The 72,089-nt window shown below is 48.8% G+C and overlaps 2 non-coding genes and 1 pseudogene across 2 annotated transcripts; 1 reads left to right on the plus strand and 2 right to left on the minus strand.

Annotated features, from left to right (window-relative positions):
* Positions 1 to 35,697: 35,697 nt before the first annotated feature.
* Positions 35,698 to 35,769, minus strand: TRNAS-CGA (transfer RNA serine (anticodon CGA)). Its single transcript has one exon. It is a non-coding gene; the product is annotated as a tRNA-Ser (tRNA).
* Positions 35,770 to 36,584: 815 nt separating this feature from the next.
* TRNAS-CGA (transfer RNA serine (anticodon CGA)) lies at positions 36,585 to 36,656 on the plus strand. Its single transcript has one exon. It is a non-coding gene; the product is annotated as a tRNA-Ser (tRNA).
* A 21,383-nt stretch (positions 36,657 to 58,039) lies between these two features.
* On the minus strand, positions 58,040 to 61,139 carry LOC149326280 (uncharacterized; annotated as a pseudogene).
* Positions 61,140 to 72,089: the final 10,950 nt, after the last annotated feature.

Raw genomic sequence — 72,089 nt, forward strand, 5'->3', positions numbered from 1 at the left:
AAACAGACGTACAAGCGGGGAAACGAAAGTGGCTAGAAACTGACTCAAACAAAAAAATAAATAAACTGATAAACACACAAGGCTGGAAATGAGCATGCTGCAAAAACAAACAACAAAAAAAATAACACACCGTGCTTCGCCTAGGTAGGGCCTGACGAGAAAGCTCGCCAGCTAGCTGAGGCTGTGTGCCTTCGGTTGCGGAAAAGTCCGCCGTCCGGCAATAATCACACCGGTGACCGTCGCCTCAGATTGTACCGGTGCTCCGTACGCTTGCGTTCCGCAGCACCAGTTGTGCCTTTGCGCTTGCCTTTGATACCAATGGGTATCGGCGCAAGCTCGTCAGACCGTGACGCGTAGGCCTTCAGGTCTGCGATGTGGGCACGGCTGGTTTTCCCCGTAAGGGGATCCTCCAGCAGGTACGCGAGTGGCGACCAGACTCTGACCACTCGGTACGGACCAAGCCACTTAGGAGCGAGCGAGGCTGAGAACCCCTTGCTGGCATCGCTAAGAACGTGGTTGCGCTTCAGGACAAGATCACCCACCTGAAAAGTCAGGCGGCGGTGCTTGCGGTCATATTGAGCCTTCTGTTGGGCTCTGGCTGCCGCCAAACTCTGCCTTGCTCTGTTGAGAGCCCGATCAAGCCGGTCCCGAAGCGTCGACGCATAAGCAGAGCAGTCTGCCCGCGTCTGCTCATCCCCGAGCTGGCTCTGCACGACGTTTGACATCGGATTCGCCAGCTCCCTCCCAAAATTGAGGAAGGCGGGAGAGAAACCAGTTGAGCGATTCTCAGCGGTTCGGATGGCGAACGCGAACTCGCTCAAATGGTCTGCCCAATCCTTTTGACACTCGGCAAAGGCCGCCAGCATTGGCTTGAGCGTTCGGTTGATTCGCTCGGTCAAATTGGACTGGGGGTGGTAGGGTGAAGTGGTGTAGTGCTCGATTCCGAGGGAACGGCACGTGTTACCGAACACCCGAGCAGTGAAATAGGACGCATTGTCCGTGATCAGTCTTTCCGGAAAGCCGAACCGACAGAACACTTCCTGGAGATTATCCAGCACCGCTCGTGCTGACACTTTCCGAAGGGGGTACAACTCAACCCATTTGGAAAAGTGGTCAGCGACTACCATCAGGTAAATGAACCCCTGCTTGCTCCTGGGGAAAGGCCCCATCAAATCGCAGGTGGCCATCTGCCACGGACGCACACTGTCAATTGGTTTCATCATTCCAGGCGGCTTGCCGCCCCGTGACTTCACCGCTTGACAGACATGGCAGGAACGGCAATAGCGGAAAATGTCACGCTTCATGCCGGGCCACGTCACCGATTGACTCAGTTTTGCAAAAACTTTGGAGCCACTCAGATGACCGGCCAGTGGTTCGTCATGCGAGAATCGCAAAAGTGCGCCTCTTAGACTTTTGGGGATAACCATCTTAAACGGGTCGATGGACTCGTCATCGGTGGCTATGTACTTCAGCACGAGCCCGTCATGGTCCAGCAAATATGAATCCCCGGGGTTCGCCGCGACACACGCTGGCTTCTGCCCCCCTGCGCCCGCTACAATACAAGTAGCGTCACGGCGCTCCGTCTCCCTGAGACCGTCGCTCACCTCGCGACAAAATGGGTCATTTTGCTGGGCTTTCAGTAGCTCTTACGGCTGAAAACGATTCCAGTCATCCCAGAGGGGAGCCTGGTCTCGTCCCCACTCAGGTTTGCAGCCAAAATTTCCGTTCGCGTCGGCAACTCCGAGGCGCTCACGAAGAGCTTTGCCTCTCGTCCGCTTTGCGAAGCGCTGCTTGCCTGGTTAGCGGAATGGGTTAACCCGTTTGCGGGCTCCCCCTCCCTGCCGCCCGGCGGCTCGTCCGCTGTTTCGCCCCCTCCGCCTACAGGCGTCAAGGCGCCGCTGGCGAGTGGGGCACGGGATAGCGCGTCAGCTACCACGTTTGTGCTCCCCTTTCGACACTGCACGGAAAAGTCGTAATGCTGTATCAGGAGAGCCCAGCGCGCCAGCCGACCCGCAGGCTCGCGGAGCCGCATCAGCCAACTGAGCGCACTGCACCCCTGCCTCAGTGGAGGCTTGGGCGGGCTGCACGAACGAGGGAGGCAAGGCTCCTAGTTCGATGAGCGGCGCGGTTTCCACAGGGAACCGGCCAGCGCCTCGCCGTTCCCAGAGCAGAATTGACTGCTCGCGGGGCACGGCTGCTGCTGTTCGAAACTGCCGGTTGCGGCAGCGTGACACGAACTCCTTTCGCACTGGGCGGAAAGCGTGCACAGCTGAGGCATGTGACCAGCGGATGCACCGCAGGGTGCTTCCGATACAGCTCCAATGGGAGCCACGTGGTCAACATTTTGGGTTGTGTCACCGTAAACCCCAATGGGGGCCGCGGCCAACCACGGTGTCTAGCTATTCGAAGGAACAGCAGCCAGCGCATCAAACGACGCTACAACTCCGTAGGGAGCCGACATGTAGCTGCCGAGTGCCGCGCTGGGGGTGGTAGACACGGTGCGCAAGCGTGATCGTCAAGGCGACCTGCTCGGCTAATGTGCCATCAAAGGCGTAAGCGCCAATGACTTAGCACGTTGGGCGCCAGTTGTGGGTTTCTACGTGGACAAAGGCCACCACCCACCGCGGGTTCGAGCTTCGCGCGAGCCAAGGGCCCCGATCAGCCGTCACCACACACACACTGGGACATCGATGCAGCGCACTCAACCTCCGCTGGGAGGAGAGCGATTCGCCGCAAAGAAATAGGCCTCCAAGTTCACAAAGGAGACGTTTATTCACGTCGTCCTTCAGCAGTACACACACACTCAATTGTCACACCGTCCCGGGGCGCGCGAGGAGCAAGGCTCCGCTGCGCGCACGAAGCGACTCGAGTAATGCGCGCCGCTGGCACGCCGCTGCAGGAGAATGTCCCCGCGGCAGTGCTGTGATCTCTCTCTCGTGTCGGCCGTTGGGCCGGTTGCGAGAGTGAGTGGGCAAACAACGCAAGGTACGCCTGTCGGAGGTCGCTGGACCCCGCTAGACAGGCTCGAGCCGCTGCAGGTCAGAGGACACGTGCGGGCGAGCTCGAGTATGCACTGGTCCGAACGGCAGAGGCCGGCACGGACAAACACAGTAACGTACGCACCTTACGCTGTCTCGGAGGGATCTCTCTCTGGGCCCCGCTCGGACGGTCGCGCGGCGCGCGGCCGCCCGAAGCGGGGTCCCGAATTCCCGCCAAAAGGCGCCAATGGCAAAGGCCCTTGGGGAGCCGGGGCGGAGCTGTGGCTAAATGACAGTGATTAGTCACCCAGCCGCCTCTCCACCGCCTGAGGCGGGAGCAAGGGAAAGAGGAGAAACAACGCGGGCGGCCGGCACAGCCGCGCAAAGGCGACGGCGCAAAGCCAGGATTCCCACAAGGGGTACCCCTTGTTCCCATCATGTAAGGGCCGTATTCCTCGCCCTCAATCCGAAGAAAAGCCTGGCGATTAGTCAAGAAATCGTACATACGCGTAGGCCCTAGCCCCACAATCGGTAGAACTCAAGAGGGCCGGGATGCTTCCATGTTTAACATTGTCGAAAGAACCCTTCAGATCAAGGGCGAGGATGGCTTTGTCATTGTGTTGCATAGTTGTGGGTCGTATTACATCCCTGCGCAGCTGGAGAAGGACATGCTGTGCAGACATGTGGGGGCCAAACCCGAACATGGTGACTGCAAAGAAGCCCTCACTCTGCAAGTATGGTGAGAGGCGATACCGAACCATCGCCTCCATAAGCCTGCCCGCACATGAGGTCAGTGATATGGGCCTCAGGTTGTCCGTATTCACGGGTGGGTCAGTGGTAAGGCGCTCGTCTACCGAGCCGGAGTACCCGGGTTCGAACCCGACCGCTGCGGCCGCGTTTCGATGAAGGCGAAACGCAAGAGGCGCCCGTGTGCTGTGCGATGTCAGTGCACGTTAAAGATCCCAGGTGGTCGAAATTATTCAACAGCCCTTCACTACGGCACCCCTTTCTCGCTTTCTCCTTTCACTTCTACTTTCCTCCCTTCCCTTACGGCGCGGTCCAGGTGTCCACCGAGATATGTGAGACAGGTACTACGCCATTTCTTTTCCTCAAAAACCAATTTACCAATTTACCTCTCCCGCCAGGGTGTTTCGCGAGGACGCCGCCTGGGGATATGCGCATGCGCATTCATGTCTTGGAAGAGGCGGATTGACTGATATTGTTGCGCTGCTTTAGCAAGATCCAGTTTGTTTTAGCGAAACTGGGCACTAGAAATAAACGCTTCTGCATAAGATCACTCACACTGCAGTTTTCCGTAATGAGAACTGAGCGATGTGAAGTTGGAGACGGAAGATTCTTGAAGCGAATTACTTTCACAAGGTGCTGCAGTGGGCGCACCTTCAGGAATGGCTTCGAAGCCGCTTGGGCGTTCAGATCCAAGGTTCATCAATGTCAATAACGCTGCCTTTCTTGTTTTGTTGCTGCTGTATTTGAAGCCAATTTTGCGACGGCCGCGAATTTTACATTTCAAATGATCTTCAGAAGCGAAACCCATGCCACGTTGGCTGCAGATTAAAAAAATATAGTAATGGTGCATTACTGGCGCCCTGACAGAGCGGTCATTTTAGTGGCGCTTTAACCGAAGGAGAGTGGTAGCTTGGAAAGCAAATGTGCATAGCTGCCCCCCTGAAACATTGGACACCTTAGTCGTGCTTTAAGCTACGTGGCGGTCTCTCCCCTTGGGGCAGTGGAAACTTTCAAATGACCTTTTTAACCAAAGCCCTTGCCACATTGGCTACCGATAAAAAAAGAAAGGAAAGGTGCATAACTGGCCCCTTGGGGCAGTGGGCAGCTTAGTCGCGGGTTAGGCTACGAAACCGATGAAGAGTCGGAGCTTCTAAAGCAAAAGAATGGCGCATAATTGGACCCCTGGGACAGTGGACACCTCAGTCGTGCGTTAAGCTACGTAGCGTAGCGGTAGTCACAAATGTGCGCTGCATGCGTTGACATTGACAACATGGTGGCAGAAACGCTCCAATGAAGCCGTAGGCCATGGGCGTACATTGTGTTCATTGGCGGTGACAACGCTTTGGACTGCAATCATTTCAAGGCGGAAGCCTTTAATGCTTCATCATTGTAAGCAGGAGTTGTCAACAGAAATGTCACGCTTTTCAATTGGTCGAAATGGTCGTGACGTCACGGTGCGCGAATTTCAAACGGGGCTAATTGTACTTCGGCTAGTAAGCATGCAACCAATTAAAGGGATGGTATACTGATGCTTCAAGTAAGTGCGACTGAGTTTAGTTAATTACTTAATTAACCAACTAGCCTAATTAAGCTTTCTAGTCAGACCAGATAAATAAATAAAACCGAATATGAAATTGGTCGAGTTGAGGAATCGAACCAGGGTCTTCGGAGTGCGAGACGAGCACGCTTACCCCTCCGCCATGCCAGCTCGATGGTTAGAAATGAACAAAGGCGCGTCCAATGAATACGGTGTCTTCGTTCGCTCCCATCTTTCTCCCTTCCATTACGGCAAGGCTCAGGTGTCGATCCAGACATGCGAGACAGATTTCGTTTCCTGAAAAACCAATTTACCGACGAGCGGGACGCACATCCGACCGGGTAAATTGGCAAATTGATTTTTGAGGAAAGGAAATGGCGCAGTATCTGTCTCTCATATCTCGGCGGACACCAGAACCGCGCCGTAAGAGAAGGGAGGAAGGTAGGAGTGAAAGAAGAAACAGAGAAAGAGGTGTCGTAGTCGAGGTCTCCGGACTAATTTCGACCACCGGGGGATCTTTAACGTGCACTGACATTGCGCAGCACACGGGCGCCTCTGGCGTTTGGCCTCCATCGAAACGCGGCCGGTCGGGTTCGAACCAGGGTACTCCGGCTCGGTAGACGAGCGCCTTACCACTGAGCCACCGCGGCGGGTTACAGGCGATGGCGTTCTGTGGACTCCCTGGCAGCGTTGCATGACGCTGTCGCGTTCCACTCTTAGAGGTGAAGCATAACACCTCATCCACACATCAGTGACACAAGCAGCAACACCGCGCTTAAGGCTTCCGCCTCACCGCACTTAGGGTCAACAAAGTGCCCCCCCCCTCCCTCTGAATTTTTAAGGAAAGGAAGTGCGCGTAACTGGCTCCCTGGGTCAGTGGAGGCCTAAATCGCGCTTTGAGGTACGTGGGGTGGTGTGAGAGAGATGTGAGCTGCATGCGTTAGCGCTGACAACGTTATGGTAGACTCGCGGCACTGCAGCAATAGGCCGCAGCGTTCATTGGGACAGCAGACTCTCGCGATCAACCTTTAGCTGCCGCCTGCCAGGGTTGAAGGGTGGGCGCACTGCCCATCGAGTGTTCGGAACACACCCAACGTTACAGAGCCTATGTTGCGTTAGCGACCTGCTCCCGTCAACGTCAGCAGCGGTTCGACGCTGGTTCATCGACGTTGGCCGCTATAACGGGCCGGTGCAGCGTGAACGCTGTTATATGTTGGTGCATAGACGACCGTGTCGATGTGTTTCCTCGGCATGTCTTCGTGCTTGAACCAGTGCAAGTGAAATTGGTGAAGGAACGCGTAGGTGTGAGTGCCGTGTGCAGTATATTTTCCATGAACGAAAGTGTATTGCGCTCATTGCGACCTATGCGTGCCACTGCGGTTTTTTTTGCCGCGGATTTGACGTGAACGGACAACTTCGCAAATGAAAACCACGCCGTGCGAGCCTTGACGTCTATGCGGACTTACCTGCAGCGACCCCTGGAGACCTCCCTCCCAGTGACCAACGCCCTCAGGCCGCCCGGGACAATCGTCTACGTCATCACCCCTGCCTCGCCACACGGCTTGTGAGTCTGCCGACACTTCGCCCTCTGGTTGTTTTCTCGTTTACCCGCGTGTTAGTGACTTTTTGTTTGACTAAAGAAGGCTGAGTTTCCTTTTATTGCCTTTTATGTCAGAGGCTTTCGAGATCCATACAAACACAAACAGACAGACAAACAGATCCAGACAAACAGGGAAAAGTTTAGAACCTCACTCGCTCTCTAAACGTGGACTTGCTTTTCTATACAAGAATGCAATTCCCGTACCCCAGCAGAAGTGTTATCATTTCGTAGGCAATTTCAAATCGACGCTTTTTCTCGTTGTCCCCCTCTCGATAATGTCGAGTTGGTGTGGTATTTATCCCAAACGCGTACAAGACGAGCGCACATTGCACTTTTGATCTCAATGGACGATCCATAATTACGGATATATGCTTGGAAAGTCGAAAAACCCGTTTTATTAACGTATACGCGCCTGCCAGACGCAGCCGGACGAGCAGTTATAGAGCGAAAGCCTTGAATGACTCATCGTTGTCTACAGAAGGCTGTCAGCAGAAGCTTATCAGCAGAGGTGTCACGCTTTTTACGGATGCCCACAGAGATGTCTGAGACAGTTACTGCGTAATATACTTTCCTCAAATAAATTTTCATTTTCTCCATTACGGCCCCTCTTAGTCTTTCTTTTATCACTCCCACTGCCTCCTTTCCTCTACAAACGGATGACGGGTGCCCACCGAGATATGTGAGACAGTGACTGTGTAATTTCTTTTCCTCAAATGCAATTTTTATTTTCTTCTTTACAGCCCCTGTTTCTTCTTTCACTCCCGCTTCCTCCCTTCCTGTACGGTGTGGTTCAGGTGTCCACCGAGATGACAGAGCATTACTGCGCCAATTCCTTTCCTCAAAAAGCGCAGCCTTCAAAAGGCGAGGCATCGCGCCGAACGGGTGGTGGCGTTCCGTGGACTCCCTGGCAGCGCTACAACACGCTGTCGTGTTCCACTACTAAAGGTGAAGTTTAAGCGTCATTAATTAGCAATTAATTAGTATGTAGTCATTCATCAATAATTATTCATTAATTAGCAATTTTTGATTACTTAGTAATTAGTATTTAGTTGTGTGTGACGTCACCAGTGCCACAGAGGCAGTCAAAGTGGTGCGGAAAAGGCTTTCGCCTCTACGCAGTTTAGCCAGTCGAAGTTCCCCCTGATTTTTTAAAAAATAATTGGCACCCATCTGCATCGGAACGTGCAGTGTGTGTTCGTTGGCGACATCAACTGTCAGTTATATTCTTGGCGAGATGTACACGGCCCAGTGACGAAGATTTTGTGGACATGTGGAAGCGAGGCCCCTCTGCCAGCCGCATTAACAGAGTTTATCTGGCCCCCACCCTCGCACCACGTCTTCGCGCTTGCGAGATCATCAGCCTACCGGCAGATGTTCGCGGGATTAGTGACCATTCACTCGTGTCGGTGCACGCGAACGCATCTGCCGGACGGTTTGCCGATCTGAGTAGGTGGAGGATGAACCGCGCGCTTCTATCGATGAAGTTGGCCTGGCCTCCATCCGCGAGGCTCTAATGGTGCTCCCAAAGGTAAAGACCTGCCCCCAGACAAGTGGGACGACTTAAAATCGAGTTGGCGCAAGCTACTGGTGAGGGAAAGAAAAGCTAGACGTGTCAGAATAACCAATGAACTCAACGAGCTGACGAGGCGCATTTGCATCGTCGACGACGGGGGCACACCGACGCTCTTTAGAAGCGAGTACTTTGCATCACAGCGCGGGCCGTACTACAGGCTGCTGGCGCAGAGCTCAAGTAACTCGTCTGACCTAACAACGTCGTCCCGCATAGCGGGAGATGAGCTCCGTCACACTCATGAGGGAGAACCAGAAAGGAAAGGCCCCTCACGAGTCGAAAGCGTAGCCTTGGCGGACGGCCGACACTCCAGTGCCCATGCAGACATCACAAAAATCTTCATAGCCCACTACTCTAGTTGTTCTCCCCTGAACAAGACAGCAGGGATGCGAACTTCAGAAGTAGGGTGCTGGGATCGTGTGGAGGATACTAGTCCCGGAGACAAGTGAAGAAGCACTCTGCGCCGCTGCGAGTAAAGAAGAGGTGCAGGCGGCTCTCTCTCGGATGAGGGCGTCCGCAGCTACCGGTCAAGACGGAATTCTTGCCGGGCTTTATTCTGTTTTTTTTGGAGATTCTCGGTGACCACTTGACGTCCATAGTTAATTCATTTGTATTGGAAGGTGTGAAGCTGTCGTCCTTCTCGACGAGACACGTGATCCTCATCTTCAAGCCAGACAAGCCCCTCTCAAATCCAAGGTTATGGCGATAGATCTCGTTCATAATACCGACCACAAGATGGTCGCCATGGTCCTAACCGAGCGTCTGAAACCGTGCTTAGCCGACGTGGTCAGTCCATTTCAGAGCTCTGCTGTATTGGGGAGATCAATCCTCTCCTCGCTGGCTCTGGGGCGCGACCTCTTTGCGTACACCCAGGCCAAAGAGCTGAGTGGTTCTTTTATCTCCCTCGAAAAAAGCAAAGATTTGACAGAGTGGAGCATCGCTACTTGTTGACAGCCCTCTCGTGTCTGGGTTTTCCGGAAAGTTGATAAATATACTAGCCACTCTGTATCCGCGGCTGCCTAGCAAGTTGGTCGTGAACGGAGCGCTGAGTGTCGAAATTAATGTGGTGCTGTGGTGCGGGGAGTGAGGCAGGCTTGTGCCCTTTCGCCCGCTTTCTTCGTGCTCTTACTGGACTCCATACTCTGTGCAGTAATGACCACCATGCTACTCGAGGTTTTCCCCTGCCAAGGAAGGGAAGTTTTTCCGTATCCGCTTACGCTGACAATATCTCGTTGTTTTCACGAGACGCTGGCAGTCCAGCCCCGTTTCTGCAAGCTTTAAACGAATGTATGTCCTCTCAGGGCCAAGCTCAACACCACGAAGATCCAAGCCTTATGCTTCTGCACGTTTCAAGGCACGTTGCCCGGGGGCGTCCAGTTCGTAGACGGCGAGCAAGTGCTCGGTAAGTTTGAATCAGCAGGTGTGTCGCCGAGAACATGGGACGACGCTATCGCACAAGCGCGGCGGGCCATAAACTAGATCGCGCACCTCTTTCTATCCCTGCGGGCCAAAGCACCTTTTTTTTCGTACGTGCGCAGCCGCGTACGCGTGCTTCGTTGCGCGTGCTTGTCCGATGCCCCGCCGCGGGGCAAGCAAGCTCATTTCACTCGTAGGACAAGTCCTGTGGAACGAGAAACCGGCCCCAGTATTTCTCCTTGTTTTGTCCATAGGATCGAATCTGCCCTTCTGGCAGGCTACAGCGCGAGCTTTCGCCACTAAAGCAGTTCGGGACCTGCTGGCTATCCAAGCATACAGGGGCCCTTCATTGGTCTTGTACTGATTGGGCATTGTGAGTCGTCTGTTCCTAGCACAACGACACATGGGCCACAGGCAGAGGTACCAGTGGCCACCTATAAAGTAGCAACTCAGTTTTTTCGTTTCTATAAATTGGCAACTGAGTTTCGCGATGTAGATATCCGCGAGACACCCCTCGCACCGATTACTGCCGCTATTGCAGTTTTACAGAAATTCCAAGATCCGGCAGCAAGAACGTCTCCAAGGAATTGGAAATCTTTTGTTATGAACCGGGCCGTTGCGAAGGCAATTACAGGATTTCGAGTGGCGCCGCCGGCGGCAAGTACTCCCGACGAGGGAGCGTATCTCAGGGTGGGGCATTGTGCCCAAAGCGCGCTGCACCGATAGCACCGAAGTTGAGACACAGCGGCCTTTGAGGACTGCATCGTAGCGCGGACCTTCTGGCTACTGATTTATAGGACGCTTAGAGTTCCCCCGCGCCAGCGGAGCTCGCGAAGGCGCTCAATGTTTGAGCGCAGTAGTAACGCCAGTAGCAATGCCTGATCGCAGTAGTAATGCCTGTACTTTGGAAGCGGCGTAGTTTAGCCGAAGCAAGCGAAAGACGGCAACGCGCCATGTTTCCGCTCTTGAGAAGTGTGCGCCTCACCCTGTGGGAGTTCTTAGAAGTTGAACTGTCGGTTGGCGGCGAAGCACTGTTCTTGCGGCGATGGTCGACCCAGTTCATTTCCAAGCATGGGAACCGAGTCGTGCTGCCACCCATGCAATAATAGAACATTATTCACATTGTATTACCTCAGTTCGTCTCTCCAAAAGTACCACTCCCTCCGCTGGCACATGCATCAAGGGTCACTGCTGTACGCACATTGTCACCATTCCCTCCCTTGCAGCTCTCCCCTCCACCCTTTTCGTATACCGTCATGTGCTGAGCTGCTATTTGGACGTGAGAAAACTGGTGGCGATTCTTCAGTCCAGAGTTCTTTTCTTAGTGCATAAGCCAGTGACTGTATCCCTTGCATCAAGAATGTTTGTCTTCTAGGTACCTGTCTCATTTTCTCCGGACTGGTGACTGCTTGGCCCATCATTGTTCTTTTTGGCACGGTTACGTGTGCCATTTGTGTTCGCCAGTGCCCACGTGTAAAAATTGTTTGGTGTGCCATTAGATTCTCTTCGTATGTGGTCGCCTTTTTGTACAATTTTGAAGCTGGTCTTTACCATTTTAAGGTTTTTGCTGCTCAAAGGTGTACTGAAGAGGAATCTGAACTAGTCCTTTCTACCGCGGGAACTCAATCTACACGTTCCAGGCATTCTTAGAAGCTTCGAATTATTGTCTTGTGCGGCCGATTTCCCTAATTTATATCGGATTAAACTTCCCGGGTCTGGCCTTTTCTTGAAGCCGCCGCAGTCGGTAGGAGTCATCTAAAGCGTGGAGTGCCTTTCAGGCAGTCGCGTGGCAGCTTCGCTATCGCTTTTATTTTTTTCTTAGGTTTCATTGAATAAATTGATCTAGTCAGAGGCAACATGAACGCAAATTAGGCCCACAGAGATAAAATTAGCTGTGGACTCTTTGCTTTCGCCGATCTCTACGTATCACTGAGCCGACGGCCGAGCGGCAATCCGCACGGGACTGGGTGAAAGGTTGGTTGACTCCTCCTGCAGTCCGCGGTTGGGTTGGAAAAAAAAGCGGGAGCCGGGATGTTTAATCCGATTTAAATTATGGAAATCGGGGCGCAGCTTAAAGATGCGAAGTTTCCAAGAATGCTCAGATCGATTACTCGCGGTAAAAAGAGGAGTTCGAATTCCTCTTCAGAGCACCTTTAAGTGTGGGTTCGGAATAATTCCTAAAGCCACATGAAGCCACCAACTTACGTATCTCATCGAATTGATCACTCGATGAAAATCCGGGAATACAGGTGTAGGGTCAATATTTTCAAATACACTTTCTTTCCGAAAACAATCCATGACTGCAATAATCTACCTGAACATATTGTTACTGCTCCTTCTTCATCTTTCTCAACTCAACTGCTGTGTTCCATGTCTGACTTCTGATCACTTTTTAAATGTTTGTTTTTGTGTTTTGGTCACCAGAGCGTCCGGTGCAGTTTGGCGCTTTCTTTCACTTTAGTTCTCGTGTATGTTATTATGTCGTGCAGAGTCTGCGTATTAAATGTATGCAACGGAATCGTACTTTTTTTTCTTAGATGTTTCAAAGGAAGTGTTGTTAACCTGTCAGTAACCGCGGTGTATGAATGAACGTATGTATGTACGGATCACTCTGGTTCCCCCTTTTTTTCTGTACTCCCCCCTACAATAATGCTCGTTGGGCACTGTAGGTACTATAAATAAATAAATAAGTTCGGCTCCTTCTACTTTCGTGCTAGTCGGGCTGAATCTGACGTTTACGAGAGCGTGTGTGTGTTCCTCCTAGACAGGCGCCACGTAACCTTAATAGGTGACTTCATTGCGTTATAGACGCCTGTACTGGTGAACAAGACCCTGGCAGGGATCGGTGTAGCGGGAACGCTCGTGAGCGTCGGCGCCTTGTGGACGCGCACGAGCTTGTAAACGGGCCGCAGTTTTGTTTGACATCGCGGCGCGGAGCATCGGGCGGCCGGCTATACCGCGCTTATGGGACACCATACATGACGAGGTTCGTAGCAGGATCACGATGGCCTCCGAATAAGATCCACCGTTGCTGGAGCGACGATAGCTCACCCACACGGTCTTTACTGGCCGAGTACGGTAAATGGGTCTTATTACACAGCCTCCTGTTCGTGTGTGTCCGGATGGAGCTGATGTGCTGCGCGGCGCTCGGGAGCCACGTTCGTGGGCTGGGTTCGACTTTCCTTCTGTGTCCGTCTGCTGCAGGCTGCTAGCTCTCCGCTTGCTACATGGGGATGATAGCGCTGCACGGGCACTCGCGTCCTATTTTCTGGCACGCGGCAGAGTACTCATCTCTGGCAGAGTACTCATCTCTGTTGCGCCAATAAACAAGGGTCCGCAGGCTTTCATTATACGTCTGCATTCCACGCAACAGCGATGGCTTTCAATCGATATCAGCAGTACACGGGTGCGTTGCTTTAATACCTCTGGAGTCTCCAGAACGCAGAGGGCGGCCGTCGTCCGCTTCGTGGTTAACGCTAACGGCGGCCTTTTCCGGGTCATTTTCGTGATTTCATGTGGCGCTTGGAATGGAGGGTTTTGTCTACGTGAGACCACCTGGAACGCTGGCGTGTTGTACGCACAGCGCTGTGTACTAAACGCCATCTCCAGGAATAAAACCAGCATGTGGTACAGGAATGTATTGTGGCCCGTGTTTTATGGAGGGCAGTACTTGCCGGATTTCGAGGTCTGGGAGTGCGATGATTTTTAGCGAGCACCTCAGCACGCAGGACGCGATGCTGCAGTAAATACCAAATTATAGACAATGGCGGCAGCGCCCGCGACAACAAGGCAATCCTGGGTCTCGACCTAAAGAGCGCCTTTGATAATGTGAAACACTCGGCGATTCTGTACCAAGTCTCTAAGCTCAACATGGGCGAAAGATCCTACAACTACATCAAGGACTTCCTCATGGACCGGACCGCCCAGCTACGAGCAGGCGACCTACAAACGCAAGAGAAGAAGCTTGGGGGCACCGGCACACCGCAGGGATCGGTCATTTCGCCGATGCTGTTCAACCTGGTAATGATCGGAGCGGCCGAGAAGCTCGCGGACATCGAAGACGTCAGGCACACCATCTACGCGGACGATATCACACTGTGGGTGACCGGCGGCAGCGACGCCCACATCGAGGGCGCTCTGCAAGCCGCCGTCGACGCGATAGAAGACCACCTGCAAGGCACCGGCTTGAGATGTTCGCCGAGCAAATCGGAGCTCCTCATACTCCCACCTACCAACAATGGCAGATGCAAGACCAGACAACGCGAATGCGAAAAAATCAGAATCGTAACCAAATCCGGCAACATGATCCCCGAGGTCAGCAAAATCAGGATCCTAGGCATGGTCATCGAAAAGCATGGAAGAAACGGCGAAACCATCGCTCGTCTCACGGCAAAAGCGGCCAACGCTATGCGACTCCTCAAAAGAGTCACTTCCCGGAAGGCTGGCATGAGAGAGGAGAGCCTAATCAGGCTCGTCCAATCCTTCATCATCAGCCACGTCGCGTACGTTGCAGCCTACCATAGATGGCTGCAACACGAACGCAACAAAATTAATGTAATCATCACGAGAGCGTACAAGGCGGCGCTGGGCCTGTTCGAGTCCACGAGCACGACCCGTCTCTTACAACTCGGGATCCACAACACGCTCGAAGAAATAGCCGAAGCGCAACGGACCTCTCAACTGGAGCGGCTGTCCACGACCAAAGCCGGGAGGAAGATACTGGACGACCTGGGAATAGGACACTCGAACGACGCGGACACGAAGCTCCCCGTCCCCGAAGAGGTCCGACGCCAGACCAGAATCGACCCCATACCCAAGAACATGAACCCCGAGTATAACAAGGAAAGAAGAGCGGCGAGGGCCAAGGCTCTCATCGACCTGCATGCCAACGACGAGCACGCGCGGTACGTGGACGCGGCCGAATACCAACGGAACGCCTTCGCAGCAGTCGTCATAGAGGCGTCGACCGGCGCCACGAGGACGGCAGCGAGCGTGAGAGGCGCCGGAGCGGAACAAGCGGAGGAGGTGGCCATCGCCCTGGCCATCGCCGACGCAGACTGCTACACGGTGCTGAGTGACTCGAGACAGGCGGTGCGAAACTTCGCCAAAGGCCAAGTCTGCAGGGAGGCCGAGCGCGTACTACGAGCGACTAAACTGTAAGACAGAAGAGTAAGAATCAAGTGGTTTCCGGCGCACGCGGGCGACGCGTCGGAACGCAGCGCGAACCACAATGAGACGGCACACGCAGCGGCGCGAGCGCTAACCAACCGCGCCCCGGCAACACACCGTCCGACGTGGTTCGGAGCCAAGGACCGCATGACCGACTACAGCGAAATCACGCAGGCCTACCGTCTGGCTCGCAGGACTCTCCCACCCCCGCACCCGAGGCTGAGTCGAGCGGAGGCGGTACTACTGAGACAGCTCCAGACCGGATCGCTACCGAGCCCGGGACTGATGCATCGCATGTACCCCGAGACCTACCCGACCGATACGTGTAGAGTCTGCCGGAGGGAGCCGGCAGATCACACGCACATCTTGTGGGACTGCATCAGAAATCCAAAGGAAGCAAGATCAGGGACAATCCCGCCGCGGCTGGAGGCAGCAGCGAAGAGCAACGACCATGACCAACAGCTATGGGCCGTCCAGCAGGTACTCGGGGCGCTCGAAAGGCAGGGACCCAGCGAGCCGGCAACGGCGAGCGGAGACCCGCGCCGAGTAACGGCAGCCTCGTAGACGACGTAGGCCCTCGTCGGGGCGCGCGAGCGCCCAACTGCAGGCACAAATAAAGTTTACTCCAATCCAATCCAATAGCGAGCAGTCGTTGTCCCCGCGGCCGCTTTGCGCGTCTGGTGATATTTGCTGGTGCTTCGGCGCTCTGGCGCAATCGCTGTGAGGCTGTTGCGTCAAAACGCCGTCACCAGGCTCTTTTTCCGGACATCTGCCGCCCTCGTGGGGAGCTCTTAAGTTTGCTTTCGGAAACGCTCTTTTGTTCTAATCTCCCACCACAACGTTCGGAATATTAAGGCGAAAGCCTATAATGGCTCATACTGTAGTGACCAAGACCTGTTAGCAAAGTTGTCCGCGTTTCAAATTGGTCGAAATGGTCGTGACGCCACTGCGCGCGAATATTTACGGGTTTCCACCGAAATTTGTGAGACAGTTACTCCGCAATTTCCTTTCCTCAAATACAATTTTCGACTTGGGTCCACCGAGATATGTGAGACAGTTACTGCGTAATTTCCTTTCCTCAAATACAATTTTCATTTTCTTCATTACGGCCCCTCTTTCTTCTTTCATTCCACTTCCTCCCTTCTTGTACGGTACTGTTCAGGTGTCCACCGACATGCCAAAGAATTACAGCGCCATTTCCTTTCCTCAAAAAGCGTTGGGTTAAGTGGACTCCCTGGCAGCGCTACAACACGCTGTCGCGTTCCACCCTTAAAAGCAAAGATTAAGCGTCATTAATTGGCAGTTAATTAATGCACCAACAGAATGTGAAGTAAACAATCGCGTACCAGAATGCCGCACTCAGGCTTTCGCCTTTCACCACTTTAGCCGCTAAAGTTCCTCGTAATTTTTTGCATGTAGCTCAATGAAAATCCTCACTCTCATTTCAAACCTCCCTGAAGTTGATCTAAGTGCATTACAGGAGTGCAAGATGTAGTTTTTGGGCTTACCGGACATCTCATTTGTGGTAAAGAAGCAAGCAAACTCACGCACTTGAGGAGCGACAGCACCGAAAAAAACAAGGCGACAGAAAAACAGCACTAAAGCCCCTGGAAGTTTTTAAAGTAACGACAACCTTTGCAGAGTGCCGCCTCTCCCTCTGCTGCGCTAGTCGCCTCTTCGCATTGGTCGATGCTTTGGCGCGCAAAAGTTCCTTAAACCCGCGCTTTTCGCGGCCGCAGGCGCCATATTGTCTGCTCCAACCACGCACCGTAGGTTCGGCAGGCGTCGTTGTGGACACTGCGCTTTTGCTTGCTGTGAAGAACAGCGGCTTTTGTTTTGCTCGGGACGTGTGTCAGTCAGCTAACTTCAAGCCGTCTATCTGTGCGGCATGACGGGCTGCTGCGCCTTCGGGAATATCAACGCAACGCCATCGACCAGACTTTGCGAGGTAAGTGACGTGCTTTCAATAGCTGCTGAGTTTTCCTTTTTTTTTCAAGCTACGCTGTGCATTGGTTTGTTCGCGATCGAGCGTATGACCGCAGTAAGCTCGACATAAGGGCGCTTGCATTGAGTGCATCGTGATTGCACGCACGCGAACGTCTAAGTGACGCGAGGCACACGTCTAACTGCAGAGTATGGTTCCTTAAATTTCAGCGCATGCCGCAGTTCGACATACATGCGTACTATAAGCGCAGATCAAACTGCGCTCTGACACGGTGATGCGCACGCGTTACACGTGTGTATGTATGTATGTGTATATATATATATATATATATATATATATATATATATATATATATATAAGCAAACAAGGGAAGGGGCATGAGGGGCTCCAAATATGAGCGAAGCCAACAGCCACAGAAACCAAGGGACACAGGGGATTTTTAATTTATTTATTTATTTTGTGCTGTTGTTCGATTTAGAATATTACTCAATATGTTATCGCTTAAAGGTAATTGTATAGAAAAGCAGAAGAAAAAACAACCACATGCCGCCGGTGGGATCCGAACCCACGATCTCCGAATTACGCGTCCGGTGCCCTACCGCTGAGCTACGGCGACGGCTGTCCGATCTTCTGCTTTCGGGAGTATTTATGTTTACAAATAACCTAATCTTTAGAGTGTTCATAAGCACCACCCACGTTTTTAAGCGGCGGACGTAGCACGTCCTGAGTTACCGCTGACGTGACATAGAACGTCTTCGAACGGCGAGGGTGGAAGCTGTGTGAGAACCCTGTTATGCTTCCTACGGCGTCAAGGCTGCCAGAACCGAGGCCCTCGCTAAGCAATTAAGCAAACAAGGGAAGGGGAATGAGGGACTCGTTATATATATGAGAGAAGCCAACAGCCACAGAACCCACGGGACACAGGGGATTTTTAATTAATTTATTTATTTTGTGCTGTTGTTCGATTTAGAATATTACTGAATATGTTATCGCTTAAAGCTAATTGATTAGAAAAGCAGAAGAAAAAACAACCACATGCCGCCGGTGGGATCCGAACCCACGGCCTCCGAATTACGCGTGGGTAATTCTTCTGCTTCTGCTTCTTCTGCTTTTCTAATCAACTAGCTTTAAGCGACAACATATTCAGTAATGTTCTTATTTGATCAACACAAGAAAATAAATAAATTAAAAAAATCCCCTGTGCTCCTTGGTTTCTGTGGCTGTTGGCTTCTCTCATACTTATAACGAGCCCGTCATTCCCTTTCGCTTGTTTGATTATATATATATATATATATATATATATATATATATATATATATTACAGAAAAAGACAAAAAGAGAATTATCGCTCCGATATGCATCGTCAAGGCACCGTAGGCACCGCTGATGGAAACACCAGCTAGCGCGCGCTGGCTTGCGTTTACTCTCGAAATATGACCAGTAGCTGTGGGTATGCGTGATAGTGCCCATCGTAAGTGGGTCGCGCGTTTCCTGTCTCATACTTTGTAACATCACTTCCGCGTTCTCGCTTCGCCTTGACGCCTAACTAGTTAGGAGGAGGCTACGAATGCGAGCAAACCTGTGATAACCTCTTTTATTAATGCTAAAACGTTTTTTTTTTGTTAACATTGCCCACAGTGAGGCCTCCATTATCTCCATATTTAAAAGTTTTGTAGCCGCGTTTTTTTTTAATGGTATCAGTATAACAAAAGGTTTTAGCTTTACCAAAGTGCATTTAGTACTCGGGCTGTTTCCGAGCCTGAGCCGGGCATGTCTACCTCGCTGGCCGGGCCGGGTTCGGGACTATATCGAAAGAATCGGGCCGGGCTGGGGCGGCTAACGAAAAACGTTTACGTGCTCGGGAGGCGTGAATAATTAAGGCTCGTGCAGTGCTCTAATAGAGACTATACGAATATGGAAGATTATCGGACAGATGTGTTAAAAGCGAGGTAGGTTCCGCTTCTCACTAAATGACTGATGCCGACGAAACATTTACGTACAACTTTAATATCCCATTGCTGGCAGGCGAAGGATATTTGCGAGGTAGGTTTTCTCCTTCCTAAGTAACTATTCCAAAGAAACTTTTAATGCGGCAGTCTATATCGTTACAGTTCATGCACGCAAGAGAACATTAGGGGAGGCACAGATAAGTACCCACGTAGCATTGCCTTCATACCGTATTTCGAGCACTCCCTGAAGCGTCATACCTTGTCCGCGATACACTGCAGCCGACCAAAACCAAAAGGCACTAGAAGAGCGGATGAACTACGGGCATTTAGAATGCCTTCACTTGCAGGTGTCTTTTCGAATGTCAAACCTTGTGCATCCGTGGTAGCACGTCCAGCGTTCCAGCGGGGACGGTCGCCGAGCCCACGGCGTTTTCGGTCCATTATGTATGACTGTGCGCATATGTTGTTAAAACTTCTTATGGTAGCTGGTGATATTTTTTATTTATTCATTTTTTAGGCAATACAAGTATTGCCCACGAGGCAAGACAAAAGGAGACTATTGGTCTCCTGACTAGGTCTTGGCCTCGCCGGGCGCAGCAGAGGCAGTAGTACATAACATTTCACCTTGAGCATACATCCTAATCACGATCGGAGCAGATGATTATATAATCCTACATGCAATATACATATGCACAAGCTGCGAGACATAAATGGCACTTTGCTTAATAGCGACATGAAGAAACATAGGAATATTTAATAAAAACAAAACAAAAAGACAAACCAGAACATCAATGACACAATAAGGCACGTGCTCTTTGCCTAAACTGATGTACAGATGTAACATTTTTTGCAGTAGCTATTATATCTGGATAGGAATTGCAGAACATTGAAATTTGATGTTCGATAGTTTGAGTACCATAATTTGTTCTTGGCCTTTCTGTCAGTAAAGTAGTATGGCGCAATGAATAACCGGTATCTCTATCAAGGTACTGACTACAAAACGCCGCAGAATTTGTTGTCATCTCTTTATATATATACAGACTCAGTTTCAGGTGATATGAATACATGAAAGACGGTAGATTGTGGCGGATCATAAGCTCAGAAGCACTAGCTTGTCCATTTGCTGGCTGAAATAAACGTGCAGCTTTCCGAATGAGCACACATAGTCTTTCGCGATCAGTTTTTGTGGTAGTTCCCCATACCAACAGACAATAATTTATATGAGATTGAACAAGAGAAAAATACAGTCGCTTCTTGAGCCAAACGGGCAACAGATTACGAAGCCTGTATAGAATGCCAACTGATTTTGCAACCTTGATGCGGACATTATTAACATGATATGACCAACTAAGCTTCCTGTCAAAAGTAACTCCTAAAAACGAAAGATTTTCAACCTGTTCAATCTCAGAAGTTCGAAACGACAGTCGCATAACATGGGATATGGGCTTATTTTTTGCACAAAACAACATAAACTTCGTTTTATTTGTATTTAATTCAAGTTCATTTAGGAAAAGCCATGTGCTAAGTTCCAGTAGCCAAGTATTAGAAATAATTTCAAGTTGTTTAAGATTTTCACCATGAAAGAAAACGTTAGTATCATCGGCATATAAAATCATATCATTGGTTAAAGGAATGTTTACTATATCATTAATGTAGATAATGAAAAGTAAAGGCCCTAGTATAGATCCCTGTGGAACTCCATATTTTATAACACTCATTGCGGATGAAACACCGTGCACTGATGTATACTGCAGTCTCGACTGAAGATAACTACGCATTACTTGGTGTGCAATACCTCTTATTCCATATAACTCAAGTTTTCGTAATAAAATGTTGTGTTTAATAGAATCAAATGCTTTTCTAAAGTCTAAAAAAATTCCTACAGTAAAAAGCTTGCTCTCTATATTGCTAAGAATTCTATTTTTAACTCGTAGTAATGCGGATTCAGTGGACTTGGCTTTTTGGAACCCATATTGACAGTTCGTAATTACATGCATTGACGAAAGAAAGCTAGTCAAACGGACATATATAACACGTTCTGCGACTTTCGAAAAAAGCGGAAGAACCGAAATAGGCCTATAATTACTTAGATCATTATATGGTCCTTTTTTGTGAATTACAGCAACCCGAGCGATTTTCATTTTTTCTGGAAAACAACCGGTCTCGGACATACGATTGCAGATGTGTGTTAAAGGTCCTGCTATAAATTCAGCAACTGCTTTGATTGGTATCACTCTTATTTCATCTTCGCCAGCTGCCGAACTGTTGTTTAAGGAATTAATAATAGAAATAATCTCATCCTCTGACGTGGGTTGGAAGAATAAAGAGTCGCTGATTGTTTGCTTAATATACCGTTCACAGCTGAGTTGTGAAGAAACATGAAAAGTGGAAGTCGATGCCCCCGCGTCTAAGAAGTGGTTATTAAATGCATCCGCAAGCGCTGCACCTTTATAAGCCTTTCCATTAAGAATCAATTCAGCTGGTATGCCAGTCGCGTTGCTGGCGGTTAGTTCGCGATATGTTTTCCATATTTTACTGCAGTCACTTTTGCAAGCTTCAAATTTACGAGCATAGAATTCTGATCTCGCCTTCTTTAGGTCACTGCTCAGTTTGTTTCTGATTTGTTTAAATTCCTGTAGTAGTACTGTATCACGTGTACGCAAAAACAAGTTAAGTAATCTATCCTTGTGTTTAATACGCTTGTAAAGTTCGCCAGTCACCCATTCTTTTCGAGCCTTTTTGTGCTTAATCACAGGTTTATAAGGAAATGCATCATTATAGCATTTTTTCAGTCTAGTAATAAATACATCGTAGGCCTTAGAAGGATCCATAATATCTTATATATCTTCCCACTTCACCTTCTCAACCACAGACATAAAGGCTTCAACCTTCTGCGTGTTTATGAACCGTATATGAACAGTTTCATGTACAACACTCTGTCGTATTGGAAAAGCCGCAAATATTGGTAAGTGGTCACTAATGCCAGAGCTTAAAACACCAGATCTAGTAGCATTCGTTGAAAAGGTACTAAAACATAGATCAATTAGTGTACTAGAACTTAGGGTTACTCTTGTGGGCGCATCAATTATATTCTCACAACCATTTGCTAGCATACATTCTAATAACTGGGTCTTCGCTGGTAAATTTGAAAGCAAATCAATATTAAAGTCCCCCACAATTACCGCATGCCGTTTTGAATTATTTACAAATTCAAAAAGAGAGTCTAAAAAATTAAACAACGCTTGAGGAGCGCCTTGGGGTGGTCGGTAAATGGCAATGACAACAACTAATAGAATCTAATACCGGCCCTAACAAAGAGATTCTTGATGCTTTGAAAGAAATTCAAACTGGGAAGACAGCAATGCTAGAGCAGCTAAAGTCGACTGAAATGAAACTAGTTGATCATGAAAACATTTTGCGAGATTAAGGCGCGACTAGATAAAACTGAGACAGCGTGTGTTGGTATTGATGATATGCAGACTGAATTGAAAGAACTGCATGGAATCAGCACTGAGAACACGGCGCAGATAAATGCGCTGTCTGCCCGGCTAAATGATGCAGAAAACCGGTCCAGACGAAACAACATTGTTTTCCATAGCGTTGAAGATGAAGATAAAGAAACATGGTCAGATTCTGAGAATATTATCATTGCAGATATTAATCAGTATTTAGACATCCAGTTAGAGACACGCGACATTGAGCGTGCACATCGCATTGGGACTTTCCAAACTGGTAGGTGTAGGCCTATAATTGTGAGATTTGCTCACTTTAACCCTTTGTCGGCCATAGGGACATATATGTCCCACCCGCAACCCCAAGAAAAAACTGCCTCCACTGCCCAGAGGGAAATACGTAGACCCACCGAAACGGGTAGCGCCATCACGTAGAAGATAGAGCAACTATTAAATTTTTCCTTCATTTGGGAGGTGCCGCTGGTAGCTCGTGCTGCTTAAAGCCCCTAAAGAAACTAAAGTAGCTACAAGACGCCCTCCCTGTTCTCTCCTCCTCCCCCGCCCGCGCGCCGGGCGAACGACTTTTGTTTTCTTTGTGATTTCCTGTGACTTCGGTGGCGACCTCTAGCCCGCTCAGAAGGAACTAACGCCCCTTTTCAATTGGTTGCGCTGGATTCCCGTATTTCAATTTCAATTTCAATTTTTCAATTTATTTACCATGTACACATGGTGAGGGGCGAGGGAAAAAAGCCAGAAATTTTGTCTTGACGTGCCCCTCGGCCCCTACATTGCAGGGCAGCAGGTAACATAAATGTTTTAAACAAATAGCATCTCAAAATGCAAACAATAGTCATCAAAAATGGTTTTGTGTATTATTAGAAAAATGACAAGGAATGAAGTGTAAAACAAAAAATGGTAACAAAAAAAGGAAACAGAAAAATACACATCATCGAAAAACAGGAATTCGGTTACTCAAATTAGGTCAACACTATGCGGAAACGAAAGAGATAAAGAAGCAGTGAAGGGATAAAGAAGCAATGAATCTATAAAGTGGCACATAAATCGTGTATAACTTGGCGGCATGCACGTGAAAGATCAACTTGTGCAGTTTGAAACTTATTTAGAAGTCGGGGCAACGTGTTTGCTAGACTATGTGTACCATATATTGTGCGGCAGGTTGGAATATGCCACAGTTCGCTGTCTCTGATAGGATAAACTTGTACATTTAGTGAAAAGTGTGCCGTTTCACGCAAGTAATTCATATTTTGTTTTATGTCCTTCTTGTATCTTTCAGCTAGCCTAACATTATACATTTCAGATACTTTTATGTCATTGAACTGGTGGAATAAATTGCATGTGTTTATATGAGAACCGACGTTAAGTACTGCACGCAGAGCCTTCTTCTGTAAAACATAAATCTTATTTTTATTGGTACCTGTAGTTGTTCCCCAAACTAAATGCGCATAGTTCACTTGGGACATAAAGAGCGAATTATATAGGAGAAGTTTAACTTTGCATGGAAGTAAGTGACGATGCCGGTTAATGATACCTGTGACACGAGAAAGCTTACTGATTACAGCGTTAACATGATTGTCCCAGCTTAGCTGGCTGTTGAAATGAACCCCTAATATCTTAATGTTATCTACAAACTCTATCGTTTCCAAACCTAGCTTAAGATCGCATGATGGAATAACGTTTTTATTTTTTGGTTTGAACATAACTGCCTTAGTTTTCTTTACATTAGCTTTGAACAGATTATTAAGGGACCACTGATGGAGTGTACTTAGTGTCCTATTGGCCTCAATTATCACATCTTCACATGCGCTTGATGAGAAAAACAGTGAGACGTCATCTGCATACATAATGCACTTCACATGCAGGCATTGATTAACGATATAATTGATATATAAGTTAAAAAGAAGCGGTCCAAGGATACTTCCCTGAGGTACGCCAGCAGGTACTTTTTTTACTGAGGATCGACAGCTATTAATATCAACAAACTGAAAGCGATGTGCAAGATATGACGTAAGAAGCGCCGAGTTCTTCTCTATGCCGAGTTTTTGTCTATGTCTCCACATTAAGCGTGCGTTCCGCTGCATAAATACATCGGTGACTTAGGAGAAACATTTGCATGCTTCACTGAATCGTCTAAAGGCAAAAATGAGCACGCATAGATGCATTGTTTCGGTAGAGCCGAACGCGCGCCGTGTCCGGGTGCGCCGGGCTGTATGCGGCGTGCCAAGTTTGATATCGAGAGTGGGGCGTGCATTGAACGTGACCGTGAATCACGAGGCCGTAGAATGAATTTCCGGTGATCTGTTTTGGTGAAGACGAGTATTTATTTATTTATTTATTTTCTCAAAGGTCTCGGTTGAGACATTACATGAGGGAGTGGACGGTATCTGGCAAACAATGGTAAAAAATGTTAAGATGAAAGGTTGGCGATGCTCCGCTTGAATTATGGTTTGGTTTGGTTTATTGGGGTTTAACGTCCCAAAGCAACTCAGGCTATGAGGGACGCCGTAGTGAAGGGCTCCGGAAATTTTGACCACCTGGGGTTCTTTAACGTGCACTGACATCGCACAGTACACGGGCCTCTGAAATTTCGCCTTCATCGAAATTCAGCCGCTGCAGCCGGGATCGAACACACGTCTTTCGGGTCAGCAGCTGAGCACCGTAACCACTGAGCCACCGCGGCGGGGCTTGAATTATAGTGGGTTGATGATAATGGCAACTTCGGTGGACAGGTCATTCCAGTCTCGTGCAGTACGCTGAAAAAATGACTGCTGAAATGTCACAGTATGGGCTTGTAGGGGATAGACTGCGTTACTGTGGCTGAACCGGGCGAGGCGGTGGGCTCTTTTTATGTAGGGGTTATCAATAGGCAACGAATGGAAAAATTTATGAAAAAGGTTAAGACGTGCTATCTTACGGCGCGAGGCAAGGGGGGGGGGGGGGGGGGCAAGTTGATTCGAGCTTTTAGTGCTGAGATGCTTGAGTGGTAGGAATAATTAGATAGAATGAATCGTGTTGCGCGGTTCTGAACTAATTCGAGGGCGTTAGTAAGATTATTGTGGTGCGGATCAAAAATAGCGTTAGCATACTCAGGGTTGGGTCGCAAGAAGGTTTGAAAAGCAAGCTGTTTAATAGGGGGAGGAGCGAGTGAAAGGTTACGGCGTAAATTACCTAGAGCACAATTAGCAGAATTTATTATGTGGTGAATTTATTATGCTCTTCGTCCGTTTGTGTTTCCGTGTGTGTGTTCCTTGTAGCGCGAATTGATCAGTATGAAGCACCAGCTAGCCCCCGCTCTTGCAGTGTTAATATGACAGGTCCAAGTTAGGTCACGCGAGATATGCGCACCAAGATATTTGAATGATTCGGATGTTCCAATCTGCAGGTTATTAATATTATAATTAGACACTAAGTAATTACGACGACAGTGAATGGACATTAACACGGTTTTAGAAGTATTTAATGACATGAGCCATGTTTTACACCAGTCCTGTATGCGAATAAGGTGAGTTTGTAATGCGAAATGGTCGGTGGAGTTAGTAATTCCTCGGTAAACGACACAGTCATCGGCAAAGAGTCGGATATGAGAAGAAATGTTACACGGTACGTCATTAATATATATCAAGAAAATGAGGGGCCCGAGTAGCGTTCCTTGCGGTACCCCTGAGAGCACGGGTGTTAAGGATGAAGAGTGAATTCGCATATACGAACTGCTGACGGTTAGATAAAAACCCTCGAATCCAGTTCAGAACACATGGATGAATATTAAGGCGCTATAACTTTAGTAATAGACGACCATGGGGGACCTTATCGAACGCTTTTTCGAAGTCTAAAAACACTGCAGCAGTCGGGATATTACGATCAATGTTTAAATGTAAGTCGTGCAGGAAGAGTGCCAGTTGGGTGTCACAGGAATGATTCTTGCGAAAACCATGCTGGCTTGAGTGAAAAAAATGAACGGACGATAGGAAGTTAGCAATATGCGAGTATAAAACAAGCTCCATTATTTTGCAAGAAACGCTTGTTATGGAAATCGGGTCGTAGTTACTCGGCGATGATCGGCTTCCTTTCTTGAAGACTGGGATGACCTTGCCCACCTGCCAGTCACGTGGAATTGAACCGGTGTTCAGGAATTCCTAGAATATGAGCGATAAGAACAGGCTACACGTATGTTTAGTATTTTTCAGCACTTTGGCGTTGATACCGTCCGCTCCAGTAGATGACGAGTTCTTCAGTGACTAAATTACCTTGACTATGCCGACGGGATGAAATGTGATATTTTGCATAAGCGGGTGCGTAAAATATGGCGGATCTGGAAGATTGTCAAGGGGTTCATTAGTAAAGACCGAACTGAATGCTGTGTTAAGAACATCTGCAACCTCAGTGTCAGGAATAGGAGATCCAGAGCTACTGTTAAGTGAAATCTCATTACATTGATTAGGGCTAATGGTTTTCCAAAATCGTTTTGGGTTAGTCTGTAGCATAGATGGTAAAGTAGTAGAAAAAAACTTGCGTTTAGTCTGAGCGGTTAACTTGTCGTATTCTTTTGCGACAGCATACTTCTGCCATGTGGAAGAAGAGTTAGACAGCTTGGCCGACCGGAACAGGCGTTTTTTTCTTATTATTGAGTCCTTTGAGCGATACATTAAACCATGGTGATGTTATTCTTTCTGTTATAGTAATGGTTGGAATGTAAAGACTTATAAGCCGATGCATCTCTGTTTTGAAAAGTAACCAGTTCGACTCGAGAGAATGCAGTGGAAAGTTAACAGCGAATGTGTCGAAGTAGTCTGATAATTCACGGTTCATGCTGGCATAGTCTCCTTTACCATAAAGCGTAAGTGTTTTTTTATTTTTTTGTTTCTTTAGTACGTTGCAATAAAAAGAAGTATGTGTCGTCAAATTATCGCTGAGACCGCGCAACAAGGTGATAGGAGTGAAATTATCAGGATGCGTTGTTAATACGAGATCTAGAACGTTGGACGAGTGGTCAGTAACGCGTGTGGGATCAGTGACGAGTTGAGTTAAGCCAAAAGTCATACACGTGTTTAAGAAATCGCTAGCCGGGCTGCTTTTAGATAATGTAGCGGTGGGATTAGACCAATCTATTGTGGGAAAATTAAAATCACCGAAGAGAAGGATAGGACTAAGTGCATGTGTTTTAGTTAACACATTTAAGGCATCATGAAATAAGGGGGTGAAAGAACTGTCAGCATTAGGAGGCGGTAACAAATACCAATGAGGATTGGCGGGTGTATAGCAGTGCATCGAAGCCAAATCATTTCCAGTTGTGAAGGGAGGCTAAGGAATGAACAATGCAGATCTCCTTTTATGGCGATCAATACACCCCCACCGTGCGAATTATCGGGTCTATCCTTCCGGAATATGTCAAAATCTGGGAGAAATGGAAGAATCTCAGAATCGTGAACTGATGCGTTAAGCGATGTTTCAGTTGGTAGTAAGATATCGCATGAAGATGAACCTATTAAACTGCACAATGAATCGCGCTTGGTAACAACACTTCGAATTTTAGCAAGCAGAAATGATAAAGGGTGACGATTCGGCGAACAGGGTTCACAATTTGGTTTTAATGGTGGCTACAAGCTGTCCTGAACGACGTGGTTAGAAACATGGTCGAAATGGTATGTTTTTTCACTCTGACAAGCTTTTCATTTCGCAACTTGTATCGCAGTTTTCGAGCCTTTCCAAATTCGATGAGGCGTTTCTGGGCAAGGCGCGTGCTTGGAGCGAGATCTTGAGCAACCGCATATCCTGTATCTTTCAATTTGCAGGCGGAAGACAGGACTTGCTCTTTAACTCCTGCAATGCTTGCTCAAAATGAGGCTCAATAAGCGTTGAAATTCAGTCAGGGCGTCAAGGGTACGCGACGGGCAGCGGCAAAAATAGTCACGCAGGCACGATGACTACACAAAAATTAATTCCCCGCGCCTCCCTAGTAAAAACTTTTCTGCCCCCGTTCCCAGTCATGTATTATTAAGGAGAATATTTTTTGCCCATTTGAGCACTTAAAAGCGTAGCATTCCTGCTATGACGGAAATATCTAGATAACGTGATCACGTGATCGGAGGAGGACGCTGCTAAGTACGCTCAGCATTTTGTCTGCAGTAAAATTTGTTCATAGTGCTTACATTATTCTGGCGCTATATTTTGGAGAACGCTATTGAGTACACCCTGTATTTGGTCTGCATAGTAATATTTGGCCGTTGTGCCTAGAAAACACTGTCACTATAATTTTGTTACTAAGATGTGTTGCCAAAATGGCTGCCACAGCTGTTCCAAGAATGTGGAGCTCCCGATCTAGAGTCGGCATGTTTACTCTACGCAGGAGTACTCTGGCTTCAGGAACCCTGCCCCGCCAGCTTCCTGGATGCCGGACAACACGTCTGCTGGCTATGATCCTGAGTGGAACATGGTTGACGAGGAGAAAGTGCAAAACCTGCTGGAGCATCTGGCGCTGCTGGCTGCCGAGAGCACTCGTTGGTGGACGGTTCCGGAGGCTATTGCCGACATCGCGGAAATTCCAAGCTGCAGAGGCTGTGTCGAAGAATTGTGTGCACAGCTAACTGACAGAGAAGGTTTATTTATGCTTACTGAGGATTACCTCATAAATGTCATGGCTCTCAAGGTATGCAACGTGGTCAGGTCACTGATATAGAAAACTTGGCATGGGATTCGCGACTAGTTTAACATCATCTGCATCAAGACATGGCCGCCGACCATATTGAGCAGGACATCGGTATGCTTTCATATGTCACCCACCGAGACTGGGATAGAGCAGAACATAAGCAATACTTCATGTGTGACCCACGGAGATTGGAGGGCTACAAAATTTTGATCATTTGCATTGTGCCAGCGTTGCGCCTTGAGTGACAGTGCCTCTTGCACTATGTCAGGACTTGCTCCACCGCTTTCGTGAAAATAAAAAGGTTTTTTTGCATTTGTCTTCTTTCTGGCACTGATCGTCGATATTGGCTAGTATAGCCAGTCCCAGAGCAACTGGAACTGAGTCACCAGGTGCCATATCTGGTAAACGAAGCAGTGTTTGTATGAATGCAGGGTTACTGGCAATGGGCGATTGGTAATAGGTCGCTGGATACTGGTAGATAAGTGCAGCTTTTAGGAAACATCGAGGTCCGTGCTCATCAAAGGGACTGTCGTAATAATTACTGACTGAAACACGTGTCATGAGATTTTATTCGAAAAGAAGGTGCCATAATATAAGAAGGGAGAAGAGCGATATCGGAGGAAACAACAATATATAATTTTGATTTGGCATTGAAAAACGCCTTAGAGCAGTGAAACCTTGCCATTATTTGTGTACCGACCACGTGACCGTATCTCCGTGAAGTGTGCTGTTTGGAGCGGTAACCACTGTCTTCTAGAATGTCACAGTCCACACGAGGGACCGCAGCGCGGACGAAAAGGTCACGTGAGTAATGCGCCGAGCGCGACAACACACCGAGGGCAGGAAAATTCCAGAAACTGCTGTCCTCCTCGCTCGTCTGGCGCTGTCCTCTATTAGCGAACAAACTCAGCGTCAGGGACCGCTGTGTTGTCTGGCGGCTCACAACAACGCGACCGCCGTTCCCAAGGGGTGTGAACGTGGACGTGATCATCATCGTCATAAATATATTGCTACGCTGGTCAAGATGACGTATTTATGAAGGTCCGTACGTGGTCTGTGGATGTGTTCGTGCATATAACTGGCAGGTTTGAAAATTACAGCTGTTCCTGGCTTGCGGCGAAATTTGCGCTGGTTTGTGGAAAGCGATCACGTTTTTGACGGTTAGCGCTTAATTCTGATGTGCTCTAGAAAGCTCATGGGCACCGAAACCGAAGTTGTGGCATTATCTGCGTGACAGATCCGCATATGAGGTAGCGGTCTGACTTAGGGATGCATTTACGAGTCAACAGTACAGTAACCTAGGTGCCCCTGTGTCCCCAAGGGATGGAAGTTCGTCAGGGCGGTGTTCAGTTATTCCCACAGGTAAGGACCTCGGTGATTTTGCCATCAATGAGCGTGAAAGCTAAGGCGCCGGGCTCGCCGGATGTTCCTCCGGTCTTCGCACTCTCTTATGTGCCGCGCTTATTGCCGCTAACTTTTTCGTTGCAATTAGCAGCAGAAGAAATCCTTCGAGGCGATTGCTAGTTATGCTCACAGCTGCGAATATGAAGCTACCTTCGGCGAAAATGACAGCAAAATATTCAGGGGGCACTTTTACTGTCTAAAGCAGGGTGTCGAACCGGAACCGAACCTGAACTCGAAACAGGAACCGAACCCGAATTTTCACCCGGAACCGTAGCTGAACCGAACTCATTTTTTCCGCCATCTTGGAACTGAACTCGAAGCGGAACGATTCAAAGGAACCGTTCTGAACCGGTTCGAGGCTTGGTTCAGTGCCACTTTCTTTGCAAACCCGCGAAATTTTTTTTTTCAGACAAAATGAGATGATCTAGCGCGTAGGTTTGCCCATCCGAAGCAGTCTGTGCTAGAAAGTGCGAAAATGGCACCCAGTATGTGCGACAACAAAATTTAATGAAATCTGATCTCTGGGAAGAAACCTGATAGACGCTTCTGTAATGTACTAGCACCAATTCTAAAGCATTGCATGCCAGTTTTATGTGAAATATGGAGTTACTACAGCTCCCCTCTTGCATGTTTGCGTATGGTTTTAAAGAAATTGTTCGCAGTGCTCTAACTCGATAAAGGACCATAGACACCAAATTTTTCCTTGCATGTTTTCTTCTTTTAAACGATGCTTTCGATATTGGTATACATGGAGCACCCAGTGGTTTTCGCCTGCGACGAATAATTCATATTTGAATTTCTTCTCGACGCTATTTAGATTTCATCAACAGAACGACGGCTTTGAGATGCAGTCTAATTTAGGTTACGTGGGGCACGAACAATGCAGTAATCTAACTGCTAATGTACTGTTTGTTGTAACTCTAGCCTTTGAATCAGGCTGGTTTATGTGCAGTAGAGAGGCAAAAAAACGTACCAGAGTTTCTATCAGAGTTTGTCCGCTCCTCACGGGACCTGAAGTTTAACTACACGTCAGAGCCATCGTTCGGCTGATGAAACTGAAGCAGTATGGAAGAATCAATTCCTTTCTAAATTATTCAGCGGAAGTAGGCGAATACCACACGGTGTTCCATGTATTCTAATATCCAGGGCATCATTCGAAAGGAGTAAACACAAAATAAAATTAGTTGTGCGTAGTCTTTTAGGCAACGCTTTAAAATACCTTCCCTTTCTTTGTGTCATTTGCGACAAATATATGAAACAAACGATCTAACAGCATTGTGGTGGCGGTTTTTGAGGGAAGGCATGGCGCAATAAGTCTCACTTCTTGATGGACACCTCAGCCGAGCCGTAAGAAAAGGGAGGAAAGTGCAAGTGAATGAAGAGAGAGACAAACCGGTGCGGTAGTGGAGGGCGCGGGAATAATTTGGACCAACCAGAGACCTTTAACGTGCATTGACATCGCCCAGCACACGGGTGCCTTTTGCTTCTCGCCTGCAACGAAACGCGGCCGAATTAGAACCCAGGTACACCGAATAAGTAGCCGAGCGGCCCAAACACTGAGCCACCGCAGTGGGCAGTGCAACACCTACTTCTGTAAGCATTCGTTGTGTCAGACAACAGGTAATAAATAAACCCCCTCACGATGGGTCAGTGGTACTATGCAAAAACAATCCAAGGAGACGAAATGCAAAAACGCGCCTGCGCAGTGGAACGTTGAATAACAAATTGACAGTGGTTTAACTTTTCTAAACCTAGCTGGAGCGAAAGCTCCAGTACACTTGGCTACGCTTTGTTAAACGCCTAAAACGCCTCGCAGGCGTTTCAGGCACACTCTCAGCCGCGCTTTTACCCATGGCGAAACTGCATTCGATAGCTGCTTCGCCACCTTAACCGAACGCCCGAGTCACGTGCATAATCACATGACCACATCTGGTGAAGCCTTGGAGGAAGGAAAATTTAGAGGAGAGACCGTCACATGACATTTTGTGGAGCCGGAAACAAGCTCGGCGCCATCTTGTCCGGGCTGACGTTTAGCCGCCGCGCCGATTGCGCGCGCGTTTCAAAGCCAACGAAGGAGCGTGCTACCGCATTGGCACAGGCCCCCGCACGGGTGGCGCTTGGCTGCTTGCCGGTTTAGGGTGCCCTATGCCGGTGTGTGTTCGTCAGCGGAAAAGGTAATAAAGCGGAAATACCCGTGTGAGACAGACGGCTACTTTCAGTTACTGCTTCGTTCTGCGTCGTCTCCATGCCGTCTCCAACTGCTCGGCCCTGGTCACAATTAGTAGCAGCCGGGAAAAATTATTATCTCAACTCTTGCAAGCGCTGGAAGTGACCTTCGCTTTCAATTACTGCGGTGGCCCATCAGTACCCGTCGCCACTTTTGGCTACGTTGTTTTCTGACGGCGGAGACTATGAGCCTCCCTGGCAGTGGCGTAGCCAGAAATTTTGTTTGGAGGGGGGGGGCTCATGTTGCAGGACGGCCTCCTCATAGAATTTGTGGAGAGATAAAACGCTAGAATAATAGCTACATTGCCGTGTTGACAATGCCATTGTGTATTAGATAAAGCTACGCACTGTCTAGACAAGTGAAATATGTATTTTTTTTAAAATAAAAGAATGTATATTCGTATGTCTTAAAAATCGTGTTAACTGATACCAATGCTTCCATGTTTTTTCGTATTTACTAAGTAAACAAAATATCACACGAAGTCTACAACTACATCAGTCCGACAGTGCATGCCAGTGATGTGGAAAACGTAAGGGCCATGAAATGAGCAAGTGGAGGACAAATATTTTAATGAATGTTTGTCGTTCAAGAACCTTTGCATTTCTGTACATATGCAGCGGCCAGGGGAAAATCTCAATAAGGCTGTCCTTCGTTCCAGTGTACTGCGCAGCAGCAGCTGTGACCGGTCATGTATTGCGAGTAATTGCACCGAAATTTTAGTCGCAACAGCCAGCACATGAACAAATGAGGAGTTCTGCAATATATGCAATAGAATTAAGTGCGAAGATAAAATGTAGTATCAGAAATGTGAACATACAACTTGGCAACTTGAAATTTTGAATAAAACCACCTTGGTGCAAATAATTTCACAAGGACAAAAAAGACGAGGAAATCGTGAAGTTGTTTGCGCCAAGGTGGTTTTATTCCAAATTTTAAGATGCTAAACCAACAAGCCCGACGATATGCCTTACTGAACAACTTGACAAAGAACAAAAAAGTGTCGCTGGAAACAAAGTCACTGTATGTCTACATAAAACCTCGCAACAAGATATTTCAATACCCGTATGCCTCCACTTCATCTACGTGTCTAAGCAAAAGTCACTCCATACAATGCGTCAAACAAGGCAAATAAGCTTTTGGGGAACATTCTAAAATTACGAGATTTCACATACCGATCGCCCGAAAGCGCTTAAATTTCTTTTTTTTTATGCTGTGTGTCTTGGCTCTCACAGTGTATTTCATGAAGCTTCCGAAGAAACTATGCCACCGTAACGCAGTGGTACTGCCTTTAAATTTAAGCTTCCTGAAATGTTTTAGTATATGGCTACCCTGGAAGCCTTATATGTCCAGCTTGCTGGCACGATGCTTAAATTTGAATGGCACTCAGCAACACTTTTTGTTGGAGAGCATAATGATTTTTGAGTGGACAGCTGTCAAATGTGCGATCAGGTTGTAAAAAAATGCTTCTTTGCTAGAATGAGTGTAGACGTTCATACATGAGATCCGTGAGCAAGGTTATTGATATTGCGTCGTTTGCATGCTATGCTCGCATAAAAGTGTTCTACATACTGGTCACACTTTAATCGCGCTCTCTGGTGGAGAGCACAAACCTTTCAGTTTTATGCTGAATGAGTGTGCACGTGTCTGCTTTCGGCTGAGTCGTGAACAATGCTGCCATGCATGGTCACACCCCACCTTAGTGTTCAACCTGGCTTTTAATGCAGCTCTTGTTGCTGAACGTTGCAATCTGCATCCATTGCATATGTTTGGGAAGCTGGCTGTGTCAACAGTGCCTTCTGCTGCAGCAGTGAGGGTAAGAGAAATTCTTCAGTACTTTGTTGTTGGTCTTAAATACTATACTTATCTTCTTAGCATGTTTTCGTGTCGCTGGTGATGCAAGGAATGCTTTCTCTTATATAGCAGTGAGGTTCCGTAAATATACTAAAAAGTTTGAGTTCTTCACCCTGAACGCAAAATGTAGTATCGTAAGGTGTTGTAATGGTGGCCGTGGCAACAATGACTTTTGATTCACGACTCCAAGAGCCACTCACAGAGGCGACAGAAATGGAGAGGGCCAAAGTGCATATTAGTAGACGGCAGAGGATTCATGGGGGTGCTCGTGTCACCCCCCTCCAAAAGACTGAAATTTTACATAAGGTAACCATTCTCAACGCCTTTTTCTCCATGAAAAAAGTTCAAGAAATGCGTGTTTTCTTGCAGCTGGCCATGCAAGGAATGCTTTCTCGTACAGCAGTGAGTATGGGCAAATATAGTAAAAAGTTTGAGTTCTTGACCCTGAATGTAAAATTTAATATCATAACTTGTTGTAATGGTGGCTGTGCCAGCAATGACTTTTCATTCACGACTCCAAGAGCCACTCACACAAGTGACAGAAACGGAGAGGGCCAAAGTGCATATAGTAGACGGCATTGGAGGATATATCTTTAATTTTACGCAGGATAACCATTCGGAACACCTTTTTCTCAATAAAAAAGTTCAAGAAATACATGTTTAAAAAGTGACTGCCCCCCTCCATAATTCCACCCTTTGGAGCATGGCAACATAGCATGTTTCACATATCCACAGATCTAGTATTGTGCATACTATATTATACCGTAGCTTTTCAGACGTCTAGAAGTTTAGGGGTACCCAGTGGCTGTAGTATACGTTTCACGGTGTTGTGCATCATTTCAATGCTGTGTTTCATTTTTAATATACAGAGCTGCAGCTGTACGCACCGCTTCTCAATACTTGATGAAATAATATCTTGTAATGTCACTTTATAGTAGCACACTTTACTTGTGATCGACAATACATAAAATGAAAGTCGATCTATTGTACTTAATCAATGCACGAAATTGTTTTTCTTCAACATAATCACATAGATAAATGAGAGAAAGAAGCCAACAGCCACACAAACCAATGGACACAGGGGATTTGTTTTTTTTATTTATTTTGTGGTGTTGATCAATTTAGAATAATACTGAATATGTTACCGCTTAAAGCTAATTGATAAGAAAAGCAGAAGAAAAAACAACCACATGCCGCCGGTGGGATCCGAACCCACGACCTCAGAATTTCGCGTCCGGTGCTCTACCTCTGAGCTACGGCGACGGCTGTCAAGTCTTCTGCTTTCGGGGGTATTTATGTTTACAAGTAATCTAACTTGAGAGTGTTCATCAGCGCCACCCGCGTTCGTAAGCGGTGGACGTAGCACGTCCTGAGGTACCGCTGGTGTGACGTAGAACGTCATCTAACGGCGAGAGTGGAAGCTGTGTGAGAACCCTCTTATGCTTCCTATGGCGTCATGGCTGCCAGAACCGAGACCCTCGCTAAGCAATTAAGCAAACAAGGGAAGGGGAATGAGGGGCTCGTTATAAATATGAGAAACAAGCCAACAGCCACAGAAACCAACGGACACAGGGGATTTCTTTTTTTTATTCATTTTGTAGTGTTGATCAATTTAGAATAATACTGAATATGTTACCGGCGGCATGTAACATATGTCACCGTAACATATGACATATGTAACATATGGCATATCTAACACATGTAGCATGTAACATATGACATATATATGTCACCGGCGGCATGTGGCTGTTTTTTCCTCTGCTTTTCTTATCAATTAGCTTTAAACGGGAACATATTCTGTATTATTCATATTTATAACGAGCCCCTCATTTCCCTTCCCTTGTTTGCTTAATTGCTTAGCGAGGGTCTCGGTTCTGGCAGCCATGATGCCATAGGAAGCATAAGAGGGTTCTCACACAGCTTCCACTCTCGCAGTTATATGACGTTCTACGTCACACCAGCGGTACCTCAGGACGTGCTGCGTCCACCGCTTACGAACGCGGGTGGCGCTGATGAACACACTCAAGTTAGATTATTTGTAAACATAAATACCCCCGAAAGCAGAAGACTTGACAGCCGTCGCCGTGGCTCAGAGGTAGAGCACCGGACGCGAAATTCGGAGGTCGTGGGTTCGGATCCCACCGGCGGCATGTGGTTGTTTTTTCTTCTGCTTTTCTTATCAATTAGCTTTAAGCGGTAACATATTAAGTATTATTCTAAATTGATCAACACCATAAAATAAATAAAAAAAGAAATCCCCTGTGTCCGTTGGTTTCCATGGCTGTTGGCTTCTTTCTTATGTTTATAACGGGCCCCTCATTTCCCTCCCCTCGTTTGCTTAATCACATAGATAAATGAAATTCAGTGCACATGTGGATCCTCATTTCACCATGGGCACAATAAATACGTGAGAAAAGGCCTGCTAATTCAGTTAGAGCTTCACCTTTTTCGCTGTTCTTGACCATGACATCAGATGGAAAAGCAATTACAAACCTGCAAGAGGAAACCGGTCTAAACATGGCGCGCGACCAGAAACACAGACTATGCCACGATATGAACGAATACACTTGAGCCCGGCACGTCCCAGGTGCTAGAGCTCGCTAGACGCATCAAACGCTACACGCTTGAAACAGGCGTGTACCAAAGTTTCTGCAGTATACTAAGAGCAAAGCGAGCGCACTGCTTCCTTTAAATTATCCCCCTCCGCCCATGTCATGGCCCCCACAGTTCACACAAGCGCAATCGCGAACAACAAATATGAGAGTTACACTAACACCAGCGACAATCGCTGGAGCGTTGCAAGAACACGCATAAGTAGCAACGAGGTTTCACTGCCGATGGAAAGGGGAGCGCGAATGGCACAGGCACACTGCACGCACAGGACGCGAAACGTCCGCACAATACGCGAACGACCTCGCTAGCGCACGCCATATTAATGAGTGGTGAACAAACAGCGCGAATGCTCCTCAGTGAGCAGCGGCGGTCTGCCGACGGCTCCAAGCAGTGACGCAGCAGACGACATGCCAGTGCGATCGTGGTCGCCTAGCTCGTTGAAATTAATGCACGCAACAGCGAGAGTTTTGCAGCGAATTACACCTGAGATATGAGTGAACAGACCCAATGTCAGGCTGTGAGCACGATCAAAAACAAACTCGAGTAGTTGAGGAAAGTACACCTACGCCGCACCGCAAATGCTACGCCGCGGCCGCCTGCTACCGCCCGGACAAGATGGCCTCTCGATCGAGAAAAACCACGTGATTTCCTCCACACTTTTCTCCCAGATTGTTGCGTGGAAAGGGCTTCTCCTGATTTTTGCCTCCTGATCCTCTGGATCGAGAAAAACCACGTGATTTCCTCCACACTTTTCTCCCAGATTGTTGTGTGGAAAGGGCTTCTGATTTTTACCTCCATATCCTCCCGATCGAGAAAAACCAGGCGATTTCCTTCACACTTTCCTCCCAGAATGTTCTGTGGAAAGGGCTTCTCCTGATTTTTGCCTCCTCATCCTCCCGATCGAGAAAAACCACGTGATTTCCTCCACACTTTTCTCCCAGAGTGTTGTGTGGAAAGGGCTTCTCCTGATTTTTGCATCCTGATCCTCCCGATTGAGAAAAACCACGTGATTTCCTGCACACTTTTCTCCCAGAGTGTTGTGTGGAAAGGGCTTCTCCTGATATTTGCCTCCTGATCCTCCCGATTGAGAAAAACCACGTGATTTCCTCCACACTTTTCTCCCAGAATGTTGTGTGGAAAGGGCTTCTCCTGATTTTTGCCTCCATATCCTCCCGATCGAGAAAAATCAGGTGATTTCCTTCACACTTACCTCCTAGAATGTTGTGTGGAAAGGGCTTCTCCTGATTTTTGCCTCCTGATCCTCCCGATCGAGAAAAACCACGTGATTTCCTCCACACTTTTCTCCCAGAATGTTCTGTGGAAAGGGCTTCTCCTGATTTTTGCATCCTGATCCTCCCGATCGAGAAAAACTGCGTGATTTCCTCCACACTTTTCTCCCAGAGTGTTGTGTGGAAAGGGCTTCTCCTGATTTTTGCCTCCTGATCCTCCCGATTGAGAAAAACCACGTGATTTCCTCCACGCTTTTCTCCCAGATTGTTGTGTGGAAAGGGCTTCTCCTGATTTTTGCCTCCATATCCTCCCGATCGAGAAAAACCAGGTGATTTCCTTCACACTTTCCTCCCAGAATGTTGTGTGGAAAGGGCTTCTGATTTTTGCCTCCTGATCCTCCCGATCGAGAAAAACCACGTGATTTCCTCCACACTTTTCTCCCAGAGTGTTGTGTGGAAAGGGCTTCTCCTGATCTTTGCATCCTGATCCTCCCGATCGAGAAAAACCACGTGATTTCCTGCACACTTTTCTCCCAGAGTGTTGTGTGGAAAGGGCTTCTCCTGATTTTTGCCTCCTGATCCTCCCGATTGAGAACAAGCACGTGATTTCCTCCAGACTTTTCTCCCAGATTGTTGCGTGGAAAGGGCTTCTGATTTTTGCCTCCTGATCCTCCCGATCGAGAAAAACCAGGTGATTTCCTCCACACTTTCCTCCCAGAATGTTGTGTGGAAAGGGCTTCTCCTGATTTTTGCCTCCTGATCCTCCCGATTGAGAAAAACCACGTGATTTCCTCCACACTTTTCTCCCAGATTGTTGTGTGGAAAGGGCTTCTCGTGATTTTTGCCTCCATATCCTCCCGATCGAGAAAAACCAGGTGATTTCCTTCACACTTTCCTCCCAGAATGTTGTGTGGAAAGGGCTTCTGATTTTTGCCTCTTGATCCTCCCGATCGAGAAAAAGCACGTTATTTCCTCCACACTTTTCTCCCAGAGTGTTGTGTGGAAAGGGCTTCTCCTGATTTTTGCATCCTGATCCTCCCGATGAAGAAAAACCACGTGATTTCCTGCACACTTTTCTCCCAGAGTGTTGTGTGGAAAGGCCTTCTCCTGATTTTTGCCTCCTGATCCTCCCGATTGAGAACAAGCACGTGATTTCCTCCACACTTTTCTCCCAGAGTGTTGTGTGGAAAGGGCTTCTCCTGATCTTTGCATCCTGATCCTCCCGATCGAGAAAAACCACGTGATTTCCTGCACACTTTTCTCCCAGAGTGTTGTGTGGAAAGGGCTTCTCCTGATTTTTGCCTCCTGATCCTCCCGATTGAGAACAAGCACGTGATTTCCTCCAGACTTTTCTCCCAGATTGTTGCGTGGAAAGGGCTTCTGATTTTTGCCTCCTGATCCTCCCGATCGAGAAAAACCAGGTGATTTCCTCACACTTTCCTCCCAGAATGTTGTGTGGAAAGGGCTTCTCCTGATTTTTGCCTCCTGATCCTCCCGATTGAGAAAAACCACGTGATTTCCTCCACACTTTTCTCCCAGATTGTTGTGTGGAAAGGGCTTCTCCTGATTTTTGCCTCCATATCCTCCCGATCGAGAAAAACCAGGTGATTTCCTTCACACTTTCCTCCCAGAATGTTGTGTGGAAAGGGCTTCTGATTTTTGCCTCCTGATCCTCCCGATCGAGAAAAACCACGTTATTTCCTCCACACTTTTCTCCCAGAGTGTTGTGTGGAAAGGGCTTCTCCTGATTTTTGCATCCTGATCCTCCCGATCAAGAAAAACCACGTGATTTCCTGCACACTTTTCTCCCAGAGTGTTGTGTGGAAAGGCCTTCTCCTGATTTTTGCCTCCTGATCCTCCCGATTGAGAACAAGCACGTGATTTCCTACAGACTTTTCTCCCAGATTGTTGTGTGGAAAGGGTTTCTCCTGATTTTTGCCTCCTGATCCTCCCGATCGAGAAAAACCAGGTGATTTCCTCCACACTTTTCTCCCAGATTGTTGTGTCGAAAGAGCTTCTCCTGATTTTTGCCTCCTGATCCTCCCGATCGAGAAAAACCACGTGATTTCCTCCACACTTTCCTCCCAGAATGTTGTGTGGAAAGAGCTTCTCCTGATTTTTGCCTCCTGATCCTCCCGATCGAGAAAAACCACGTGATTTGCTCCACACTTTTCTCCCAGATTGTTGTGTGGAAAGGGCTTCTCCTGATTTTTGCCTCCATATCCTCCCGATCGAGAAAAACCAGGTGATTTCCTTCACACTTTCCTCCCAGATTGTTGTGTGGAAAGGGCTTCTCCTGATTTTTGCCTCCTGATCCTCACGATCGAGAAAAACCAGGTGATTTCCTTCACACTTTCCTCCCAGAATGTTGTGTGGAAAGGGCTTCTCCTGATTTTTGCCTCCTGATCCTCCCGATCGAGAAACACCACGTGATTTCCTCCACACTTTTCTCCCAGAGTGTTGTGTGGAAAGGGCTTCTCCTGATTTTTGCCTCCTGATCCTCCCGATCGAGAAAAACCACGTGATTTCCTGCACACTTTTCTCCCAGAGTGTTGTGTGCAAAGGGCTTCTCCTGATTTTTGCCTCCTGATCCTCCCGATCGAGAAAAACCAGGTGATTTCCTCCACACTTTCCTCCCAGAATGTTGTGTGGAAAGGGCTTCTCCTGATTTTTGCCTCCTGATCCTCCCGATCGAGAAAAACCAGGTGATTTCCTTCACACTTTCCTCCCAGAATGTTGTGTGGAAAGGGCTTCTGATTTTTGCCTCCTGATCCTCCCGATCGAGAAAAACCACTGGATTTCCTCCACACTTTTCTCCCAGAGTGTTGTGTGGAAAGGGCTTCTCCTGATTTTTGCCTCCTGATCCTCCCGATCGAGAAAAACCACGTGATTTCCTGCACACTTTTCTCCCAGAGTGTTGTGTGCAAAGGGCTTCTCCTGATTTTTGCCTCCTGATCCTCCCGATCGAGAAAAACCAGGTGATTTCCTCCACACTTTCCTCCCAGAATGTTGTGTGGAAAAGGCTTCTCCTGATTTTTACCTCCTGATCCTCCCGATCGAGAAAAACCACGTGATTTCCTCCACACTTTTCTCCCAGATTGTTGTGTGGAAAGAGCTCCTGATTTTTGCCTCCTGATGCTCCCGATCGAGAAAAACCAGGTGATTTCCTCCACACTTTCCTCCCAGAATGTTGTGTGGAAAGGGCTTCTCCTGATTTTTGCCTCCTGATCCTCCCGATCGAGAAAAACCAGGTGATTTCCTCCACACTTTTCTCCCAGAGTGTTGTGTGGAAAGGGCTTCTCCTGATTTTTGCCTCCTGATCCTCCCGATCGAGAAAACCCACGTGATTTCCTGCACACTTTTCTCCCAGAGTGTTGTGTGCAAAGGGCTTCTCCTGATTTTTTGCCTCCTGATCCTCCCGATCGAGAAAAACCAGGTGATTTCCTCCACACTCCTCCCAGAATGTTGTGTGGAAAGGGCTTCTCCTGATTTTTGCCTCCTGATCCTCCCGATCGAGAAAAACCACGTGATTTCCTCCACACTTTTCTCCCAGATTGTTGTGTGGAAAGAGCTTCTCCTGATTTTTGCCTCCTGATGCTCCCGATCGAGAAAAACCACGTGATTTCCTCCACACTTTCCTCCCAGAATGTTGTGAGGAATGGGCTTCTCTTGATTTTTGCCTCCTGATCCTCCCGATCGAGAAAAACCACGTGATTTGCTCCACCCTTTTCTCTCAGAGTGTTGTGTGGAAAGGGCTTCTCCTGATTTTTGCCTCCTGATCCTCCCGATCGAGAAAAACCAGGTGATTTCCTCCACACTTTCCTCCCAGAATGTTGTGTGGAAAGGGCTTCTGATTTTTGCCTCCTGATCCTCCCGATCGAGAAAAACCACGTGATTTCCTCCACACTTTTCTCCCAGAATGTTGTGTGGAAAGGGCTTCTCCTGATTTTTGCATCCTGATCCTCCCGATCGAGAAAAACTACGTGATTTCCTCCACACTTTTCTCCCAGAGTGTTGTGTGAAAAGGGCTTCTCCTGATTTTTGCCTCCTGATCCTCCCGATTGAGAAAAACCACGTGATTTCCTCCACACTTTTCTCCCAGACTGTTGTGTGGAAAGGGCTTCTCCAGATTTTTGCCTCCATATCCTCCCGATCGAGAAAAACCAGGTGATTTCCTTCACACTTTCCTCCCAGAATGTTGTGTGGAAAGGGCTTCTCCTGATTTTTGCCTCCTGATCCTCCCGATCGAGAAAAACCAGGTGATTTCCTCCACACTTTTCTCCCAGATTGTTGTGTGGAAAGAGCTTCTCCTGATTTTTGCCTCCTGATCCTCCCGATCGAGAAAAACCACGTGATTTCCTCCACACTTTCCTCCCAGAATGTTGTGTGGAAAGAGCTTCTCCTGATTTTTGCCTCCTGATCCTCCCGATCGAGAAAAACCACGTGATTTGCTCCACACTTTTCTCCCAGATTGTTGTGTGGAAAGGGCTTCTCCTGATTTTGCCTCCATATCCTCCCGATCGAGAAAAACCAGGTGATTTCCTGCACACTTTTCTCCCAGAGTGTTGTGTGCAAAGGGCTTCTCCTGATTTTTGCCTCCTGATCCTCCCGATCGAGAAAAACCAGGTGATTTCCTCCACACTTTCCTCCCAGAATGTTGTGTGGAAAGGGCTTCTGATTTTTGCCTCCTGATCCTCCCGATCTAGAAAAACCACGTGATTTCCTCCACACTTTTCTCCCAGATTGTTGTGTGGAAAGAGCTTCTCCTGATTTTTGCCTCCTGATCCTCCCGATCGAGAAAAACCACGTTATTTCCTCCACACTTTTCTCCCAGAGTGTTGTGTGGAAAGGGCTTCTCCTGATTTTTGCCTCCTGATTCTCCCGATCGAGAAAAACCAGGTGATTTCCTGTACACTTTCCTCCCAGAATGTTGTGAGGAAAGGGCTTCTCCTGATTTCTGCCTCCTTATCCTCCCGATCGAGAAAAACCACGTGATTTCCTCCACACCTTTCTCCCAGAGTGATGTGTGGAAAGGGCTTCTCCTGATTTTTGCCTCCTGATCCTCCCGATAGAGAAAAACCACGTTATTTCCTCCACACTTTTCTCCCAGAGTGTTGTGTGGAAAGGGCTTCTCCTGATTTTTGCCTCCTGATTCTCCCGATCGACAAAAACCAGGTGATTTCCTCCACACTTTCCTCCCAGAATGTTGTGAGGAAAGGGCTTCTCCTGATTTCTGCCTCCTGATCCTCCCGATAGAGAAAAACCACTGGATTTCCTCCACACTTTTCTCCCAGAGTGTTGTGTGGAAAGGGCTTCTCCTGATTTTTGCCTCCTGATCCTCCCGATCGAGAAAAACCACGTGATTTCCTGCACACTTTTCTCCCAGAGTGTTGTGTGCAAAGGGCTTCTCCTGATTTTTGCCTCCTGATCCTCCCGATCGAGAAAAACCAGGTGATTTCCTCCACACTTTCCTCCCAGAATGTTGTGTGGAAAAGGCTTCTCCTGATTTTTACCTCCTGATCCTCCCGATCGAGAAAAACCACGTGATTTCCTCCACACTTTTCTCCCAGATTGTTGTGTGGAAAGAGCTCCTGATTTTTGCCTCCTGATGCTCCCGATCGAGAAAAACCAGGTGATTTCCTCCACACTTTCCTCCCAGAATGTTGTGTGGAAAGGGCTTCTCCTGATTTTTGCCTCCTGATCCTCCCGATCGAGAAAAGCCACGTGATTTCCTCCACACTTTTCTCCCAGATTGTTGTGTGGAAAGGGCTTCTCCTGATTTTTGCCTCCTGATCCTCCCGATCGAGAAAAACCAGGTGATTTCCTCCACACTTTTCTCCCAGAGTGTTGTGTGGAAAGGGCTTCTCCTGATTTTTGCCTCCTGATCCTCCCGATCGAGAAAAACCACGTGATTTCCTGCACACTTTTCTCCCAGAGTGTTGTGTGCAAAGGGCTTCTCCTGATTTTTTGCCTCCTGATCCTCCCGATCGAGAAAAACCAGGTGATTTCCTCCACACTCCTCCCAGAATGTTGTGTGGAAAGGGCTTCTCCTGATTTTTGCCTCCTGATCCTCCCGATCGAGAAAAACCACGTGATTTCCTCCACACTTTTCTCCCAGATTGTTGTGTGGAAAGAGCTTCTCCTGATTTTTGCCTCCTGATGCTCCCGATCGAGAAAAACCACGTGATTTCCTCCACACTTTCCTCCCAGAATGTTGTGAGGAATGGGCTTCTCTTGATTTTTGCCTCCTGATCCTCCCGATCGAGAAAAACCACGTGATTTGCTCCACCCTTTTCTCTCAGAGTGTTGTGTGGAAAGGGCTTCTCCTGATTTTTGCCTCCTGATCCTCCCGATCGAGAAAAACCAGGTGATTTCCTCCACACTTTCCTCCCAGAATGTTGTGTGGAAAGGGCTTCTGATTTTTGCCTCCTGATCCTCCCGATCGAGAAAAACCACGTGATTTCCTCCACACTTTTCTCCCAGAATGTTGTGTGGAAAGGGCTTCTCCTGATTTTTGCATCCTGATCCTCCCGATCGAGAAAAACTACGTGATTTCCTCCACACTTTTCTCCCAGAGTGTTGTGTGGAAAGGGCTTCTCCTGATTTTTGCCTCCTGATCCTCCCGATTGAGAAAAACCACGTGATTTCCTCCACACTTTTCTCCCAGATTGTTGTGTGGAAAGGGCTTCTCCAGATTTTTGCCTCCATATCCTCCCGATCGAGAAAAACCAGGTGATTTCCTTCACACTTTCCTCCCAGAATGTTGTGTGGAAAGGGCTTCTCCTGATTTTTGCCTCCTGATCCTCCCGATCGAGAAAAACCAGGTGATTTCCTCCACACTTTTCTCCCAGATTGTTGTGTGGAAAGAGCTTCTCCTGATTTTTGCCTCCTGATCCTCCCGATCGAGAAAAACCACGTGATTTCCTCCACACTTTCCTCCCAGAATGTTGTGTGGAAAGAGCTTCTCCTGATTTTTGCCTCCTGATCCTCCCGATCGAGAAAAACCACGTGATTTGCTCCACACTTTTCTCCCAGATTGTTGTGTGGAAAGGGCTTCTCCTGATTTTTGCCTCCATATCCTCCCGATCGAGAAAAACCAGGTGATTTCCTGCACACTTTTCTCCCAGAGTGTTGTGCGCAAAGGGCTTCTCCTGATTTTTGCCTCCTGATCCTCCCGATCGAGAAAAACCAGGTGATTTCCTCCACACTTTCCTCCCAGAATGTTGTGTGGAAAGGGCTTCTGATTTTTGCCTCCTGATCCTCCCGATCTAGAAAAACCACGTGATTTCCTCCACACTTTTCTCCCAGATTGTTGTGTGGAAAGAGCTTCTCCTGATTTTTGCCTCCTGATCCTCCCGATCGAGAAAAACCACGTTATTTCCTCCACACTTTTCTCCCAGAGTGTTGTGTGGAAAGGGCTTCTCCTGATTTTTGCCTCCTGATTCTCCCGATCGAGAAAAACCAGGTGATTTCCTGTACACTTTCCTCCCAGAATGTTGTGAGGAAAGGGCTTCTCCTGATTTCTGCCTCCTTATCCTCCCGATCGAGAAAAACCACGTGATTTCCTCCACACTTTTCTCCCAGAGTGATGTGTGGAAAGGGCTTCTCCTGATTTTTGCCTCCTGATCCTCCCGATAGAGAAAAACCACGTTATTTCCTCCACACTTTTCTCCCAGAGTGTTGTGTGGAAAGGGCTTCTCCTGATTTTTGCCTCCTGATTCTCCCGATCGACAAAAACCAGGTGATTTCCTCCACACTTTCCTCCCAGAATGTTGTGAGGAAAGGGCTTCTCCTGATTTCTGCCTCCTTATCCTCCCGATCGAGAAAAGCCACGTGATTTCCTCCACACTTTTTTCCTAGATTGTTGTGTGGAAAGGGCTTCTCCTGACTTTTGCCTCCTGATCCTCCCGATCGAGAAAAACCAGGTGATTTTCTCCACACTTTCCTCCCAGAATGTTGTGTGGAAAGGGCTTCTCCTGATTTTTGCCTCCTGATCCTCCCGATCGAGAAAAACCACGTGATTTCCTCCACACTTTTCTCCCAGAGTGGTGTGTGGAAAGGGCTTCTCCTGATGTTTGCCTCCTGATCCTCATGATCGAGAAAAACCACGTGATTTCCTGCACACTTTTCTCCCAGAGTGTTGTGTGGAAAGGGCTTCTCCTGATTTTTGCCTCCTGATCATCCCGATCGAGAAAAAGCAGGTATTTCCTCCACACTTTCCTCCCAGAATGTTGTGTGGAAAGGGCTTCTCCTGATTTTTGCCTCCTGATCCTCCCGATCGAGAAAAAACACGTTATTTCCTCCACACTTTTCTCCCAGAGTGTTGTGTGGAAAGGGCTTCTCCTGATTTTTGCCTCCTGATCATCCCGATCGAGAAAAAGCAGGTATTTCCTCCACACTTTCCTCCCAGAATGTTGTGTGGAAAGGGCTTCTCCTGATTTTTGCCTCCTGATCCTCCGGATCGAGAAAACCACGTGACTTCCTCCACACTTTTCTCCCAGATTGTTGTGTGGAAAGGGCTTCTCCTGATTTTTGCCTCCTGATCCTCCCGATCGAGAATAACCAGGTGATTTCCTCCACACTTTCCTCCCAGAATGTTGTGTGGAAAGGGCTTCTCCTGATTTTTGCCTCCTGATCCTCCCGATCGAGAAAAACCACGTGATTTCCTCCACACTTTTCTCCCAGACTGTTGTGTGGAAAGGGCTTCTCCTGATTTTTGCCTCCTGATCCTCCCGATCGAGAAAAGCCACGTGATCTCCTCCACACTTTTCTCCCAGATTGTTGTGTGGAAAGGGCTTCTCCTGATTTTTGCCTCCTGATCTTCCCGATCGAGAAAAACCAGGTGATTTCCTCCACACTTTCCTCCCAGAATGTTGTGTGGAAAGCGCTTCTCCTCATTTTTGCCTCCTGAACCTCCCGATCGAGAAAAACCACGTGATTTCCTCCACACTTTTCTCCCAAAGTGTTGTGTGGAAAGGGCTTCTCCTGATTTTTGCTTCCTGATCCTCCCGATCGAGAAAAACCACGTGATTTCCTCCACACTTTTCTCCCAGAGTGATGTGTGGCAAGGGCTTCTCCTGATTTTTGCCTCCTGATCCTCCCGATCGAGAAACACCACGTGATTTCCTCCACACTTTTCTCGCAGACTGTTGTGTGGAAAGGGCTTCTCCTGATTTTTGCCTCCTGATCCTCCCGCTCGAGAAAAGCCACGTGATTTCCTCCACACTTTTCTCCCAGATTGTTGTGTGGAAAGGGCTTCTCCTGATTTTTGCCTCCTGATCCTCCCGATCGAGAAAAACCAGGTGATTTCCTCCACACTTTCCTCCCAGAATGTTGTGTGGAAAGCGCTTCTCCTGATTTTTGCCTCCTGATCCTCCTGATCGAGAAAAACCAGGTGATTTCCCCCACACTTTCCTCCCAGAATGTTGTGTGGAAAGGGCTTCTCCTGATTTTTGCCTCCTGATCCTCCCGATCGAGAAAAACCACGTGATTTCCTCCACACTTTTCTCCCAGAGTGTTGTGTGGAAAGGGCTTCTCCTGATTTTTGCTTCCTGATCCTCCCGATTGAGAAAAACCAAGTGATTTCCTCCACACTTTTCTCCCAGAGTGATGTGTGGAAAGGGCTTCTCCTGATTTTTGCCTGCTGATCCTCCCGATCGAGAAAAACCAGGTTATTTCCTCCACACTTTCCTCCCAGAATGTTATGTGGAAAGGGCTTCTCCTGATTTTTGCCTCCTGATCCTCCCGATCGAGAAAAAGCACGTGATTTCCTCCACACTTTTCTCCCAGAGTGATGTGTGGAAAGGGCTTCTCCTGATTTTTGCCTGCTGATCCTCCCGAACGAGAAAAACCAGGTTATTTCCTCCACACTTTCCTCCCAGAATGTTATGTGGAAAGGGCTTCTCCTGATTTTTGCCTCCTGATCCTCCCGATCGAGAAAAACCACGTGATTGCCTCCACACTTTTCTCCCAGATTGTTGTGTGGAAAGGGCTTCTGATTTTTGCCTCCTGATCCTCCCGATCGAGAAAAACCAGGTGATTTCCTCCACACTTTCCTCCCAGAATGTTGTGTGGAAAGGGCTTCTCCTGATTTTTGCCTCCTGATCCTCCCGATCGAGAAAAAACCACGTGATTTCCTCCAGACTTTTCTCCCAGAGTGTTGTGTGGAAAAGGCTTCTCCTGATTTTGCTTCCTGATCCTCCCGATCGAGAAAAACCACGCGATTTCCTCCACACTTTTCTCCCAGAGTGATGTGTGGAAAGGGCTTCTCCTGATTTTTGCCTCCTGATCCTCCCGATCTAGAAAAACCACGTTATTTCCTCCACACTTTTCTCCCAGAGTGTTGTGTGGAAAGGGCTTCTCCTGATTTTTGCCTCCTGATTCTCCCGATCGACAAAAACCAGGTGATTTCCTCCACACTTTCCTCCAAGATTGTTGTGAGGAAAGGGCTTTTCCTGATTTCTGCCTCCTGATCCTCCAGATCGAGAAAAGCCACGTGATTTCCTCCACACTTTTTTCCCAGATTGTTGTGTGGAAAGGGCTTCTCCTGATTTTTGCCTCCTGATCCTCCCGATCGAGAAAACCACGTGACTTCCTCCACACTTTTCTCCCAGATTGTTGTGTGGAAAGGGCTTCTCCTGATTTTTGCCTCCTGATCCTCCCGATCGAGAAAAACCAGGTGATTTCCTCCACACTTTCCTCCCAGAATGTTGTGTGGAAAGGGCTTCTCCTGTTTTTTGCCTCCTGATCCTCCCGATCGAGAAAAACCACGTGATTTCCTCCACACTTTTCTCCCAGATTGTTGTGTGGAAAGGGCTTCTCCTGATTTTTGCCTCCTGATCCTCCCGATCGAGAAAAGCCACGTGATTTCCTCCACACTTTTCTCCCAGATTGTTGTGTGGAAAGGGCTTCTCCTGATTTTTGCCTCCTGATCCTCCCGATCGAGAAAAACCAGGTGATTTTCTCCACACTTTCCTCCCAGATTGTTGTGTGGAAAGGGCTTCTCCTGATTTTTGCCTCCTGATCCTCCCGATCGAGAAAAACCACGTGATTTCCTCCACACTTTTCTCCCAGAGTGTTGTGTGAAAGGGCTTCTCCTGATGTTTGCCTCCTGATCCTCCGATCGAGAAAAACCACGTGATTTCCTGCACACTTTTCTCCCAGAGTGTTGTGTGGAAAGGGCTTCTCCTGATTTTTGCCTCCTGATCCTCCCGATCGAGAAAAACCAGGTGATTTCCTCCACACTTTCCTCCCAGAATGTTGTGAGGAAAGGGCTTCTCTTGATTTCTGCCTCCTTATCCTCCCGATCGAGAAAAACCACGTGATTTCCTCCACACTTTTCCTCCCAGATTGTTGTGTGGAAAGGGCTTCTCCTGATTTTTGCCTCCTGATCCTCCCGATCGAGAAAAGCCAGGTGATTTCCTCCACACTTTTTTTCCCAGATTGTTGTTTGGAAAGGGTTTCTCCTGATTTTTGCCTCCTGATCCTCCCGATCGAGAAAAACCATGTGATTTCCTCCACACTTTCCTCCCAGAATGTTGTGTGGAAAGGGCTTCTGATTTTGCCTCCTGATCCTCCCGATCGAGAAAAACCACATAATTTCCTCCACACTTTTCTCCCAGATTGTTGTGTGGAAAGGGCTTCTCCTGATTTTTGCCTCCTGATCCTCCCGTTCGAGAAAAGCGTCGTGATTTCCTCTACACTTTCCTCCCAGAATGTTGTGAGGAAAGGGCTTCTCCTGATTTCTGCCTCCTTATCCTCCCCATCGAGAAAAACCACGTGATTTCCTCCACACTTTTCTCCCAGATTGTTGTGTGGAAAGGGCTTCTTATTTTTGCCTCCTGATCCTGCCGATCGAGAAAAACCAGGTGATTTCCTCCACACTTTCCCTCCCAGAATGTTGTGTGGAAAGGGCTTCTCCTGATTTTTGCCTCCTGATCCTCCCGATCGAGAAAACCACGTGACTTCCTCCACACTTTTCTCCCAGATTGTTGTGTGGAAAGGGCTTCTCCTGATTTTTGCCTCCTGATCCTCCCGATCGAGAAAAACCAGGTGATTTCCTCCACACTTTCCTCCCAGAATGTTGTGTGGAAAGGGCTTCTCCTGTTTTTTGCCTCCTGATCCTCCCGATCGAGAAAAACCACGTGATTTCCTCCACACTTTTCTCCCAGATTGTTGTGTGGAAAGGGCTTCTCCTGATTTTTGCCTCCTGATCCTCCCGATCGAGAAAAGCCACGTGATTTCCTCCACACTTTTCTCCCAGATTGTTGTGTGGAAAGGGCTTCTCCTGATTTTTGCCTCCTGATCCTCCCGATCGAGAAAAACCAGGTGATTTTCTCCACACTTTCCTCCCAGATTGTTGTGTGAAAGGGCTTCTCCTGATTTTTGGCCTCCTGATCCTCCCGATCGAGAAAAACCACGTGATTTCCTCCACACTTTTTTCCAGAGTGTTGTGTGGAAAGGGCTTTCCTGATGTTTGCCTCCTGATCCTCCCGATCGAGAAAAACCACGTGATTTCCCTGCACACTTTTCTCCCAGAGTGTTGTGTGGAAAGGGCTTCTCCTGATTTTTGCCTCCTGATCATCCCGATCGAGAAAAAGCAGGTATTTCATCCACACTTTCCTCCCAGAATGTTGTGTGGAAAGGGCTTCTCCTGATTTTTGCCTCCTGATCCTCCCGATCGAGAAAAACCACGTTATTTCCTCCACACTTTTCTCCCAGAGTGTTGTGTGGAAAGGGCTTCTTCTGATTTTTGCCTCCTGATCATCCCGATCGAGAAAAAGCAGGTATTTCCTCCACACTTTCCTCCCAGAATGTTGTGTGGAAAGGGCTTCTCCTGATTTTTTGCCTCCTGATCCTCCGGATCGAGAAAACCACGTGACTTCCTCCACACTTTTCTCCCAGATTGTTGTGTGGAAAGGGCTTCTCCTGATTTTTGCCTCCTGATCCTCCCGATCGAGAATAACCAGGTGATTTCCTCCCACACTTTCCCTCCCAGAATGTTGTGTGGAAAGGGCTTCTCCTGATTTTGCCTCCTGATCCTCCCGATCGAGAAAAACCACGTGATTTCCTCCCACACTTTTCTGCCAGACTGTTGTGTGGAAAGGGCTTCTCCTGATTTTTGCCTCCTGATCCTCCCGATCGAGAAACACCACGTGATTTCCTCCACACTTTTCTCCCAGAGTGTTGTGTGGAAAGGGCTTCTTCTGATTTTTGCCTCCTGATCATCCCGATCGAGAAAAAGCAGGTATTTCATCCACACCTTCCTCCCAGAATGTTGTGTGGAAAGGGCTTCTCCTGATTTTTGCCTCCTGATCCTCCCGATCGAGAAAAACCACGTTATTTCCTCCACACTTTTCTCCCAGAGTGTTGTGTGGAAAGGGCTTCTTCTGATTTTTGCCTCCTGATCATCCCGATCGAGAAAAAGCAGGTATTTCCTCCACACTTTCCTCCCAGAATGTTGTGTGGAAAGGGCTTCTCCTGATTTTTGCCTCCTGATCCTCCGGATCGAGAAAACCACGTGACTTCCTCCACACTTTTCTCCCAGATTGTTGTGTGGAAAGGGCTTCTGATTTTTGCCTCCTGATCCTCCCGATCGAGAATAACCAGGTGATTTCCTCCACACTTTTCTCCCAGAGTGTTGTGTGGAAAGGGCTTTCCTGATGTTTGCCTCCTGATCCTCCCGATCGAGAAAAACCACGTGATTTCCTGCACACTTTTCTCCCAGAGTGTTGTGTGGAAAGGGCTTCTCCTGATTTTTGCCTCCTGATCATCCCGATCGAGAAAAAGCAGGTATTTCATCCACACTTTCCTCCCAGAATGTTGTGTGGAAAGGGCTTCTCCTGATTTTTGCCTCCTGATCCTCCCGATCGAGAAAAACCAGGTGATTTCCTCCACACTTTCCTCCCAGAATGTTGTGTGGAAAGCGCTTCTCCTCATTTTTGCCTCCTGACCTCCCGATCGAGAAAAACCACGTGATTTCCTCCACACTTTTCTCCCAGAGTGTTGTGTGGAAAGGGCTTCTCCTGATTTTTGCTTCCTGATCCTCCCGATCGAGTAAAACCACGTGATTTCCTCCACACTTTTCTCCCAGAGTGATGTGTGGAAAGGGCTTCTCCTGATTTTTTCCTCCTGATCCTCCCGATCGAGAAAAACCACGTGATTTCCTCCACACTTTTCTCCCAGAGTGTTGTGTGGAAAGGGCGTCTCCTGATTTTTGCCTGCTGACCCTCCCGATCGAGAAAAATCGCGCGATTTCCTCCACACTTTTCTCCCAGATTGTTGTGTGGAAAGGACTTCTGATTTTTGCCTCCTGATCCTCCCGATCGAGAAAAGCCACGTGATTTCCTCCACACTTTTCTCCCAGATTGTTGTGTGGAAAGGGCTTCTCCTGATTTTTGCCTCCTGATCCTCCCGATCGAGAAAAACCAGGTGATTTCCTCCACACTTTCCTCCCAGAATGTTGTGTGGAAAGGGCTTCTCCTGATTTTTGCCTCCTGATCCTCCCGATCGAGAAAAACCACGTGATTTCCTCCACACTTTTCTCCCAGAGTGATGTGTGGAAAGGGCTTCTCCTGATTTTTGCTTCCTGATCCTCCCGATCGAGAAAAACCACGTGATTTCCTCCACACTTTTCTCCCAGAGTGATGTGTGGAAAGGGCCTCTCCTGATTATTGCCTCCTGATCCTCCCGATCGAGAAAAACCACGTGATTTCCTTTCCACTTTTCTTCCAGAGTGTTGTGTGGAAAGGGCTTCTCCTGATTTTTGCCTCCTGATCCTCCCGATCGAGAAAAACCAGGTGATTTCCTCCACACTTTCCTCCCAGAATGTTATGTGGAAAGGGCTTCTCCTGATTTTTGCCTCCTGATCCTCCCGATCGAGAAAAACCACGTGATTGCCTCCACACTTTTCTCCCAGATTGTTGTGTGGAAAGGGCTTCTGATTTTTGCCTCCTGATCCTCCCGGTCGAGAAAAACCAGGTGATTTCCTCCACACTTTCCTCCCAGAATGTTGTGTGGAAAGGGCTTCTCCTGATTTTTGCCTCCTGATCCTCCCGATCGAGAAAAACCACGTGATTTCCTCCACACTTTTCTCCCAGAGTGATGTGTGGAAAGGGCTTCTCCTGATTTTTGCCTCCTGATCCTCCCGATCGAGAAAAACCACGTGATTTCCTTTCCACTTTTCTTCCAGAGTGTTGTGTGGAAAGGGCTTCTCCTGATTTTTGCCTCCTGATCCTCCCGATCGAGAAAAACCACATGATTTGCTCCACACTTTTCTCCCAGAGTGTTGTGTGGAAAGGGCTTCTCCTGATTTTTGCCTCTTGATCCTCTGGATCGAGAAAAACCGGATAATTCCTGTTACGGTGATGCCATTAGTAGGCAGTCATGGTGGTTCCTACAAAGCGCGAAATTCCTTAATACACCTGCAGAAAAGAAAGTAGGGGATCTAGTGGAAGCGGACACGTTTATTGGTACAGTGGGGACGAAAAAACATTGGCACAATGACGTCACCGGAGTGACGAAAATCACACTGTGCGGCTGGCGCAGCGTCCTCCTTCGCGAACACCCTTTGGCACTTTTGTTATCGGCATGCTCGTAACCGCAGCGCCAAGCTTTGCTATCTGGCGCTCCGGTGTCACGTCACTGTGCTAATCTTTTTCCGTTGTGACTGTACAATAAACGGGCAGCCACCTCCTTCTCAAGGAACTGCTTATTGCTGCTACTAGAGAGGCACTATGAGCAACGGCTTATCTACGTGTGCAATTTCTCTTTCCGTCGTTTCTGTCGCGATTGGTTCAGCCCTTTTGCATAAAAGTGCAGTCTTGTCAGCACATAGAACTTCGTGAAACCTGCTGCGAGCGCATCTGCATGCTGGCTGTAACCTAAGGCATAACCAAAATTTTCCTTCACAAGCAGCTTTATGTCTACTAGGCTGTCAGTGCCGAGATTCTCGCGACTAAAGAAAAGAGTGAATATATCCTCTAACTTCTTCACTGCCCGGAAAAATTCTTCCGAAGGATACAAAAACCCTCCCTTGTCACATCGGACGGTGAACTCAGAATTTCTGCCTTCCTTATTCTAGCTTTCCAAAAGAAAGGCTTTGAAATGCCTCCATTCATAACCTTTCAAAATCTTTCGGGCAACATTCCCTGCCATATAATATATAAGCCCGTCGTCGCTCTTCTGCTCTACATACTCTCTGTGCTCGGCAGGAATACTCTGCAGCATGCGCTCGGCTGAACCTAGGTTATCTCGATGAGCTGGTCGATTGCAGGAACCCTGTCTTCTTAAGCAGGAGCATTGCACGCACCCAGCAGAGAGCTTATTTCTCCACTACCTCCATTAAGGTCAGCATTGCTTGAGTGCACTGCATTTGCAATATTGTAAAACGACAAGCAGTCGGCGACAATTATAAACTGTGTCAGTGTTGGTTGGTCGTTGCGCCCGCACGATTGCCTGAGTATGCGAAATAAATTTTTCAGGGGACCCTGGTTCAATCTGGATGTCAAGATTTACTTAAATCCCTGGCTGGCAGAGTAATCCAACAGAGGTAATGTGCTCGATATTGTCACCGAAAGGCCATCTGCAGTTTAATCACTTAAGAATCCACCGACTCCTTTAGCATGGCATTGCCAAAAAGAAAGAATTTCAAGAATGTCTTTCAGTGTCTGCGTCTTCCTGGAGCAGGGACGTAAAGCTTCCGCTGCGAAGCAGAGAGGCAGTTGATGGTCCTGAAAGAGCACAGCGATCTAATTTTTTCCTGATAAAGGGTCATCATCACCAGCCTGACTACACCCACTGCAGGGCAAAGGCCTCTCCCATGTCTTTCCAATTAACCCTGTCCTTTGCCAGTTGCGGCCACTGTATCCCCGCAAACTTCTTAATCTCATCCGCCCACCTAACTTTCTGCCGTCCCCTACTACGTTTGCCTTCTCTTGGAATTCACTCCGTTACCCTTAAGGACCAGCAGTTATCTTGCCTTCGCATTACCTGCCCTGCCCAAGCCCATTTCTTCCTCTTTGTTTCAGCTAGGATATCATTAATACGCGTTTGTTCCCTCACTCACTCTGCCCTCTTCCGAACTCTCAACGTTACACCTATCATTTTTTCTTTCCATAGTACGCGGCGTTGTCCTTAACTTAAGCTGAACCCTCTTTGTTAGCCTCCAGGTTTCTGCCCCATAGGTGAGTGCCGGTAAGATACAGCTGTTGTACACCTTTCTCTTGAGGGATATTGGCAAACTGCCATTCATGACCTGAGAGAACCTGCCATATTCGCTCCACCACGTTCTTATTCTTCTAGTTATTTCCCTCTCATGATCCGCATCTGCGGTCACTACCTGCCCTAAGTAGGCATATTCTCTTACTAATTCCAGCACCTCGCTACCAACTGCGAACTGCTGTTCCCTTGCTAGGTTGTTGAACATTCCTTTGATTTTCTGCATGTTAATTTTTAGCCCCATCGGTCTGTCCTGCCTGTCTAACTCATTGATCATACCTTGTAGTTCTTGTCCGGAGCGGCTTAGCAAGTCAATGTCATCAGCAAATCTCAAATTACTCAGGTATTCTCCATGAACTCGAATCCCCAACTCTTCCCATTTCAGGCCCTGGAATACCTCTTGTAAGGAGGCGGTGAATAGCAATGGCGAGATCGTGTCTCCCTGCCTGACACCTTTCCATATTGGAATTTTATTGCTGACTTTATGAAGAACTATAGTAGCTGTACAATCGTCATAAATATCTTCCAATATACTCACATAACACTCTTCCACACCCTGATTCTGCACTGCCTGCATGTCAGCTGAGGTTTCCACTGAGTCAAATGCTTTCTCGCAATCAATGAAGGCTATATATAGGGGTTGGTTCTATTCTGCGCATTTCTATATCACCTGATTGATCGTGTGAATGTGGTCTATTGTCGAGTATCCTTTACGAAAGCCTCCCTGATCATTTGGTTGACTGAAGTCTAAGGTTGTCCTGACTCTATTAGCGATTACCTTAGTGAATACCTTGTAGGCGACGGACAGTAAGCTGATCGGTCTGTAATTTTTCAAGTCCTTGATGTCTCCTTTCTTAATAATTAAGATAATGTTAGCGTTCTTCCAAGCTTCTGGTACTCTCGTGGTCACAAGATATTGCGTATACAGGGTCGCTAGTTTTTCCAGCACAATCTCTCCTCCGTCCTTCAGCAAATCTGCTGTTACTTCATCCTCACCAGCTGCTTTCCCCCTTTGCATTGTTCCTAAGGCTTTCTTTACTTCATGCTTCGTTACTGGCGGGATGTCCCATTGCTGCGCTCGACTGCCTCTCCCAGTAACTTGATGATTACATTCGCTACGGTATAGATTTGTGTAGAACTGTTCGGCAACTTTAACTATCTTATCCATATTGCTAATGACATTGTCCTCTAAAAGATCACCACTACACAGTTCTCGTGCGTTATAATATGGCCCCTTGATACTGTCAATGTACATACCCATTTCCAGCAGGTACATGAGAAGGCATACCAAGTACTTAGGAGAAGGTAAGTGACCTCAGAGATAGAAAACCTCTAGAGTCATCTAAATTCAGTTGAGCCGGCCATACAATTTACTGTTGAACATGAACAGCAGGGCCGCCTGCCTTTTCTGGATGTCCTACTTACAAGGCACGACAAAGGCCTGCGGTTCTCGGTGCACAGGAAGTCAACCCACACAGGACGGTACCTACATTTCGATTCGAACCATCCCATCCCGCACAAAGCATCTGTCGTTACATCATTACTGAAGAGAGCCGACTACATATGTTCCTCACGTGAAGAAAAAAGGAAGGAGAAGAACCGAGTCATTTCTGACCTCCAAAAGAACGGCTACCCAAGCTCATCCATCTGGCGCATTATCAGGAAACAAGAAAGGCAAAACAAAATCCGATCTATTATTTCCTCACGCGCATGCCAGAAGCGGAAACGTGTTTGCATCCACTACGTGAGAGGCGTGAGCGAGACGCTGGCTCGCATTCTCGGAAAAGAAGGGGTGCTAGCAACGCACAAACCGACGAGCACTATCGGTCGCCTTCTCCCCCGCCCAAAAAAACCGGCAGCCCAGAGAAAAGACCCAGGGCGTCGTGTACAAAATTCCGTGTTCCGTCTGCTCGGCGTCGTACATAGCGGAAACGAAGAACTTCGCGGAAAGGATGAGCCAACACAGAGCGGACGTCCGTCACATGAATCGTCAACGCAGCGCCGTGGCCGAACACTGTGAACACTTTGACCACCGAATTGACTTCGACAGCACTATTGTATTGGAAGCGGAAGCTAACCCACGCAGGAGGCTTCTACTCGAGTCGTGGCACATTCAGCAAACACGATAGAATGTTAATCGTTCCCTGGGGACTCTCCCCTCATCCTACGTCCATGGGCTGCGGCCATTGACCCGGAGGTCTTCACGCACGGATTTAAAAAGCCAAGCTGCGCTCGCCCGTAGTCACACCGGGAAGAAGGGGCCGAGCCGGTCCCGAAACGTCGTGTTTTTCCTGTATTTTGCTTGGTTGGCGTCACTTACCTTCTCCTAACATTAAATTTCCCAACCACATAGACTTCTGTCGAATGTTTTTGATACCAGGTACTTGAAAGAGAATGTAAGGTACAATTGCATGCGATGTTCTTTGGTTGATCAGTCATGCATAATAAAAGCCACATTATTTTTAGTGGGCTCCTTACGGAAAGAATCATAGCGTAGCGTCAATGCTGACCCATGAAGCCTCCAATATATCTTTATAAAACTGGAGCCTATTTAAAACACGATCTCCAAAAAGTTGAAAAGCGAAATTCACTCTATCTATTCGAAACCTTTTAGTTGAAAATGAACGGACGTTAGACCAGGCATCGCTTTCAAAGTGATGTTGCTGCAGTCCAGCTTGAAATCTTGCCTTAAAGGCTGGATAGAAACCTGGAACAAAATCTAAACAATATAAAACATATACATTGTGGGTTTCTACGTGGACACAGGCCACCACCCACCGCGGGTTCGAGCTTCGCGCGAGCCAAGGGCCCCGATCAGCCGTCACCACACACCACTGGGACACCGATGCGGCGCACTCAACCTCCGCAGGGAGGAGAGCGATTCGCCGCAAAGAAATAGGCCTCCAAGTTCACAAAGGAGACGTTTATTCACGTCGTCCTTCAGCAGATACACACACACTCAATAGTCACCCCGTCCCGGGGGCGCGCGAGGAGCAAGGCTCCGCTGCGCGCACGAAGCGACTCGAGCAATGTGCGCCGCTAGCACGCCGCTGCAGGAGAATGTCCCCGCGGCAGTGCTGTGATCTCCCTCACGTGTCGACCGTTGGGCCGGTTGCGAGAGAGAGTGGGCAATCAACGCAAGGTACGCCTGTCGGAGGTCGCTGGACCCCGCTGGACAGGCTCGAGCCGCTGCAGGTCAGAGGACACGTGCGGGCGAGCTCGAGTATATGCACTGGTCCGAGCGGCAAAGGCCGGCAGGGACAAACCGTAACGTATGCACCTTACGCTGTCTCCGAGGGATCTCTCTCTCTGGGCCCCGCTCGGACGGTCGCGCCGTGCGCGGCCGCCCAAAGCGGGCCCCGTATTCCCGCCAAAAGGCGCCAATGGCAAAGGCCGTTGGGGAGCCGGGGCGGAGCTGTGGCCAAATGACAGTGATTAGTCACCCAGCCGCCTCTCCACCGCCTGAGGCGGGAGCAAGGGAAAGAGGAGAAACAACGCAGGAAGCCGGCACAGCCGCGCAAAGGCAACGGCGGAAAGCCAGGATTCCCACAACATATATCTTTTTCTTTCAGTTAATGTAATTGGAAGCACAACTATGTAGATACTGAAAACAAGGTTGCATGATGTAACTCTGCCCTGGTACTCCCAAACGACGAAAGCTAAGTTATGAACTGTAGTTCATACCATGCCATCAGGTCTATTCAGTGCATGCTTAAGAAACATGTTCCTGAGGCACTTGAGCGAATACAGGAAATCAGATAGGAAGTGGAGACGCCGAGAGCCGAGTCCTTGGGCGCCTACTCCCAATCAGACAATCTGGCCCTTACATTCAAACACATCACCGATTGCTACAAGGAGGAGCACCGGCGCTACCCGGCCCCTTGTAAGGGACTGGATCGCGCTGACGAGCGCCTCCTCATCAAAATTCTTACTAACACTGTACTGTGCCCGGCGGTACTTAAACATTTCAACGCATCCTTTGATGGCACGTGCCAGTTCTGTGGGGAGGTGGCTGACACCTTCCACATGGTTTGGGCGTGTCAATCAAACCCATCTATCCCCCCCCAACCCCAACCACACCAGAGAGGACTGGAAGGCGGCCCTGCTCGGCTGTCAGGACCTAAAGACCCAAAAGGCCTTGGTTCACCGGACGCGGGCGGCGTTGCTTGCCAATGGGGCCCCGGAATAGGGGCTCCAGCTAGTATTGTTAGGGGAAAGGGCCAATAGGGCCTACCCCAATCACCTCTCTGTAGATATTTATTGCATTATAAATGTTGTTCACCACCACCACCGAGTCCACTGGGTGTTCTAGCTTGCAGATGTTCTTGTTTGACTTGGCTCCAATTCCAAATATTTTCCACATACGCCTTTTTCATGAGGAGCCATCGCTTGTGACAAAATCGACGAATAGTCCGCTGACTTCAGCAGGAGTCATTGCTTCAATTAATATTTTGCAAGCATCTCTGCTTTGACGTTTGCACTCGTAGAAAACACACCAATAATCTGGAGCCATTTTCCAGTGAACGCTACAAGCATTACTATCACGCCATGGTCACATGTTCCGGTTTGCCCTTCAGATGTGAACAGGCCCATGTCGACATAGCAAGGCGCTCTGATAGTTTAATTTCATCGGCCAAAAGGCCACCATGTCTGTTCATGCTGCTAATATGCTTTGTTTTCTGCTTAAGTTGGCTTAGCACTCTATCGCTGTACCCAAATACACTCTTCAAGAGCCTCAGGTAGCGTTTCAATGTGGTTTTGCTCGAGAGAGAAATGATATTGTGTTTGCGAAGGTGCTCGTATAGTTTGGCACTCCTCATTTTCATTAGAATACATTCCAATATCCGCACCTTGCAATAGACGTTCCCTTTAGCATTTAGCCTTTTTGCTGCAGAGAAAAAGTGCATAACACATTGTCGTTGCTTGGGAGGCAGAGTTTCACTCTGTGCTCGATGCATTTCTTCGGGCTTTAAGGCGTTCTCCTGCTGCATTTTCTTGAGCTGGTCTTTGAGGGCAGCAGAGCAAGATGACAGGCTTTTGATTGCATTTCTTGCTGCACGCAGCTTCAGAGCGGCATTTAGGACATTCTTATTAAGTGGTCGCTTCAGCCTTGACTGTGACTTTAGTAGTCCCTTCCTCAGGTATCGACAGGAGATGCATGCTTTCCCTGAGAACCGAGAACAGTGAATGGGGCGCTGCTACCACAATCTGTTCTGACAGACAGGAGCAGTATCAGACGTAAAAACTACGGTGCAAAAATTATTTTCCCAGCTGTTATAATTAGAATCAGGCAGCAGTGAAACATACCTTCAGATGGTTCATTCTCGGCCCAGCGCTAGCTGAAGTACAAGCCCTCGCGGGCTGTCACTTGCCGTTCGAGGCCCTTAGCTAGGTCCGACCTTGACATGCTGCTAGTTGTCAAGCCGCTTTGCAGATCCCACATGCGTCAACACTTCGGAGAACGCTCTCTGCTTCCGCACAAGAGGTGACGTGCCCTTCCTCAACAATGTGGCCACAAAGGTACGCTGTATATCCGACGGTCATCGTCCTCTTGTCTGCATCCTGGGCGAACATCGCCACCCTTTCGGACGTAATTTCTTGGTTTCCATGAATTCTTAATTGGCAGTACCGGATGTCTGCGTAACCAGGAACACGGTGACAACTCCAGTAGGCGGACGGAACACTCAAAGTGAGAAGATATCCAGGCATACACGCTTCCCCATGTCCCGCAGCGGCTGCACGTTCCTATTGTTGCGACCTTCCGGCGCGACAGTCAAGGGCGACCTTCTGGCGCGACGGTCAGGGACGGGCTAACCCTACCGCCCATTAGTGTTCTTTTTTTGTGTGTGCCATCTCCCACTTGTCATTTTTAGCCACATGTCCTTCTGGCCCGGGGAGCGCCTGGGGGGGCGTTTGGAGGCTCGCGCTCTGGTCTTCCGAAGTAATCAGTTATGAGCCGTGCCGGCTCACCCAAAGCGGAAGCTCTTTGTGTGAGCGCGGGCGCCGATGCCCCCTCAAAGGTGCCGCGGTTGGAAGGGGTTTTGGACAGCGTGGGGAGAGCGAGTGTTAGTTGTACTCCGGACGCCGAACGACGAGAAGCTAGCTTCGCTGACTGCTCGAGCGTTCCGAGAGATGTGCAGTTGCTTGCATTTGATTCTTGTATTTAACGTGTAAATAAATTCAACGAGTTAAGTTTCAACGACTGGATCAAGTCTGATCATTTGTGATTAGGCTAACGAACAGCGGCAGCTACGCATAGTTACAACAAAAGTCCTGGTGCCGAAACCCGGGAACGGATTTCTTACATCGACCGGACCCCAACGACAACGACAAGATGGAGGTGCTGAAGAAGAAGAGGAAGGCTGTCAGATCATCAGCGACGCGTCTTACTAAAGAAGCCGACGACATCTTGGCCGCCGAGACAGCACCCGACATCGAAAAGGTGAGCGTTCTTCTCGAGCGCTTACAATTGGTGCAACGGCAGCTCAACGATGTGGACTCCGCGATCGAGCCACATATCAAAGATGACGAAGCAGACGCTGAGTTTGAACAGGTCCTTGAGTATACCGACAAGATTGCCATTAGCATCTGCAGATTAAGACTCAAGATAAATCCTGACAGCCGGAAGGAATCGGCGACCACCTCAACGACTTCCGCACATCGCAAGATAAAACTTCCGAAATTGGAACTATCGAAATTCGACGGAAGAAGAAAAAATTGGCAGCCGTTCTGGCAGCAGTTTGAGCCAGCTATCCATACGAATCCGGACCTCTCCCCTGTTGACCGCTTTAACTACCTAAAGTCGCTGCTTTCTGGACAAGCTGAAGCCGCCATCGCCGGGCTTCAAGCTACAGCTGAGTGCTATACTGATGCCATCGAAATCCTAAAGCAGCGATTCGGCGACCAAGCGGCCTTGATACAGGAACACATGCAGGGGCTCATCGATATCCGGGGTGTGATGTCTGCGGGAAAAGTGCGTGACTTAAGGCGGCTCTACGACGACGTGCAAGTGCGTATGCGAGGCTTGAGAGCGTTGGGTGTTGGCGACGACAGTTACAACGCGATGCTGTATCCCGTCCTGCTTCGTGCACTTCCAAGGGAGCTCGTCCTCGCCTATCACCGCGCGCACGCAGAGGACCAACATGCTCCGAGTACAACGTCATCTACAACGGCAGAAGATTGTGCCCGGTCCACGACATCCTCAGCAACAGCGACGGTCAGCCGGACACCACTCATGTCCTTACTTCGGTTCTTCAGACTGGAGTTGGAGAGCCGCGAGAAAACCTTCGAGCATCGACCTGACACTGCACCCGGTAAGCCAGCGTCTCATTTTCACGGGCCAAAAGGCGAATCAAGAGGGAGCATTCGACCCTCCTCGGCCGCAGCTTTGCTTGGCTCAGCATCGAACATCTGCCCAATCTGCGGATCAAGCAATCACGGAGGGGAAGATTGCAATTCAGATTTGGATGTAACGCAGAAGAAAGCAATTTTAACGTCCAAAGGCAGATGCTTTCGCTGCACAAAACAAGGTCACAGATCCAAGAATTGCAGAATGAGACTGATCTGTAAAAAATGCACACGAAGGCATGCGACCTCCATGTGCGATCCCGCCTTCATTAATAACTCATCGAAAGGAGAGGGAGCTACCGAAAGAGCTGGAGGAGTCATCCTGCATGCTTCCGAAGCCGAGGAGAATCGCCCCAAACAAAATGTGCTAATGCCAACGGTGACCACTTGGAACAAAGGGACTAAAGCAAAACGAATGTCTCGAATATTATTTGACAGCGGAAGCCAAAGAAGCTTCATTTCCGAAGATTGCTCGCGGCGGCTCGGTTGCCGACTGCTAGGAACCGAAATACTCACTATTGCAGTTTTCGGAGGGGTACAGAAGCAGCGCACATTCCGACGCGTCGAAGTGCGTCTACTCGGAAAAGATGACCCCAAAGCAGAATGTAAAATTGAGGCCTTGGAGGTACCTACTATATGCGACCAAGCCATCCCTGGTCCCGACGAGCAGATCAGGAAGACTCTGCGCAAGCTCTCATTGTCACCGGGTGACGAATTTCAGCATCCCCACACTGCCCTGATCGATGTCCTGGTCGGTTCAGATCACTTCTGGGAATTTCTAACTGGCAGGATGGAGAAATTGGACGCTCGGCTAACGGCACTCGAAACAGTGTTTGGATGGGCAGTGCAAGGCAAAACTTCATTTTCCTGTCAGGAAGCGACTTGCGCTCATGCAGTCGTATTGAGAACGACGGTTGCAGATGAACAGGTAGAGCCTGTTTTGAACCTTTTCACACCTGTCGAGCTTGAAGAACAAAGGGGAGTAAAAGCCACGAAGCCCGTCTGCGGAGAAGAAAGCGAACTCCTAGACTTGAATCGATTCAACTCCGTAACTAACGTAAACCGGGTGACAGGTTGGATTCTGCGGTTTTTAAATAACCTGCAAACGAAACAAAGGCATACGGGACCCCTAACGGCTCTTGAATTGGAACGTGCACAACTTTATTGGCTGAAGCAGGCACAGAAATCGACATTCAGTACCGAGCTGCGGCGCGTAGCCAAAGGAGACAGGACGCCGCGTGATTCAACCCTCAACGACTTCGTTTTACGGAGAGATGACAACGGGTTGCTACGGATACGCAATCACCCCTGTTCAGCGGACAAGGACTACGACGAGCGGCAACCTATCGTCCTACCGAAGCAGTACCGATACACTGTCTTGTTAGTGCGTCAGGCTCACAAGAAGTTGTTGCATGCAGGAGTGCGGGACACGCACGTCCAACTGCGCGAAGGGTTTTGGATAGTGCGTGGCCGGCATTTGGTGAAAAGTGTAGTGCACTCCTGTGTTGTGTGCCGGCGGCTGAGTGCCACCCGCGTCGAATTGGACACGGACCAACTCCCCCCCGACAGAACTTCTCAAGCAGAGCCTTTCGAAGTCGTCGGAGTAGATTTTGCGGGCCCACTCCTACATTGTTCTGTTCACTTGTGCTGTGACGCGTGCTGTGCATTTAGAACTGGTGAAGGACATGAACACGAAGCCTGGGGACATTGTTTTGGTCCGCGAAAGCTTTCCTCGCCTCCTGTGGAAAAGCGGAGTCGTTGTAACGTGTGTTCCACGGACGCGACGGAAAGATAAGGTCTTGCGAAGTCCGGCTGCCGAAGGGCAAAGTGGTTAGACGACCTGTACAACTTTTGTACCCGATTGAGCTGTCAGAAGCGTAGAATGAGTCGTTGACCCATTCGGCGGGGGAGTGTTGCGACCTTCCGGCGCGACAGTCAAGGGCGACCTTCCGGCGCGACGGTCAGGGACGGGCTAACCCTACCGCCCATTAGTGTTCTTTTTTTGTGTGTGCCATCTCCCACTCGTCATTTTTAGCCACATGTCCTTCTGGCCCGGGGAGCTCCTGGGGGGGCGTTTGGAGGCTCGCGCTCTGGTCTTCCGAAGTAATCAGTTATGAGCCGTGCCGGCTCACCCAAAGCGGAAGCTCTTTGTGTGAGCGCGGGCACCGATGCCCCCTCAAAGGTGCCGCGGTTGGAAGGGGTTTTGGACATCGTGGGGAGAGCGAGTGTTAGTTGTACTCCGGACGCCGAACGACGAGCAGCTAGCTTCGCTGACTGCTCGAGCGTTCCGAGAGATGTGCAGTTGCTTGCATTTGATTCTTGTATTTAACGTGTAAATAAATTCAACGAGTTAAGTTTCAACGACTGGATCAAGTCTGATCATTTGTGATTAGGCTAACGAACAGCGGCAGCTACGCATAGTTACAACACCTATGTCGTCGCAGCCGCTTCACCAGCATCTGTTCCTGCTCCAGAACAGTCGTATTGCTCATCACCGCACACTTCAGATCTTTTGGCCTCAGAAGATATGACGTCTGTGCTGGTGCCCATCCTGGGTGGTCTTGGCTGAGTCGGTTTTGGGGCATTTGGCAGTAGCGTCGGCACGTCATCGGGCAGCATATCCGGCTTTCCGCGTGCATTACGAACTTCTTTACCTTCTATAATGTACACACAGTCCCGCAGAATACATGATGGTTCGAAGTGAAGTTCGAAACAACACAGGTTTCGTCGAGTTCCTTGCCCTGGCGGTGCAAGTTTCGCTCCCAAATTCGGCGTCGTTCCTCATCTTTCGGCACGGTAAACAACGACGGCTGCTTTCCTTTAGTCCACTTGTGGCCGGTTCGACACCCGAGAGCAAAGCAGTGTCGTTGCCGTTACCGGTTCGGCATTCCTACTTTTCACGAATGAAGAAGGCAGCCGGCGAAACAAATTAAAATGATGCGCTGAAAAAAACCAGATAACAGCCAAAGCCGCAAACCATGTGTGAACAAACGTGCGAGAGTCCAACACATGGGCACCACCAACAGCCAGCCCACACGACGACAGAGCCGACGCTAACATCCGGGTCCCGTCCGCAGTCGCCGCCTCGCCGCAATGCATGGGGCACGCCGGCTGATGCACCCACTACTCCCTTCTAGAACACTATAACGGTGGTCGGCGGAACGCGCGACCGCGGTGAGAGCCGTGCAGTGGCGGCTGCAGCTGAGGCGAGTCACGTGCTGTTACGTCACAGCCCCATCTCCGGCGCTCCTCCTGCTGAAGGTTAAAGTACAACACCCGATGACCTTGGTGAAACATGGCGTAGTGGAGCTCTCACTCCAAAAACACAGCCGGTCTAAGTTAATTTGCGGTCTTCCACTACAGTGTACATCTGTAGCCCCTGCGTCTACTCGACACGTTAAACACAAGATACTAGTGCTATTTGTACCAAATGAGGGATGGATAAATTGGTGGAGCTTTTTTTTTAATCCGAATATTCTTTTTTTCACACGACGGAAAAAAGCAAAGAAAGACCGGGCTCTTGGCAGCGGAAAAAAAAATTAAATACCGATTACACAAAGCGACAATTCCAAAATGCATGTGTTCGCTGCCACGTGGTAGTGATAACGCCCAGAAATATGCTACTTCAATGATATGTAGCTGCGATGAAATGATTTCGTTACGCCGATTCACTGTAGTGTTCAGCTTATAAAAAATTTGATGCCAGACGCTAGCAGGTGGTTTCATCACACTTTTCTCGACTACTAGATCTTGAATTGTCTGTCTGGCGGCTTATATCTACTTTTCGCTGTCATACTTTCGGTTCTTTGTGTCTGAGACGAGAGGCTTATGCTTGTTGGTCTTTTTTCGTAGAACGCTTGGGCGGCGGCACACGCTGAGTATTCACAACAATCCGCCTCGGCTACGTCGGGTACAAGTGGTTGCCGGAAGGACGGGTGAACGTTGCTGAATATGAATTTTTACCAGTGAGTGCCCGGATTTACGCCCACCGGAGTGTACATCGAGGGTGGAGGCTGCAGGCACGCACGAGCACACGAGCGCGCACGCACGCACGCACGCACACGCACGTAAACGTACATACGCACGCATCACGGTTATTTTGCGGAAATAAGGCTATACTGCTAACGCAGTAAAAAAATAACTAAAAAAGCATGCATACTCCGAGTTGTATTCGTACCAGTGGCGGAGCAACAGAAAAGCTCCGTTTAGAAATGCCCTAGGCTACTCGGTCATGCCCGAGGCTTTTTTTAATCCTTGTTGCATGGAATATTAGGAAATTGTCTGACCCTCCTCGTGCCTTGCTTTATGTCGTCGAATTCAGCGATCTGGGAATAAGGCCTCACGCTAACGCTAACCCAGTCCCGTAGCGGCTTGCCGCTCTGCCATCGGCGGAGTAATACGCAGTAATCCGTAGTAGCAAATAGTCCGCGAGTATTTTTATTTCTGCGGGCTTATTTTGCGGCTACATTATCTGCGAATGAAACTATTTATTCACGGAAACCTAATAAGGAAATAAAGCGAAAGGAAAGCCTCCACGGAACTGGCTGAAAGGCACTCCACGCGTTGGTCGACTCCGCCCACCATACGGGGAGAATTCAAAAAATAAAGGCGGGAGCCGGACGTTAATTCGATTTAATTAGGGAAATCGGCCACACAGGGCAATAAGTCGGAGTTTCAAAGATTGCTCGGAACGTGTACATCGAGTTCCCGCGCCAAAAAGACGAGTTCAGATTCCTCTTCACTGCACCTTTAAGCAAAGCTGCCAGAAAGGGGTTGTTTTGTAGTTTTGAAAATAAATAGCCTGAAACAAGTTGGTGGACAAATGGTGCATGACAGATTCACCAGACTCTATCAAGGGCGCAAAAAATTCTTTAGACGAACAGGCTCTCTTTGATAGCGCTCCAGAAAAATTGCAAAAATTCTATGTAGTGCAAGTATGCCTTGTTCCTCGTAGAATGCTGCACTTGCAAGAATATTGCACCCCAACTTCGCAGCGAAGATGTTGGTAATTTGTGTCCGTGCGGAAACGAACCGTCCTCAACCCATCCAAGCATGCTTTTTTATCATACTCTTTTAAGGCGGAAGCCTTTAATGCCTCATCGTTGTAAGAGGGAGCTGTCGACAGAAATGTCACGCTTTTCAGTTGGTCGAAACGGTCGTGACGTCACAGTGGGCGAATTTCAAACGGGGCCAATTGTACTTTGGCTACTAACCATGCAAAAAATTAAAGGGATCGTATAATGATGCTGCAAGTACGTTTGACTGAGTTTAGTTAATTGGTTACTTAACCAATTAGTCTAATTAACCTTTCTAGTCAGACCAGATAAATAAATAAAACCAGGTAGGAAATTGACCAAGCTTGGGAATCGAACCCCGGTCTCCGGAGTGCGAGTCGAGCACGCTATCACTCCGCCATGCCAGCTCGATCGTTTGTAATGAACAAAGGTGCGTCTAGTGAATACGGTGTCTTCGTTCACTCCCATCTACCTCCCTTCTCGTTACGGCGAGGTTTAGGTGTCCGCCGATATATGAGACCGATACATTTTCTTTCCTCAAAAACCAATTTACCGACGAGCAAGGCGTATTTGTCCGCGTTTCAGATTGGTCCAAATTGTCGTGACGTCACCGCGCGCGAATTTTGACGGGTGTCCACTGAAATATGTGAGGCAGTTACTGCTCAACTTCCTTTCCTCAAATACAATTTTCGACTAGTGTCTACTGAGATATGTGAGACAGTTACTGCGTAATTTCCTTTCCTCAAATAAATATAAATAAATAAATTGTAAATTGGTTTTTGAGGAAAGGAAATGGCGCAGTAACTGTCTCACATATCTCGGCGGACACCTGAACCGCGCCGTAAGGGAAGGGAGGAGGGTGGGAGTGAAAGAAGAAAGAGAGAAAGAGGTGCCGTAGTGGAGGTCTCCGGAATAATTTCGACCGCCTGGGGATCTTTAACGTGCACTGACATCGCACAGCACACGGGCGCCTCTTGCGTTTCGCCTCCATCGAAACGCGGACGCCGCGGTCGGGTTCGAACCCGGGTACTCCGGCTCGGTAGACGAGCGTCTTACCACTGAGCCACCGCGGCAAACACAATTTTCATTTTCTTCATTACTGCCCCTCTTTCTTCTTTCCCTCACACTTCCTCCCTTCCTGTACGGTGCGGCTTAGGTGTCCACCGAGATGACAGAGAATTACAGCCCCATTTCCTTTCCTCAAAAAGCGTTGCGTTCAAAGGGCAACGCATCGCACCAAACGAGTGGTGGTGTTTCTTGGACTCCGTGGCAGCGCTACAACACACATTCGCGTTCCACTCCTAGAGGCGAAGCTTAAGCGTCATTAATTGGCAGTTAATTAATGCACCAACAAAACGTACAGTGAACAATCGCGTAGCAGAATGCAGCACTCAGGCTTTCGCCTTTCACCACTTTAGCCGCTAAAGTTCCTCGTATTTTTTGTCAGACCAAAAGAGGTCGAAGTAATCATATTGTTACGGGTGAACTGGTTACTAAATAAGTGGACGAATCGTGAACGAAGAAGTGGCGGTGCGCTGAACGACGACGACGTTGACAGTGGGTAGCTGGGCCCTCGGAGTCTGAGCTGAGTGCTGGCCATCTCAGAGCAGCCGCCAATATAGACTTACCGTTGTAACATCCCCGTAACATCTTTTGGTGGAGGTCGCGGGTTCGAGCCGACATGCCGACGACCCGACGAGCCGACGAGACGAAGGGCCGAACCGGCGAGATGACTACCGATCCGGCCCCTCCGTCTGCGCCTGCCACGCCAACTGTCATCGTAGCCCACCCTCGCGAAGCGGGCACATTCTGTGGTACAGATGGCGTGGACGTCGAGGACTGGCTCTCGCTTTATGAGCGTGTTAGCCAGCACAACAGGTGGGACGCCACGCTGATGCTGGCCAATGTGATATTTTATCTTGCCGGCACCGCACGCGTCTGGTTCGAAACCCACGAAGAAGAGATTGCCACGTGGGATGCCTGCAAGCAGAAGCTCCGCGACCTGTTTGGGAAACCAGTTGGCCGTCAGCTTGCTGCCAAAAAAGAACTTGCAGCTCGCGCCCAAGCGGCCACTGAATGACATATTACATACATTCAAGACGTCTTGGCACTGTGCCGAAAGGTCGATCCCAACATGACCGAAGACGATAAGGTAGGCCACATTCTTAAAAGCATTGCCGACGATGCCTTCCACCTTCTTCTATGCCGGGACTGCTCTAGGGTTGACTCCGTTCTGGAGGTGTGTCGACGCTTCGAGCAGGCCAAGCACCGGCGCATTCCACACCGCTTTGACCGCCAGCTGCCAGTTTCACGTGCGAGGATCTGCCGACACTGAGGCAGCCTTCAAACCCCGACAACGTGACTCGCATCGTGCGCCGTGAACTGGAGGCCCTGGTTCCTGTTACGACCAACGCGCCCTTGTCGGGCAACACCCTGGCCACAATATTCCTTATTCAAGCTGTCGTCCGCCAGGAGGTCGCCAACTTGGCCATGCCCTCCAGCCATCGTCCCGTCGAACCTCGGATTGCGATCCCCATCTCTCCCGTGGTCGCTACCGCTACGGCCCGCAACACCTTCGTCCCAAGTTACACAAGATATCGCAATCCAGATGAGTGGCGTACCCCTGACGACCGGCCGATCTGCTTTACGTGCTCGCGCGTAGGCCACATCTCTCGCCACTGCCGCAGCCGTTGATCCGCACCTCTCCGACCTTTGCCCTACGTCGACCGCCGTTATGACTATGGACGCCGTCGCTTCCCGCCTCAGAATGACCCACCCAGCGCAGAGTCCCCACCGCCTCCTCGTAGAACCAGCCGCTCTCCCTCCCCGACAGCCCACCGTTCCCGCTCACCTCTTCCGCACTGCACTTACTCACCGTCCTCTGCAGGCCGCTTCGCGGGAAACTAGCCAGTGCAGCTCCCGGAGGTGATGCTGCAGTGGTGCCCCGACCTGAAAATCCTCTACTGACACAGCCTTCGCCCTGTAATCTGCTCGATGTTTTTGTGGACGGTGTTCCTGTTTCTGCCCTCATTGACACTGGTGCCCAAGTCTTGGTTCTTAGCTCATCCTTTTGCCGTCGCCTCAAAAAAGTCCAGACCCCTGGCGCTTCGCCCACTGTTTGCGTTGCCGATGGCAGCACTGTTGCCGTCACTGGCCTGAGCACTGCCCGCGTCACTCTTGCCGATCATCACATCCTAGTTTTGTTCACCGTCCTCGAACACTGCCCTCACAATGTGATCCTTGGTCTAGACTTTCTAACCGCTCACTCTGCCCTTATCGACTGCTCCAGCGGCCTTCTGCGATTGGACCTGCCTCTCAGCTCAGCCGACACACCCTCAAGCTCCAAGCCCCGCCTTCGCTGCCCCGAGTACGCTCGCCGGCCCCCCGACTCTGCCGTTTATCTGCCTATGTCACCATTTCCTGCGGTTCGTGATGGGGATTATCTTGCCTGCCCACTCGCTGATGTTGTTCTTCCGCACCTCATCGTGAGCGTCACCAAGAATAGCACCTAGCTTCCTGTCCTCAACTTCAGCTTGTCACCACAAGTTCTTCCTGCAGGCATATCGCTTGCTACTTTGTCTTCTCTCACCGACTGTACCGTCACTGCTCTCTCACCTGGACCGCCTTCTACTGTCTCTCAAGCGCCCGACGTCCCGGCCAACGTTCTGCAATCCATTTCTGTGATGATTGCTTCTGACCTGAGCCCCGAGCATGCACAGGATTTTCACAACCTTTTGGTGTCCTACACCGACATTTTTTACTTCGCTTCTGCTCCTCTGGGTCAAACATCTGTAGTGACTGACCGCATTGACACCGGTGATGCAAGACCTATACACCGGATGCCTTATCCTGCGTCGCTACCAGAGCGCCAGGTCATCCAGCGGGAGGTCGACAAGATGTTGGCCAACGATATCATCGAGCCTTCAAACAGCTCTTGGCCATCTCCTGTCGTGCTCGTGAAAAAGAAAGACCAAAGTTGGCGGTTTAGCGTCGACTATCGTCATCTCAACAAGGTCACGAAGGAAGACGTCTATCCCCTTCCGCGCATAGATGATACCCTGGACTGTTTACATGGCGCCCGCTACTTTTCTTCCATCGACCTTTGTAGCGGGTATTGGCAAGTCTCTGTTGACGCAAGAGACGGCGAGAAAACAGCTTTAGT

This window comes from Amblyomma mixtum, chromosome 10, assembly GCF_055824585.1.
Source record: "Amblyomma mixtum isolate Tamu chromosome 10, ASM5582458v1, whole genome shotgun sequence".
Taxonomy (NCBI): Eukaryota; Metazoa; Arthropoda; class Arachnida; order Ixodida; family Ixodidae; genus Amblyomma; species Amblyomma mixtum.